The sequence below is a fragment of the Candoia aspera genome, chromosome 1, assembly GCF_035149785.1.
Source record: "Candoia aspera isolate rCanAsp1 chromosome 1, rCanAsp1.hap2, whole genome shotgun sequence".
Lineage (NCBI taxonomy): Eukaryota > Metazoa > Chordata > Lepidosauria > Squamata > Boidae > Candoia > Candoia aspera.
The window spans coordinates 233075002-233140670 of record NC_086153.1 but is presented as its reverse complement, the minus strand read 5'-3'; the positions used below and the strand labels follow the sequence as shown (position 1 = coordinate 233140670).

The 65669-nt window shown below is 41.5% G+C and overlaps 2 protein-coding genes across 2 annotated transcripts; one reads left to right on the top strand and one right to left on the bottom strand.

Annotated features, from left to right (window-relative positions):
• The first annotated feature begins 14233 nt into the window (after window positions 1-14233).
• Window positions 14234-30850, top strand: SLC15A3 (solute carrier family 15 member 3). The gene is made up of 8 exons (XM_063292878.1): window positions 14234-14839; window positions 17202-17500; window positions 19726-19888; window positions 24818-24928; window positions 26581-26749; window positions 29452-29610; window positions 29831-29989; window positions 30262-30850. Exons 1-8 carry the CDS (start codon window positions 14276-14278, stop codon window positions 30384-30386), a joined length of 1749 nt encoding a protein of 582 aa, XP_063148948.1. The 5' UTR covers window positions 14234-14275; the 3' UTR covers window positions 30387-30850.
• Window positions 30851-33010: 2160 nt separating this feature from the next.
• TMEM132A (transmembrane protein 132A) lies at window positions 33011-59477 on the bottom strand. The gene is made up of 11 exons (XM_063289169.1): window positions 59134-59477; window positions 45370-45584; window positions 44516-44734; window positions 43037-43437; window positions 42414-42563; window positions 38997-39189; window positions 38772-38915; window positions 37585-37790; window positions 36343-36616; window positions 35554-35745; window positions 33011-34956 (listed from the first exon to the last, which is right to left on the bottom strand). The coding sequence occupies exons 1-11, from the start codon at window positions 59201-59203 to the stop codon at window positions 33775-33777; spliced, it is 3246 nt and encodes a 1081-aa protein (XP_063145239.1). The 5' UTR covers window positions 59204-59477; the 3' UTR covers window positions 33011-33774.
• Between the last annotated feature and the right edge of the window lie 6192 nt (window positions 59478-65669).

The following is a 65669-nucleotide window of genomic DNA, read 5'->3' as shown; positions in this document are numbered from 1 at the left end:
TTCTAAAAGATGGACTGATCAATGACAAAGGAGATCTAGAAGTCAACATTCAGCAGCAAAATAGATTATTTCCAACTTCAGAAATTGTGAAGGAGCTTAATCTATCACAAAGATCAGCAGGTATGATCAGTTCTAATAAATATCTGAATCTGATATATTTCCTCACTTTTAACTATAAGAAATACAATGATTGATTCCCCTGTAAGCAAAACGTTTAAGAATTGGACTGTTGACTCTCTTCAGGAAGACAGATTCAGGGAGAAAGGGTCAGTCCACTATCAAGCGTCATGCTTGATTTTCCAATCTCTTTGGCTTTGAAAGGCCTAATAGCAATAGCAGAAAGAGAGAAAACAGCCTGCTTAGACACCTTATGTACTGAATCTGCAAGGTGGCTAAATTGGCCTTACTGATTATAGCAGAACTTTACTGGACATGTAACCTTATAATTACGTTTATTGGCTCCCGCTGCGTGCTGCACCACAAAACAGAAAATCTCTGTCGCCTGCATCTGTAACCTAGCCTCTCCCATATGTCCATCCTTGCTGTAACCTCACAGCTGTCTTACATTGCCCCTCCAGGGCTTCATTCCCATCCCCCAAATGTCACTCCTGATTATGTATTAATTACTCATCACCCAGAGCTGAGCGTGTGGAGGCACTGTAGTTAATACCCAGCCTGAATTATACATCTTCCAGTTTGTCATTTAACAGCCTCTAGCAATGGCTGCCTTTATAAATGCCTCATTAAGTTTAATTTAGTCAAATGCCTTTGCCTTGTTAAAAAAGTAGGAGAGGTTAATAAAAAGAACAAGTAATTCAACTGGCCAATGCCTATTTTTAATTATATCTACAAGTTGGAAGGGCATATTGAATACCATATAAGAGCACCTTATATTGTATGTTGTCTACGAAATATGGCTGAGTTGGCAGTGCATTGCATGAAATCTTGAAATGTAGGACAGTATTTTTGGAATAAGTCATATTTAGTGATTACAATGTAGGACATTACAAACTCAGAGAATACATTCAACCATAGAAACATGCACTTTAGAGTTCGTATTGATTTCAAAATGCACATTTATGTTAGAAAAACTGATCTTTTTCATGTTGCTGTGCTCTGTCTTATTGGAATAGTAGTGATTTTAACAGATTTAAAAGTAGTGATTTTACCTGTGTTATCTTGAGCATAATGAGAAGAAGAATGAGGACGAGTTAAGGCAGTAGAGGAAGCAATTGAATGTAAATAAATTGTGTAGGGGGATTCCTAAGTGAGGATTAAGATTTTCAGTTTCATCTTGGGTTTTTTTAGTTGGGAGTCAGAAAAAAGAATCAAGAGTTAAGGCAGCAGCAGAAGTATTTTTTAATATAAATTAATCCCTATGTTTCTGGGAGGGGGAGGATGGGATTTTTATCTATTTTGTTCTCTGGTGGGTGGGCAAAGGCAAAAGAAGCTGGATAGAAGACACTTAATGTTTTACAACTTGGAGGCAAGGAGATGGGTGGATTTTAATTTACTTTAATTTTGATTTTTGATGTAAAAAAGGAACCATCCAGCAGAGGGACTTCCACTGGTATAGTTGCACTTGTTAATGTTTTGTTGTTTTTGCTGTGTGTGTCAATCTATTCTCTGTGAAATTTTAACACACACACCTGACCAGCATAAAAGATTAGGAAATCTAAGGGCACAACATCACTTGGCTAAATCTCTTATTAAAGACAGGCCATCAAAGGTACAAGTTTCAAATGAGACCACCAAAGATCAAGAAACAGAGGAAAACAAAGGGGATGTCAGAACAAATGGCACAAATACAGAAAAAGAAGAGAAGCCAAAGCCAAGAAAGGCAAAGTTCTCAGAAAGGATCTTAACAAAGAATGTCAGAGAGCTGTTAGAAGAGACAAGAAGCAGTATTAAATGACATCTGTAAAGACATCAAAGATGGAAATGGACACAAAGAAACAAAGAAAGTGCAGAATGCAGAAAGTTCAAACCTTGAAGTGGTACACAAAGGATACCAAAGAACAAATAGTAACTTTCAAAAACTGCTTCAAAAAAGATCAAATAAAGATGGAATACTAAAATTCTGTACAGCAGAGATGTCAACATTCATGATACTTTAGCCCAGGGTTCCTCAACCAGGGTTCCGTGGCACCCTAGGGTTCCACGAGAGGTCCCTAGGGGCTCCCTGGGAGATCATGGTTTATTTAAAAAATTATTTCAAATTCAGGCAACTTCACATTAAAGAGGTCAGTTTCATTCTTTATTTTTCATTTAAGAACACTGTTAATGCATATATACAGGCCTACACATGAAACGAATGTAATAATTTTGTAACTTCTGGCCTTTATTTGAGCCTGAATGTGCAGGGGTTCCCCAAGGCCTGAAAAATATTTCAAGGGTTCCTCCAGGGTCAAAAGGTTGAGAAAGGCTGCTTTAGAAAATATTTTTACTTACAAGAAGTTCGAGGACTAGAAGTTGAAGTTAGATTAACACTCTGGTCATTACCAAATCAAAAGAGTACAGGAATTAACGGAATATCTATAGAAATCTGGCAAGCAACAGAAGAATCAGTAAAGGTGCTAAGCAAGCTTTGTCAGCAAATCTGGAGAACAACACAGTGGACAGTAGATTGGAAGAGGTCAATCTACATATCATTACCAGAAAGGAGACTTAACAGAGTGTGCAAACTATTATATTATATCCTAATTTCACATGCTAGCAAAATAATGCTTAGAATCATCCGACATATTTTAGGAAAGTCTGAGGAACAAGAGACATTGTTGCTAATGGATAATTGAGAAAGCCAAAGAATACAAAGAAGTCAATATGTACTCCACTGATTATAGAAAGGCCTTTGATTGCATTGGCCATATCAAGCTGTGGAATGTCCTTAAAAAGATGGTGTAATGACCAGAACGGCGACTCGCAGTCTGCTAACACGGGTTGCTTGAAGGTGGATGCGAGTCCGATAAGATGTCCTGGGAACATTTGATTGGGGAGTCTGACAGATGGATATCCCAGAACACTTCATAGTCCTTATGAGAAACCTAGACACAGGACAGGAAACCATACTCCAGACAAAACATGGCAAAACTGGTAAAGGAGTGAGACAAGGCTGTATACTCTTTCCTTATTCATTCAGACAATTTGCTGAATAGATACTGAGGGAAGCTGGATTGAAAAAAGGTGAGCATGGTTTAAAATCGGAGGAAAAAATATCATTAACTTGCTGATGACTCTACTCTGATAGCTGAAAATGCAAATAACGTGTCAGCTCTAGTAATGACAGTCAGGGAACACAGTGAAAAAATGGGGCTAAAATTAAATATAAGAAAATCAAATTAATGACAGCAGGTACAACAGCTAGCTTTAGAATTGACAATGAAGATTCTGAAGTGGTGGAGAACTTCTGCCTTTTAGGATCAACCATCAACAGTAAAGAACCAGCAGTCAAGAAATATGCCATAGATTAGCTTTTAGCAGGACAGCAATGAAGGCAATGGAAAAGATATTCAGATGTTGTGATATGTCTATATTTACAAAAATCAGAATAATTGGGCATTGGCTTTCCCTGTGACATTCTAGGGATGCAAAAGTTGGAGTTTGAAGAAGCAGAATAGGTAGAATATTGGCACCTTTGAACTTTGGTGTTGGAGGAGACTCCTGACAATAGATAATAGATAATAGCTAAGAAAATTAACAAATGGGTCATACAACAATTCAGTTTAGGGTTCTCATCAAGGCTCAAATGACCAGGCTCAAATTATCATGTTCTGAACACATTATGTGAAGATACAGCTTTCTTGAGGAGTTTATATAATGCTGGGAAAGATGAAAGAAAATAGAAAAGGATAATCAGCAGCAAGGTGGATAGACTTGATTATAGCGGTGATGGGTGCACTGGCAAAAGACTAGGGACTAGGTTGGGGACAGAAGGGCTAAAGAAGTTCTATCTATGTGGCTGCTAAGAGTCAAAAGTGACTTTACGGCACATAATCAATTAATCAATTAATCAATAAGCTTTCAAATCTGGTGACTCGTAAGAGGTATTTTATTTCAAGAATGGAGGCCTAGTTTCTTGAAAAAAAACTGATGAGCCACAATATTATCTCTCAGTTAACTAGAGAACCAACAAATCATTATGCAAACTGAATATTGTGTATTGATTTTGTGTTTGGTATCTTTTTCCTTTTTTATTAATTGATAAAAGATAATTCAGTGCAACTGCAATTCTTAAGGAGAATAAATTAAATACAGCTGCAAAAATACAGTTTTAATCAAAGCTTACAACATTGACTTAAAACTTGTCTGCAGACTAGTTAATGCAGAGAGCAGCATCCCCCAATTCTTCAGCTGCTGCTGCTGCTCCTCCCCCCATACTTTTAGGCCTCCCTCACAGTTTTTATAAATCTTACAATTTCTTCATATTGCTATATTTAAACATTTTGCCAAGGTACACAGATTCCTCTACCTGATCTGATTTTTCAATAATTATATATACTTCGCAATTGGTCCTTGTATTTTCTTGACAAACACAATTACGTTGGTCTTTGATATACCAATTTTCAGATCCGTACTTCTCATTGTGTCATACATCTATCTAAAATTCACCGCAAACCGTTTAGGTTTTCATTCAGCAATACAAAATCATCTGCATACAAGGCATGCGTATATTCACATTCCCAACACACATACCTCTACTGTCACCACACATATTCCTTATATATTCGTTCATAAATACATTAAATATCCAAGAGAACATCACACATCCTTGTCTCACCCCCCGTTCAATGGTGAGCCATTTGCTAAACATTCCATTTATTCTCCCACATAATTTACTTCCATCATCTCTTATCACTTTCAGCAACCTGATCTATTATTTTTTGTTTGTTATCTTAGTTATTTTTCACTTATTTAAAAAATCAACTCCATAGTTTCCAAAATGATTCATAATTTCAACCCTATTCCCTTTCTCTAAATCCATAAATAGGATCAAATAGCATTTCTTTCTCATACTCATACAATTTTCAGTGACCTGCTGAACAGCAAATTTTCAGTCCACATATGCCCTGCTCAGCATTAAGATTCACCTTCCCAGATGTTCATTGTTCATTGTCGCCTCTGAGACCCTTTCAGTTAGAATTCTGCAGAACATCTTCCCAGGTATGTTCTTTTGATCTTTCCCTTTGTATAAGGGCATTGCACAGACATGGATACAATCTTCACACACATGTTAAAAGGTCACCTAAGCAAAACATATCCAGTTATCAACGTTCTTCAGTTGTTATACCATGCACTATTTTTCAACATTGTCACAGGATGTATGACTTGTTTTCATCCATTTTTTAGTGATTGGACATTTAGATGTATAGCATTTGTTTCATTGTTACTTCTTTGACAGATCATTTTCATTCCCTTAGGGATCTCTAGCATTCTTTTGCTTCAGTTTTATCCCAAATCATTTAATTCTCAATTCCATTCGCTCTACTGGAGGCTTCTTTTTTATTTTTTTCACCCGTTTGCAAAACAATTTTTTCCAATCAAAATCATTTTGCATTTGTCAGCTTCTTTTATTCTGAACCATTCCTTATTCTCTTTTGACTATACGCTTTGCAGCTATTTTTTCTCTCTATGCACATTATACAGTAACTTTTTCTCCTCATTTTTGTAGCAGTTATTGTCTCACATGCACATTTTTTTCTCCACTCCTTCTTTCACTTCATCATTCCACAAAGCATTCTTCTTCATTGTTCCCATTAGCATTAACTTTATATCCTTCTGTTGCATTTTGCAAAATAATTATTTTCACTCTGTTCTAAGCAGCTTCCTCATCTTTTTCTCTTATATCCACTTACCATTCATTCAGCTGGGAGATTACTCTCTTGTCTAATACATTTACAGGACTCACACTGTTTCTTCCTAAAATTGTTCTACTTTCACTTTCTTTTCTTTCTTTTCTTTTCTTCTGTACCCATTTTTTCCAATATCTGCTGTTAAAACTACTCTTGAAAATGGCCTGTCTCACATTCAGAATTACTTGTGATCTTAAATTTCTGTTCACTTCTCTGCCATATGTAGCTTAAACTGTATATTTGAAACAAACTTTCTAGGCCGATACTCACTAGTCACTATTCTCGTATATTCTTGGGTCTCTGAATGTTGAGTCGCTTTTTCTATACTCTCTCATCTTATTCCCACCCATCCATGTCATCGAACAGAATAACTTTTTCCCCCAGGTCACATTCATTCAGAGTATTTGCAATTTTTTCAAAAATTCACTGAGTATAACAGGTAATTAAAACCAACCTCTGAATTTCTATTTTTCATATACATCCATCCACAGCAATCTAGATGATACCAGTCTATATTTTCTGACATACATTTTAGTCCTTTCATTTATAATTAAATCTTCACTTTCTCTCCCCTGCATGTATTTATCAACTTCATTCCACATGATATGACCACCTTTATTCAGACTTATTATATATTTCCTCTTTCTTTTAACTTTACAGACACATATCTGTTTTTCTTTCTTTTGTTTTATTGGTAAATTCATGCTGTTTGCCATTTACTTTTCTTACATTCTAAGTTGTACAGGCCATGGGCTCAGAGATACTGATCACCACCACCATCATGGCTTTGAGTCCTTCACCTAGGCTGACCGTACATCCCATTTTGAATGGGACAGTCTTGTTTTTTTAACATTTCTAGACTGTCCTGTTTTAATATAAATGTCCATTTTGTCCCATTTTCTTAAAAACCTTACTTAAAAATTTGAAAGTTCCCGCGAACCTGTCAGAATGCAGTCTGACTTTAAGTGGAAGGAGGGGGAGCTCAGCAGAAACAGCGGGGGGGAAAAGCCATAGAGCTCAACCTGGTGGGAAACCTAAAAAGGAAAAAACAGGATCAGCTGATAGGCAGTGATCAAAGGGCGAGCCGATTGGCTCCTGCTTTGAAATGGCAGGAAGAAAAGAACGTAAAAGCACAGCCAGAGGAGGAACAGCTTGTCGGGGACAACTGTTTGCTAGACTCTCCAGCCCAGACTTGCCTCTCGCAAATGAAGGAATCCGAAGATTCCCAGCCCGAGAAAACCAGAGAAGTTCCTGCCTGACAATCCAGCCCATCTCCCAGCCCTGCCCTGTTTTGCCATCCCAATGTCCCGTTTTTGTCTCAAGGAAATATGGTCAGCCTACCTTCACATAATGTTTTTAAGTAAAATAGAAAAGATGTAGACTACCTTATTAGCCTTAGTTATACCTATGCTACATTCAGCATTCCTTGCTAACAGTACTGTTCTGGTAAATTCTTGCTAGTATAACACCAGTGCAACCAAAGACCAGTTTTACCCCAAGTATGTTCATGCCGTTTCATGCCATGTGACTCGCCTCTAATGCCAGTCTAATCTAGAGACTGCCATAAAAGACAGTATACATATTACAGCAACTAGAAAATACAGGAAGTCTATTGACATATTCAGGATACAGGATATGCAAAATAATGTATATATTCCTCTTTTTTTCCTGTTATATGTTGAACAGTGTAGAAATAGCCTTTAGATCCTGTGAATACAGGGAGACAGACCTTTTCTTCTGTGCCTTTAACAGTTGCATGATCAGCAGAAATGCAGCTGGTTTTATATGCATACATACATACATATATTCCATTCCTGTAAATTCAGCTTGGGAAAAGCTGTTCCTGATCATTTATTTTTCCGGTCATTCTAGTGCTGCAACTATACTCCCAGATTCTATTGGTGGTCTGAACCCTACCATGTTCATTCAATTATAACATTCCCAACTGAGTTTTCATTGATGGAAATAGCTTCAGTGCAAGTAATCAGTTTTAACAATAGAATAGGCAGAGCCTTTAGAAAGGAGGAGAATAGGATTGCCCATCACTGATCAGGCTCCTGTATAACAGAAGTATAAAAGGGAGAATTTTACAGGTGCAACTTCTCCTGAAATACTAATTAAATTCCCTTAAATCAAGCTCCAGTCCTGATTGACTTCGGCACCTACATGAAAGTGGTTTGCCATTTTTCAACTTTCCAGGCACCCTTCCAAGTATGGTCTGACTCTGCTTAGTTTTCAAAATCAGCTCAAGTTAGCTAAGTATTGCTACCTGCTGCAGATTAGACACCCACTAAAGCTGTTGAAATGTCTATTATAGGTTCAAGAGCTCTATTTAGTCTTTTATTTAATCTTTCCTGTATAAAAGTGGCATATGGGAATTGCCTGGTACACAGTCATCCTCCTTTTACCTCCCTCACCAATGGATTCTTTGGTACCCTGAAGACAAGACAAGCAGAAGCAAACTACATCTAGCATTAGGAGCAGATATTCTTTGTGCAAGCATCTGACCCAGAAACCTTTCCTCCTGATGCACTGGGCTGCTATCCCTATATTCCCCAATCAGTATGGATATGTTAGCTAGAAATGGTGGAATTTCTGGTCTAACATATGGAGAGTGTGAGTGTAGCACTTGAAAGGAGGCCAAAGGACAGTCATCTATCAGGTTGAAGAATGAGATGACCATTCTGGTGTGCAGCAAGTTATGTCTGACGTGAATAACATGGCCAGACAATTGAAACAGCACAAAGGAGGCTCTTAATTGACACAGGGGGAATTGCCAGTTGCAAGCTCTGTTTTGTGCATTTCCAATTGTCTGAACACATTATCCACTTTATCTTTTAAAAATGTCCCCTTACTTTCTGGGGCTGTCTTCCATTTCTAAGAGGAAATTACAGGTGCAGAGGTACATCGCCTTTAGCATTTAATCCATATCCTTTTCTCAGCTACTTAAACTGGATCAGTGTTTTGTCTGTGAGTCATTTTATGGATTTGGTGTTCCAAGCATGCATTTCACAGCAGATTTACTACCACAGCTTCCCACAGGGAATGTATCAATCTACTATTTACTTCTTAGAAGTATGACATATTCCTGGGTTATGTTATGAAAGTTTCCAGATCTGCCTTTCCTAATGCTGTATTTACATAACAAAATTTCTATCCCACTATACTATGCACAACTCAAGGTGGTTTACATAGAAAAAAAATAAAACCATCCAGACAGAGAAACATAATACAGTAATAACTGAGTGTGGCATCTCAGTTGGTTTTGAATGGAGTTGACCACCATATGCCTCGCTCTAAAAACGGGTTGCTCTAAAGCAGGGTTTCTCAACCAGGGTCCCGTGGCACCCTAGGGTTCTACAAGAGGTCACTAGGGGTTCCCCGGGAGATCACAATAAAAGTTATTTCAAATTCAGGCAACTTCACATTAAAGAGGTAAGTTTCATTCTTTATTTTTCATTTAAGAACACTGTTAATGCATATATACAGGCCTACCCATGAAATGAATATAATAATTTTGTAACTTCTGGCCTATATTTGAGCCTGAATGTGCAGGGGTTCTCTGAGGCCTGAAAAATATTTCAAGGGTTCCTCCAGGGTCAAAAGGTTGAGAAAGGCTGCTCTGTAGTGTACTGGAGTCTGGGAAAAAACCTTGAGGTCGACCATGCAAGTGCTACAAAGATGCTGTGAAGGAAACCCTATGCCACTGTGACATCCAGCCAAGAGAACTAGATGCTATGGCTGCTGAAAGAAACTGCTGGCTGTTGGAATTATCAGGGGTCAACTCAGCATTGTCTCACAAGCATAGTAAGAGGGTTTATCTGGTAGGCGTCCCTCTATTGTGCTTGTGGGAAGTCACATGGGTCACCTGATATCCCCTTCCTCTTTCTTCTTGGTCTGGGAGATTTAACAGTTTCCATTACTTTGTGGGCAGACATGCAAGCAGGGGGGCTGCATAATGCAGGTCCTGTCCTCTAACATCTCACTTACACACAGACTTTCTATTCCACATAGAAAGTGTCTACAAAGAATCAGTGATGAAGTGCCTTTTCTATTATGAACCTACCTGTATCCAGATCTGCTGAATAAAGTAAGCTACCTGTATCTTTTCTTCATGTAACTACAGTGTGAAGACTGAATTTATTTCTGAACATAATTAAGCTTAATGTGCAAGTTCTTTTTTTTTGGTTCACGCTTCTACTCTGCAAGACTGCTGTTAGCTGCTTGGAGTGCTTTTATTAACCTTTAAAAACTCCATCACTGGCAAGCCCTGTGCTATGAAATTGCTACCTGCTTTGAAGGCAGGTGCCACCAAAAACTGATAGAAAACTGTCAGCAGCATCACAGAATAACCCACAGTTACTGCAACAATGGACTTCCAGTGCCTCCATTGTGCTAGACTCTGCGCTTCCAGGCTGGGACTGCAGAGCCACCTCCGTGTCCACAGATGAACTGCACTACAGCATGTCTTCTTTGAACCCGAAGGACTGCTAACAACATCCTACATTCTACAGAGGAACAACAAGCCCAAATAAAACAAAAATAAACACCACAACAGCACAAATGGGTGCATTTTCAAGCAGCAAGCTGGAATTGGAACAATGGTTAGCTAAGACTTGTGAGATTATCAGTCCTATTGAAAATTATTACTAGGAACATTTCTTTTCATACAATAAAAAGGAACAGAGGGGGAATGACAGTAGCATTCAGAAAAGAGAGGGAAGCTGATCTACATGACTAGATCGCCTTAGCACAACTTTGGGCCACTAACATTTCTTGAGGGCAGGAAGGCACTATGCCATCCTCTAGCTGCTTCCAGCCTACCTGGAAGGCAAGCTTCATCTGTCTTTTCCTGCAGTGTACAAAAGGTAGTGCTTTCTGACCAGTGCACAAGTGATGATGTCTAGTTCACCTGCTGCTTTTCATTTCATTCCAAGCGAAACCCTCCACTCCAGCTGGCTACATGTGCTGTGTCAGGAATGCCCCCTCCCCTCTATTCATTGGTTATGACCTTCAAAGTGGATTCCTGACCCCCAAACCTCCAAGCCCAACTGTTGCTAGCAGCCCATTGTATTTTGTCTGAATCTCACCTTCGCTCTTATGCAAGATGTATGCAGAACCGATAGACTTCCTGTGGAATTGCTAGCAAGATCCATGGCAAGGTTTGAAAAACACCAGCCCCCTTGTTGACAATGACCCATTTGTCTCTTCGTTTAAATCAGAATGGGATTCCTTCCAACCCCCAGAGAGTGCATGACAAGCAGGAGCCCTTTGTTTGCAAGACATGCCGTATAGTGGTGGTTTTCCAGAATGAGTTGCTGTTTACTAGGCATGCAGTTAATCTGCTGTGTTTAGAACTGAGTACAAGGTAATGCCCCTTATAACTGCAGAAAAAGCAGGAGGTACTAAAAAGGTCATATATTCTGGACCTCAATAGCACTGCAGTGGTGTGTGTTCATTATAGACTTGTAGAATTAGAGATTTAATTTAATATCTTGTAAGTTTGAAACTGTTAATGCAGTCTAAAACAGAAATTGCAGCTGTGCTTTTTTTGTTTAGTTGGATTTTCTGATTGAATCATTTCATTTCACAGTCTGGTAGGAAACTCCCTGGTTTGCTTTTCCACACACCCTTATGTAAGTAGCATGCATCTTCCCTTTTTAGCATCCCAGGACTAGAGAAACAACTTTTTAACACACTGTACTGTATTCAGCAGGATGTACAAGTTATGACTGCCCGAAAGATCCATCTTAAAAACAACTGGGGTTGGGAACTGATGTTTGTGGGAAAAGAATCTGTAGCAGAAGGGCTGAGCATGCATCAAGTGTTCTGAGTGAGACAGTCATCACTTGCACATGATTCTGTGCCCCAAATATCAATTAAATCAAGGTTGATCGATCAATCGATTATGTGCTTTCAAGCCATTTTCAACTCCTAGCGACCACATAGATAGATTTTCTGCAAGAGTTATCCCTAACCTGTTCTTTCATGGTGCACTCGTTGCCTCTGTCACTGAGTCTGTCCACCTTGTTGCTGCTGGTCATCCTCTTCTTCTCTTTCCTTCCACCTTTCCCAGCATTAGAGCCTTTTTCGGAGAGCTGGGTCTTCACATAATGTGTCCAAAGTGGGATAATTTGAGCCTGTAATTTGTGCCTCGAGTAAGAACTCCAGGTTGATGTATTCAGTGATCCATTGGTTTGTTTTCTTGGCTGCCCACAATATTCTCAGGAGCCTTCTCCAACACCAAAGTTTAAAATATCCTGCTCCTTTAAAGTCCAACTTTCGCTTCCACAGAGTGTCATGGGGAATGCCATGGCCTGCACAGTTTTGATCTTTGCAGGTATAGACACATCACGGCATTTGAATCTCTTTTCCAAGGCCTTCATGGCTGCCCTACCAAGTGCTAGTCGGTGGGGTATTTCTTGACTGCTTGTTCCTTTACTGTTGATGGTTGATCTTCAAAGGCAGAAGCCATCCACCACTTTGATATCTTCATTGTCAATTCTAAGGCTGCCTGTTCTACCTGTTGTCATTAATTTGATCTTTATATTTAATTTTAGTCCCATTTTTTTCACTGTGCTCTTTGACTTCTAATACTAGGGTTTGCAGATCCTTTGCATTTTTGGCTATCAGGGTAGTGTCATCAGCACAGCACAGATTATTGATGTTTCTTCCTCCAGTTTTAAAACCACTCTCGTTTTCTCCAATCCAGCTTCCATTAATGTATATTCTGCCTATAGGTTGAATAAATAAATAATATAGGTTGAGAAAGTATGGAGCCTTATTGCACTCCTTTGCCAACCTACAGCCAGTCTGTTTCGCCATGTTCTGCCCAGACTGTGGCTTCCTGACCTGTATGTAAGTTTCTCATGAGGACAATGAGATGTTCTGGGATTTCCATCTTTCTGAGCACATTCCACAACTTGACATGATCAACACAATCACAGGCTTTTCTATAATCAATGAGGCACATACTGACTTCTTTTTGGTATTCTTTGGCTTTTTCAATTATCCAGCATGCATCAGCAATAATGTCATGTGTTCCTCAGCCTTTTCTAAAGCCAACTTGAACATCTGGCATCTCTTTTTCCATGTAGGGCTCTAATCTGTATTGGATGATCCTAAGCATTATTTTGCTAGAATGTGAAATATTGTATAATAGTTCACACACTCTGTTAAGTCTCCTTTTTTTTTGGTATTAGAATGTAGATTTGCCTCTTCCAATTGGTTGGCTACTGTGTCATTCTCCAGAGTAGCTGGCATAGCTTGGTGAGAACATTGACTAATTTTAATTCTGTTGCTTGCCCTATTTCAGTGGGTATTCCATCAGTTACTGCAGTTTTTCAACTTGGCAATGACCGGAGTGCTGATCTAACTGCATCTTCTGGTACTAGAGGTTCTTGTAAATAAGGAATATCTTCTAAGGTATCTTGGATGTTGCCTTCTCTACTGTATAGTGTTTCAGTATACTCCTTCCATCTTCCTTTGATCTCCTTTGAATCAGTTACTATCTGTCCATTGGCATCCTTTAGCATACCAATTCGAGGCTGGAACCTCCTTCAGAGTTCAGAGATATTTTGAAAGACTTATTTATTTATCATATTTTTATCACCGCCCATCTCCCCCACACGGGGGACCCTTGGTGGTTCAAAAACCACTTTCCTTGGTTTTCTATGTTTGTTTCCATCTTCAATGTCCTTACACTCTTTGTCTCTCTGAAACCCTTTGTTAAGTTCCTTTCTGAGATTTTTGTCTTTCTTAGCTTTGGCTTCTCTTCTCTTCTTGGCAATTTCTGACATCCAGTTTACTTTCTTCTCTTTCTTCATTTTTGGCAGTTTTTTCACATCCATCCTTAACTTTTTAAAGTTCATTCCATAATTCCTCTAGTTCTCTTATCAATGAAGTTCAGGACTTCAAAGTGATTCCTGATGTTCTCCTTGAAAATGGTGGGTATATGTTCAAGATCATATTGTGGAAACTGTCTGGCTTTCTTGTTCTTCTTTAGCTTAACTTGGAGCTTGCACATGAGCAGTTTGTGATCTTTTTCACAGTCAGCACCTGGCTGTGTCTTTGATGCTATAATTAAGCTCCCGCACCTCCTTTTAGCAATAATATAGACAGTTACATTTCTATATACTCCATCTGGTGATGTCCATGTATAGAAGTGTCATTTTGGTTGTTTGAAGACAGTGTTAGCTATGAAAAAGTCTTGGCTGGCATAATATGAATGTTTCCTTTCAGGGAAATGAGTGGTCATGTGATGCCTGAGTTGAAAGGGAGAAATGGGGAAGTGAATGCAGCACTGAAAGGCTTCGGAGAAACGAAGAGATCAGGAAATAAAAGCCAGCATTGATCCAGAGAGAAATGGCAGAGATGTAAGACCCACCTAGAGGCTCAGACAAGGATTCTGAGATAGGGCCTCCACCATGGTCTCTCGGCAAGCCCAAGATGAGTGCAATCCCCTTTTAAAGCAGAAGGACGCTCTCAGTGGGCCGGCCCCATCACCCTTTGAGGGCAGAAAGGCTGCCTGTCTGGCGGTGCTACTGGTGGAGATCCTGGAGCGAGCAGCTTTCTTTGGTATTGTCTCCAACCTTGTCTTGTACCTCAACAGCAGCACCTTTAACTGGGGTGGCTCTCAGGCTTCTCAGGCAGCTTTGATCTTCATAGGCGCCTCCTACCTGCTCTCCCCCATCGGGGGCTGGCTGGCAGATGCTTACCTAGGCTGCTACTGGACTATTGTGTTCAGCTTCCTGCTCTACCTTCTCTCAGCATGCCTGTTGCCCACCCTGGCCTCACAGGAGGGGCGCCTCTGGTTGTGTGGAGAGATGCCAGCATACCCACTACAGCCCTCGTGCCAAGGTCATATCTCAGGGTGTGAGCAAGAGCTGCCAAGTCCATACTGTGCACCTCTCCTGTATACCGGTCTACTGATCCTGGCCCTTGGCATCAGCTCCGTCAAAGCCAACCTCACTCCATTTGGTGCCGATCAGGTGAGAGATCTTCTCTCAGATCTGAGAGAATTCTTTCTTTCTTTACTTCAAGGAAAATCATTGGGATGATTTTTTTCAAGTTTTCATTGGGTTGCTGGGATGGTTGTGTCTCATTTTTGTCTTTAGGCTCTTAAAAACATAGTTTGATTTAATGTAATTTATTTTACTGTTTACTGATTTCAAATATTTCTGCCATGCTTTTTGATACACATTTTCAAAATTATTGCCATCTAAAACAAGTTAAAATCAGTAAGACTATAGGAAGACCCAGTAGAAATTCTGTTAAATTAGGCAAAGATAGAAAAGGCCTCTGAAAATTAAAGGAATTTTACCTGCTATGGAAAAGGCAAGCCTTGAGGGCTGGCAAAGCTCTGTGGGAGAAGCGTTTCAGAGCTGGGGACGTGCTTCTAGGAATCGTGACATGTCCTTATATACCCTCCTCCCCATCAAGATGATCTCTAGGCCACATAGCTAAAGCAGCACCCTTAATGCAAAAGGGAAAGCGATTAACAGCCTTGGAGGAATCCTGAGGATTATAACTACAACAAAAATTATTTAGAGGGGGGGGGGGAAATGTACGCAGTAAATTTCCCATAGAACAGTTTGAGGAAAGAATGAACATTATCAGTGGTTAATCTGCTGCATGGAAGCAGTATTGGTGGCAGAACAGGAGAATAGTGTTTTTTTCTTTCAAAATCAGAAATCCCATAGCACTCCTGTAATGCTAACACTTCTTGTTCAGAAATCCTGAGGTTATCCATTCATCTCTCTTTCTCAAATCATATAGGTCTTTCCTCACTGTTTCATTAAGGTGGTGGCCTTAAGTTGTAAGACAATTTACTGTCCCTTGTGTCAATTCCTATCCTGCCTCTATTGCATCTGAGTCACATCCAAAGGGTGGTGCCACAACTGACACAATTGAAGCAAACCAACATTACCCCAGAATGACCACACCCGTATAATAATGTCATGAAATGAACTCCATACTTGCATTCTGAAGTCTGATGCTAGTATATAAGTGTGGGTGTTGTGTCAGGACCCACATTTTGTTATTCTGTGGATGCCTGTGGGGCCAGTCACTGCTGGCAGTCATGCTTTGCTCCTATTCCATTCAGATCATCAGTGGGGAAAATATCCACTGATCAGACACTGCAGCAGGAACAGGGGAGGCCTGGGGTTGCTAGATAGACTAGAACAAACGTACTCCTCCTCACTGACTAGAATGATGGTGGCCTGCTCTTTCGTCATCGACCTTATCGGAAGCTGGGGGAGAAGCTGGTGTCAGATCAGAGTGGAAGATGGGGAGATGACTGCTCTAAAAGGAACTCAGGAAACGAAGTCTTAACGGAGAGGACTAACCCTGGGAGAGACATGGCTGCAGTGGAAGATGGCTGGTGACCACAGAGGATGTGCCTCTGCCTCCCAGTGTGCCTCTGATAAGATCCACAATAGCTGACTTTGCTTCCAGGCTTGGGGTGACAAAGCATGACAGACTTTACACCCCTTGGAGCCGTGATGGGATAATGTTGGTTTAGGGGGAAAATACTGCTTTAAGACCAGTATATCTAATAAAGATTTAAAGTTTTCATGCACCGCCTGGAGATGATATGAAGGCAACATCATGCAAGCAAGGGTTTGACTCTGCTGTGTAAAGTACAAGCAGGGATAAGGCCTATGTTCAGCACCACTTAATTCCTCCACAGCTAGAAGAGCAGTGCCACTTGCAAAAGAAAAGCCCCCACACACACACACACACACACACACACACACTCCTTCTCTTGCCCACCAGCCAACGGTTATCCTTTCTTTATCAAACCTGGGCCCAAATTTACCTGTTCCTCCATCCTTTCCCATATGCAAGGAAACTGCTGCTTTCTGTACAGTGCAATAGACTCATCTCCTTTCCCAGAGGATAAAGCATGACCGAGTTTTACTCATATTCTCATTCTCTTTTAGCTGCATTCCAGTGATGCTCTTTATATGCATTCTGTACACGCCAATAATTTGACAAAAGTTGCTAAATTATATAAATGTTTACTAGTCTGAGCCTGCTTTATATTTGGATGTGCTAAAAGAAGAAAGAAAGAAAGAAAGAAAGAAAGAAAGAAAGAGAAAGAAAGAAAGAAAGAGAAAGAAAGAAAGAAAGAGAAAGAAAGAAAGAAAGAAAGAAAGAAAGAGAAAGAAAGAAAGAAAGAAAGAAAGAAAGAAAGAAAGAGAAAGAAAGAAAGAAAGAAAGAAAGAAAGAAAGAAAGAAAGAAAGAAAGAAATGCATAACTGACTGGGCAATTCTTACAGGGCTTAGCATATCAGGGACTAAGTCAAGAGGATGGACCCTCACTCTGTTCTCTTTTTTTCATTGCAGGTGACTGACCTTGGCCGGGATGCTACCCGGCGTTTCTTCAACTGGTTTTACTGGAGCATTAACATTGGGGCTGTGCTTTCACTGCTGGTGATTGCCTTCATCCAACAGAATGTGGGCTTCCTGATTGGCTACGCCATTCCTGCTGTCTGCCTGGCCCTGGCCCTTGTAATCTTCCTCCTGGCTGCCCCCATCTTTGTCACAAAGCCCGCTGCTGGCAGTCAAGTCCCCACCATGTTCCATTTGGCTTTCCAGAACAGCTGTTGTGGCAAAGCGCTACAGAAGGTGACCACAAAAATCAGGTATGGCAGAAAGATGCTTCTTTGCACGGGGTGGCTTTACGGCGGCCGTACATCTTTGGTGGCCTGTGCAAGGTTACTTGTACCCTCTGAGATAGCAGCCATCTGGATTCATGCATTGGAACTGAATGAGTCTCAGCAGCCCATTTCTGTCTGCTTGGACAAGTTCTTTGAGGTAAATTTGGCTTCCCCTAAGGGAAGGACTGGGCTATACACCTCTTAAAACCCATGGCTCTTCCTGCAAGGGGTTAACATGCAAATACATGCAATGACATGAGTGCATGTTCAGGTGAAGGAAATGGTAGAACACCTGAGTAAGGACAGACTTTACTACTTTTATGGTGCAGATGGAATATCCAAGGAACTCCTTGTGGATTATCAGCAAAAATGGGATTTAATCTAGTCTAAATACTAATGGAGCTTGTTTTCCATTTGTGGAGCATGTCTTTTTTTATTTAAACAAACAAACATGGGGAAGCATTATAAAATGGCAATCCCTAACTGCAGCTTGAAAAGATACAGCCCATTTTACCAGCTCCAGGTACATCATCTCTTCCTGCAGTTAGACCATAGTATCCTAAAGTGATGAACTCTTAATTTGTTTCATGTTCTGATTTATTTACATGGATGCATGAAACTGCAAGGTTAAACCATGGGAGGAGAGCGAAGTTCTGTATTATTTGGATTTCATAATTGAAAATTGTATAAGAGGAGCCATCAATCAAATAAGGGGGGAAATCTTCAGATTGCATTAGGAGAAGCAGTGCAGACTTCTCCCTCGCCAGGTACACAAGAAGCTGCATTTGCTGGCAGGGCTTGTGCACTGCTGAAGGCAACAATATGTTGGGGTAGGGTGGTGAGAGGTTGCTTTGGCTGGTCACAATGGGTAAATCCAGACAGTGCATTTAAGGCTCAGCATTCTGCATGGTTCGGGCAAATTGTGGTTTATTCAACAAACTGGTTAAACATCATACCATAGCTCAGTGTCTGAGGACGAGTCAGAGCAGTGGCCCATCCAGGAAAAGTGTTGTCTGTTATAACTGGGGGTTCCTTTCCAGAATGTTAGATTTTCCCAGCCCTGACTAGAGCTGCTAGATGAAACTGGGGACCTTTTGCATGTAAATCATGGGCTGAGCCACTGAGCAATGTCCCTTCCTCGTGAGGTTTCTCTGACAGCTTGAACAGCAGGAAGCAAATTCCTTACTTCACTAACAAGGCTTGAGCACTTACCTATTAGATTTAATTCCAGCCTTTCCTTCAGGAGCCCGACAGTGTACATAGTGCTTCCTTCTCCCATTTACCCCACAACAACAACCCTGTCAGGTAAATTGGGCTCAGGGAAAGTGACTGGCCCAAAGTCATTCAGAGTGCTTCCCTTGCTAAGGGTGGACTTGAATCTGGGTCTCCCCAGTGCCAGTCCTATTCATTATTACTGTGTCAGCCCCACTAGGTAGACCAGTCCAGGAAGTCAACTCCACAGAAAGACTAAAACTACTTTTATGGAAATTGGCTATAAGAACACAATCTTGCAAGTCTGATTGTGCTGTACAGTACCTTCTCCTCCTCTTTTTTATAATTCAGTGAATTAGGGAGGTATCTGCCTGAGCCACTTCCAAATATTATCTTGTTGTTCTGGACTGAAAAAAGATTTCAGCCCCTTTTGCCTAGGCAATAGATCCTACCTATCTCCATCAAGCTCATCTTTCTTACTCTCTACCCCAGTGTTTCTCAACCTTGGCAATTTTAATTTGTGTGGACCTCAGCTCTCAGAATTCAACTCCCAATGCTGGCTTGGGAACTCTGGGAATTGAAGTCTCAGCTTAAAGTTGCCAATGTTGAGAAACACTGCTCTGTACAATGTTGCCGTGGGCCTACAGGCAATTGTTTATGTATTCTCAGCCATCAGGTAATGGGTCTTGCAATTGTGGTGAAAAAAGCCGGATACCATTGAGCAGGATTACAGTAGGTTGCATTTGATTCTGAAGTAAAAGCTGTAATGCATATAAATTAACAGGAAATGCCATTTTAAATAAGACAGCTTGCAGCCTACAACACCCAGAATGATGTTTGACAAGAGTATTTCCCAGTCTGGTGCCCTCCAGTGGTCAGACAACAGATTCCAGCTGACTATGGATTATGGGAGATGTAGTCTGACCCATCTGAGGGTGTTCCATTTAGGGGAAAGCTGTTTTAGTCCCAAACATCTTTCTTCTCCCTTTTCTCTACAGGGCAAGCAATCCCCTGTTAGAAGACGAAGGGCCCAATCCCCTTTCAGGGGGAAGGAACCAGCCTACAGGGTTGTCACATGAACACACCTCCAACCTCCAAGTGATGGCAAAGATCCTGCCAGTTCTGCTCACTCTCATCCCATACTGGATGGTTTACTTCCAGGTAGCGACCCTACAGGGCACTGCTTCATTCATTCAGGAGGATGCTCTGATTGGTGGGCAGTAGAGGCAGAAGGAGCAGAGGAAAGAGTAATGGGCTTGTGGGGTTCTGGAAGACAGTATTCTGAAGCCATTAGTGGACAGATAGAACCACTGAATGGAGCAGAGCTTAACACAGCAGAGAAGCTGTGCACAGAAAAAGAATATTATCTTAAATAGCTTTAATGAGCACATTAGCAAAACATAGATTATTGATCTTACACACTTAGCCCTCCCAAGCATAAAGAATTACACACTTAGACAAAAAAGATTATCTTAAATAGCTTTAATTAGCACATTAGCGAAACATAGATTATTGATCTTACACACTTAGCCCTCCCAAGCATAAAGAATTATACACTTAGATGAAAAAGAATATTATCTTAAATAGCTTTAATGAGCACATTAGCAAAACATAGATTACTGATCTTACACACTTAGCCCTCCCAAGCATAAAGTATTACACACTTAGACAAAGTAGGTTTAAAATAAATAAAAAGTCTTACTGACTTTATTCTTGGTTCAGTTACATCCATCTTCAGTGAAAAATGAAGTTCCTTGTTTCTTTTGTTCTTTCCCTATACTTAGTGATCTCTCAGGCTTATAGCTGCTAAGAGTTGCATGGAAGAAAGCGGCAGCCACATGGCTTTAGGCCCAAGATGGAGAGAGAAGTAAAACATGCTTCTTCTCAAACAGTGAAGGAAAAAGAGGAGAGAGAGAGTGGGAGTGGCAACAAACAGCTTCCTCAATAGCATGGAGAGTTGCATTGTGGGACAAACCTCATTTACATGCTAATGAGGCATGCTGATTTGTTAACATTTCCAACACATTTAACTGGGAAAATCCTCTGAAGATGATGCCATTTTTAATTTGCACTTTAATAGTAAGCACTTGCTTAGTATTTATTTAGGGATTTATATTCCATCTTCCCCCAATATTTGTCTGTCTGTCTCTTTACACACACATACAATAAGATTAAACAATAATAACATAAAAATGAACTTGTTAAAACTAAAGGAATGAAAGGACGGCATAATATCGAGCATCAGATGAAACCTTTTAGTTTAATGATTGGGAATATAAGGGAGTTGCCTAGCAACAAAATTACCAAAAAATGGCCAACAAGCAGTTTCTTTTCAATCAGCCTTCCCTGATTGCAGGGCCATTTATAAAAAGTCTGTTCTCTTCTCCCCCATTTGCTAGTTCCATCCTGGGGGAGCCCCAGAGAAGGCTCCTGATGTTTATTTCAGTAAAAAGGGAACTTCAGACAGATGCATTTTTCTTCTTTGCAGTTTAATGCAGTTGGAAGATTCTGTGTCACACGGTGCCTCAGAAAAGATGTAGCACCTTCAGAAATGTTAAAAGTGTTTTTTTTTTTAGTGGATAATTTAGATACTTCTGTATTTTTTCTCCCCAAAAGTACTTTCAGTATTAGAGACGTGTACCTAGCTAGCACTAGATACAAATGCTGCCCGACTGACTGGGTCATAGGTACGGAGCACTTCATGCCTGCTGCAACCGGTTAGCTTGGTAACCTGGCAGATGGCTAAATCTATTGTTCCAAGCAAATTTTACAGCAAACATAATTTTCTGCTGGCTCAAGGACTGGTAGATTGCACTTCAGCATGGCTGTCTGGCTGTGCCCAAGGGCAGGCCTTGGGGTAAGTGAGGCTCTGTCTGAGGACTGAATTTGGTTTTCCCTTATTAAGTGTGGGATTGAGTTCAGGCTGGTTGTGCCTATTCTTGCAATGGCTGAGCCAGGACCCTCGGAGGCAGCTGCAGGAATGGTCCGGAGGGTTTGGGGAAGGATAATGCTGGCCAGGTACAAGATCTGTGTCCTAATTCTAGGATCTCTCCAGTGTTTCAGAAAACCTGCCCTCATATTTCCTGGAGGTGCCAAAGGTTGAAGCTGATATCTATTATATGAAAAAGATGTGCTTCATCACCAGACTACAGTCCTTCTCCTGCTCTTTTTCCATGCCATCTGTTTCTCTGTATTGCCTATTTCAGTAGTGCTCTGGTGAAGGACCAGTAACATGGAGAAACATGTCATAATTTTGGGGTGGCAGCCTGAGCGCTCTCTCTAAAATGTGAATCCTGGTGTGGCCACTGCCTTCTGTAGATTGCATATTCATGGCAACTTGAGTTTGATCTTTGAACTGTTCTTTATAGAGAGAGACAAAGCAGAAGAGTTCTCCAGAATCTTTCAGACATGTAGAAAAGGGGATTTCAGCTCATGCCAGGAATAGAAATTCTCCTGCATCTTTTCTCTATCGGTCCTCATTCAATTTCACAAAAGAGCATTTCCTTTAGATATTCTTTCAAAGAAAAAAAGCATTTCATTGAAACGTTCATAGGTGTGGCAGGGCGTTCTTGCCCTTAGAGAGTTAGTTATAAGATGGCTAGCCAAAATGTGTGTGGTTATTCTTTTATTGTTCAAACCTCCCTCTGGAAATTTGGAGAAAGGATTGCCGGGGTTCCATTAAGTGGTACTGTTAGCAATAAGAGGAGTCCTACACTAAGAAATAGTTGAAAAAAATTTCTTTACCCTTTAGAAATTTGCAGAAATCATCCACCTAATATCTGTGTCCTTTAATTGGATGGAGAATCCTGAAAGGCTAATTCTGGGCAGATTTTTTCTGTGTAGAAAAATAACCTTCATATCTCCAAGTTCTTTTATTTATTTATTTATTTGATTGATTGATTGATTAATATAGCCATTATATAGCCATGATTTTACTCAGCCTTTAGAGAGAATCCCCACACTGCCTAGCCTGATCATGCAGAACATGAAAATAGCTTGGTATTTTCCCCAGTTAAACTCAGCCCAATTGTTAGCAGGAAGGCAGATTCCATTAGGCTTCAGCCCATGCACAATTCAAATTAAACTCACTGAATAAATAGTAGGCAGATTCACCTCAATAGCATTAACCTGCCAGGTTTCAGGCATCCTAAATTGTTGAGAAAGATTGGATAGAGAAAAATAGAAGCCTGCCACTTTCATTTCTCCCCTGATGCCTGTTTGCTATTATAGCACTGCAATAAAGTTGATAAATGGTTGCAATAAACTGAATGAAATGTGCACTTAAAAAACAAAAACATGAAAGTCTTATGTTTCTATAGTCTTTTTTTTAAGGAATTGTAAATCCTTGTTATGCACTGAATTTAGATTGCCAAGAAAATTTAGAAGCAATTATTCTAAAGAGATACATGGGTAAGGAAAAGAAGAAGACAATAAGGATCCACTGGATTATCCTTAAGCCCCTTTTCCCCAAAATTTTGACAGCAGGGTTCATCAGAAGAGGAAAGGAAAGTAACAGAGGAGCTGTATGTTTTGTGGGACTGTGTACTCAGCCATATGGGTTGAAAAGGTCACCTCCTGAGTAGCTGTTGATTGCAAAAGATGTGTCCTGAAATTTGCTGGCTGCCCATTGTGAATGATTGATTGCTTCCTGCTGAGTAAGCAGAGACTGTTGCAGAGACGTAGACAGAATATAAGGCAGCTGTGGTACAAAGTGTGGGTGAACAGTGAGAACCAAAAGGAGTTTGTTGGGAATGCAACTCTCTGCAAGGAAGAGGATCAAAGAAAGAAGAAAAGCAAGGCAAGGGTGATAAATCAAAATAAGAAATGAATGCATACCTTAGATTTCAAGAGAACAGATTTTAATAAACATAAGTATGTTTCCATGAAGCATACTCATCAGAAGAAGCAACTAAGATGAATAGGATTTCCTAAAAGTTGAAATACTAAAAGTACAATCACAAACAATTCCAACAGGAAAAAAATAAAAAAACAGCAGAAAAACCAATATGGTTCACAAAAAACATAATGAAAATCAAAAAGAACATACAGTAAGGTGGAAGAGAGATAGGTGTTTATTAAATTTTTTGTTTATGTCTTCTAAACCATCAATTAGACAGCAGATGACATAAGTGGATGGGATAATTGATACTTTAGAAGACAAACAACATTCAAAATATCTTGATATGTTAGAGAAATGAGCTAAATACAAAGTTCTTCATTTAGGAAAAAGAAATTAAATGAACATGCATAGGAAGAGAGACAACTTGCTTGATAATCATATATATGAAAGTTAGGAAAAGCTTCTTAACTGTAACAGCAGTTCAACAATGAACCAAATACTGAGGGGGGAGTGGGAGTTCACTTTTACTAGATGTGTTCTAGCAGGACAGTCATCTGTCAGAGATACTTTCACTTGGATTCTTGTATGGGGTGGGAGAAGCTGATGGCCTAAATAGTACTTTCCAACTCATCCTATGTCATAATTGCCATATCTGATTTAGCTTTATGATATTACAAAGGTCCTATTACAGGACACTTTTATCTGGCATTGTGTCAGCCTTACCAGGTAGACCGGACAGGAAACACGACCAGATGAGCTAATTCTACTTTATTGTAAGGCTACATTGACAGAATCTTGCAAGTCTGAAAGTACAATTCTCCCGCCATCTCCTTTACCCCCACAAGAAATTAGGAAGGGTCTTGCCTTGCCCACTATCCAGCTGCAGACTGCTGTCAATTCCCTAGGCAGCGTCTCTGGGCCCAGTCTCCCAAGGTCATTCCCACACACCATTACACATTGCCACATGAGGTACTTAGATAATGAGCCTCACTGTTCCACAAAGATGGATAAGATCCTCTGTTGAAGACTCAGGATAAGAACTTACTAATTTTCCCTAACTTAGTGCCTTTCTAATGTGTTAAGCTTCAGTTCCCATAATCACCAGCCACCATAACCAATGGACATGTTAGCTGAGTGAATATGGGAATTGGTCCAACATGTCTCAGGGCTGCCAGGTTTAGTCTACACTATTTTACTATTTATGTTTCATGTATGTTTCTTTAATGATACCCCTTTCTATTGAATTTTAGATGCAGTCAACCTACTATCTGCAGGGCCTCCATCTCTCCATCCCCAACATCTTTCACAATAATCATATGAACAACAGTGCATTCTCCGCAGCCATAGATACTGGCTATACGGTAAGCTATAGGGCAGCGGAGCCAATCAGTTTGGGTTGCTCTACGTTCTAGGGAGGAGTTTGGCTGTGACAGTTCCATCCAGAAATGTGTTGGCATTGGGACAAATGCAGCCCTCTAAAATTATAATAAATGTCACCCTGATGGAGAAGTTACAAGTGTTCAACAGCTCACATGAAGGGCCACTGCCAAATGTAGATGTGTTAAGAAATACATAGCTGTATTAGGTGGAAGGAAAGTGATTGTTTGTGGAATGCAGCAGCATGAAACAGATACTTTCAATTCTCCTCAGAGAACCCAAATACAGTCCCTATTTTTGTAAGCAGGAAACCTCCTGACCAACTGCGTATGTTGTAGTTAGTCATGATCATAGGCCTTGGTTCCCACAGACAGAAGAGAAATTGTCCTATTTTCTTTCAAGTCACAAGCTGGGTTGTGGTAGAGGAATTGCCGAAACAGGATAAAGGGGAGTGTGTATAAGTAGGATAGCAAGGATTCTTGAAAACTGACTTTGACACTTTTGTTGATTTAAAACCTTTTCTCAGAGAGATCTGCTATTTCAGGATGAGAATAAAATGGTTGTTCTTTTAATTTGTATTCCCATCACCATCCATTGAGATCTAGCTGGTCAACACCTTTGTTTGTGGTTAAGAGGCTTCTACCACAGTTCAACTGAACTCTGAGGCAACAGTTGCTCATTATTGTGAGAATCTGTGGCATGTCATCTTGAACCCCCCCCCCCTAAAAACTAAAAAGAGAAGGGGAAGGGCTCTGCACATATGCAATGCAGCACTGCTAATCTGAATCACTGGATCATTCACCACACATCTCTTCCTGCCCCAGCCAACAGAAATGTGACTGGCCCAGTTTACTGAATGGTCTTCCTGAAGGCTGATTGACATGACTGAGGAGTATAATGTTCTACAGAAATCTGTTGAAATGTCCCGATGAAAGTGCAGTGGTAACCAAGATAAGCTTCTTGCTTACCTTGCAAATCACTTTCAGTAGGAACAGTGTGCTAAAAGCTTCTTGCCTGAATATAATCAATCCATGCTAAGCAGAAGGAATAGACTGTAATTTCAGGTGTTCTCGATCTGCATTTGTCTTGCGAAGGAGAAACAATTCACAAACCTGAACAAGAGCACTGAGAATGTGTGCTGGTTGAGGGGATCTGTGCAGATATTGGCATTAAAAGCAGCAGCGTTACAGTACCTCAGCGGGCATTCAGTTCATGGCTCCATCCACATCCCCTAGCAATTTTTTTATCACTTCTAGTAGCCCTTCTTGATGCTGTCAGTGGGAGAGGACTTGCAAGATGTAAGCAGTTGCACAAGTACTGGAAGTGTCTGTGAAACTGCATAGATCTACACAATATGACAATTTGGTTTTGTGCATCGACTCTTTACAGGTGCAGGAAATCAACAGCCTTTTTCTGTAATGGAAAAGAACTCAACTGGCAATAGTGGTTAAGGTGTTGGACTAGGAGTAGGGAGACCCAGATTCTGGTCCATAGAAACTCACTGAGTGAGTTTGGGCCATTCTTTTTCAAGCCAACCTGCCTTAAAGGTGTTTGGGGGGTGGTGGTGGTGGTGCAGAATAGGTTTTGTACCAGGTTACATGGGGGAGGGGGATTTGCAGTTTCCCTCTTTCTTTAGCTCCCAGGTGCCTGGCTCCTTTTAGCCAATATAGTGGTTCTGCTGATCCTCATTCCATTGATGGACCGGGTGGTAGACCCATTCCTAGCAAAGAAGCAGCTGCTGCCATCAGCATTGAGGAGGATGGCTCTAGGCATGTTCTTTGGCCTTGGCTCGGTCCTGTTAGCAGGTAAGCACAAGTTAATAAGCTTGTACTAACCATCTGTTCCTTACCCCTAAGATATTAAAAAAAGAAACACCAACCATGTTTTGGTCATGACATGCTTAGCCTGGCCTGAGGAGTCAAAAAAACCACATTTGCCCTTGCCGTGAACTGCTCTCTCAGGAAAAGCTTAGCTTAGAATGAATGGTCCAAAGCAAAAATGATTGATACAGTACAATCATTTAGTAAATTATCAGGTTATTCAATTAATTGGGGCAAATATTATGTATTTCTTGTTGACTTTAACCTGTCTATGGATATTTGTAAAAATTGGGGGATTATTTGTTGTTTGAACTCTTTAAAAATACCTTGGAACAATTAACCTAAGGGAAAAAAAAGAGTTTGTAGGCAATTTGTCTAAAACTGCAGAACGACAGTTCATTCAATTAAATTATCTTCTAATTTCATAACTTGATCCAACTCCATTAGCTGCATATATAAATCCTGAGTGACTGTTAGTACTAAAATTGTTTTGAATGATTTGAATGTACAGTATTCTTTTATAGATAATTAAAAGGATTACCAAGGTGAATATTGTTTGTTTGAAATGAGAAGTTTGAAATGAAGTTAAATAAATAATGTTAAGGATGTTTCCTACCATCTTAAAATAAGTTTAATTCAACAAAAGGGTTTTTTTCATATTTATTGCACCCATCAGAGAATATTTAGAAAGAATTGGCTGTCAACTTCATAATGCTGCAAGTGTAAAATGATGGAGATACTTAGATATATGGTAAGGGTTTGTGCCATCATTGTCCAGGTTTAGTTTGATATACATGCATTTATTAATATCCATAACTTTGTTCATATGGTTTTGTTATGTTAATGTGATGAAGTATACACTGAAAATGTGGAAAGGACTATGGAAGGTAGAATTTTAATCAGTAATAAATATATTATTATTAATAATAATAATCAAATTTATCACTGCCCATCTCCCCGGAGAAGGGACTCTGGGCGGTTTACAATAAAACAATATATGAAGAACTATGAATTTATCAGGTAATTTTTTTTTTACCCATTCAATTGTGTCCGATTCTAGGAGACTGCCATGACAAGTCCCTAAGTTTTCTGAGGTCAAAGTTCAATGCAGTGCTTAAAAAAACAAGTTTTTTTTTAAAGTTTGATTTCTTCTTTTCCCCTTTCCTGTGGTTTTTCTTTCCATTTTCACCTTCTTGCTCTCTCCTTTATATAATGAAGCAAATAGCGGTTAAAAAACCTATTTCTCCATACAGCTGAAATGGAACGTGGGCCACCTTTACTTCTGTATCCTGAAAGAAGGCAATGCAAACCATTTCTGTATTGTTGTGAATACTTGTTGACCCCCCATTTGGATTATTGCAATCAGCTCTACATGGTGCCACCTCCAAAGACACCTTGCAAAATACAGCAGCCCATGCGTTTGCGAATCAAAGTTGCTGTAATCACCTAACACTGTTTTACAGTTGCTGCACTGGTTACCAATAGCTTTCCTGGTCCAATTCAAAGTGCTGGTTTTGACCTATAAAGCCTTGCAAAACTTGGCACCAGGGTACTGACAGGATTCCTTCTCTGCATAGAAATGGGTAGCTCAACTCACCCAGTGCTACCAACATCTTTTAATGGTCCCCAAGTACATGAGCTGAAGGCAGGGGTTCATGGACAGTTGCAATTCCCATCTTATGGAATAACCTCCCTCTGGAAATTAGGCTAGTTCCTTCATTGTTAGCCTCCCAGACATAATTAAAGACAAAGCAGTTCTGGAGGGATCTGAGGAGGGACTAGTCATCATTATGCATGCATCATATTTTTGCAGATGTTGTTTTATCTTGATTTTAGTCTTTTTTGATGTTTTTATGATGTAAAATGCCAGGAGTTATTTTTAAGTCTGTCAGTATAAAAATGTAATCAGTGAATCAAGTATTTAATAGGCGCCTGACTCAAGGGAAACAATGCCTTTATTCTGTACAGTACTGTCTGTGCCTCAGTAATTAAGAATCTTGATAATTAACATTTAAGCCATCATAGTTATATGCTCTCTGCAGACTGAATGTACAAGTGCCTGGCATCATAACCTGTCCCTGATGACAATCCATAACTGCTCCAAGGATGTTCCAATGATCTCCTTGAATCCCATCAGTCTCTTATCCATTGTCTACATCCCTCATCCTTCCCAAGCAGTCTTTTCCTCTAGTCCTTCATTTGCTGACATCCCACACTCAAAGTATGTGAGTTTCTGTGTGCTGATCATCGTCTCAAGTGCACAGTTCTAATTTGTCCTTGTTGCAGTCCGTGGTACTATTAATAAAGAGTCACTCTTTGAGATGGGTGGTGACGAAATTTGAAATATAAATACATAAATAAATAACCATCTCCAAAGCTACAGTTTGAAAGTATCTGTCTTCTTTCACCTTCTCAGTGTCCAGTTTTCAGAACAATCCCAACAACTTTTCAAAACACCACCAAGAAGACCATTTAAAACTTTAATTGGGAAGCAGGACACTGAAGTGCTTCATATGGCTCCTTTTTTTAACAGGATATGCTATTGTTGGTTATTCTTAATAAATATTATATACCCAATATAACAACGTTATGACCACATATTCTCTATTTTAAAAAGATCTGCCTCAACTATGAGCATGTCCTTCACAATATCTTCTTCTGGATCCAAATGCTCTTCTCCTCTCTAGGCTTTCTGGAGACTAAGCGGCTGCAATATGTGAACAACAATCACACAATCACACAACAAATTGGGAAAGATGAATACTTTGCAGCCCCACTCTCCATCTTCTGGCAAATTCCTCAGTATTTACTCATTGGAATCAGTGAAATCTTTGCCAGCATTCCAGGTAAGCCAGAGAACAAGGCTTTATTCCCCGTTGTTCCTAAATCAGAATTAAACCAGAATTTCCAGATCTGGATGTAGTGCAGCTTAACTGTACCAAGAGATGAAAGAGCACAGGGCCACAGTTCTCACCATGGCTTCAGAGGCATTGAACTATCCCTCAAATCTAACTGAAATGGGCTCCTGTAGCTTGCTAACCCTTTGAATTCTTCCTGTTTTCCCAGGGCTGGAGTTTGCCTATTCTGAAGCTCCCAGATCCATGCAAGGAGCGATCATGGGTCTTTTCTTCTTCATATCTGGAGTTGGATCCCTTTTAGGATCTGGCCTCCTGACTTTACTCTCCCTGCCAGCCACTGGTTGGATGCACTGCCCAGAAGATTTCGGTGAGCATCTGCCATATACTCTAGCCCCAGGGAAGTTTCTCCACTAAGGACAATGGGGAAGCCAAGAGAGTACAAAGAGTTTTCACTGGGCTCTCCAGCAAAGCTGAATGTCTATTGGTAGACTGGAAGAGACCTAGAGAAAATTATTCAAAAATGTGTTATCAAGAGACTGCTGTACGCAGAGGATTCCTAGACCTGTGAATGCTGCAGAATGCAAGAAGACACCTTCCTGCTGCTGGATACTAAAGGCTCTCTTGCTCTTTCTTTCCTAGGAAACATCAACAAATGTCGGATGGATTACTATTTCTTCCTCCTAGGTGGGATTCAGGCAGTAACGTGTATCCTCTTTATCTGGATCTCCATCCACTATGAGCGTCAACAGCGATCCCCCAGCTGAGAGAACAACTGATAGTATTTTTCAGGTCTGCAAGAAGGCACCTGTGCACTCGAGTTCTCAACATGCTGTTCAGTGCCATGGCTGTTGCAGAGAGTTAACTGATTCAAATGTTGTGGAGGCTATATTAAAACATTAGAGGAAGTAATCCAGAAGACTACCAACCATGGCAGCTAATCAGGATACTAAGAACTACAGCTTCTTATCTGAGGTGTTATTAACATTTTCCAGACACTGAATGTGAATAATGGAGTTATGGGGAGTTTGAAGCTAACATTACCCTAGGGTATTAGGTACTTATGTAAATTAAATAGATCATCCCTAATCCAGCAAAACTGGCCCTGTCCCTGTCCCTCTTAGTATTTACAATCCCCTTTGAGCTGAACCATCTTCTGAGGAGGCAAAATTAAATCCTCAAAAAAAGGAGAATGTCATGCATACTGTACATACCTGCATATAGACATACACATACTGAAAATCATCTGAAGCTCCTGATACTCTCCAGCCAAAGATCAGTGTTGCAAATGGAGATTTCATGGGGATCAGTGATGGAATAAAACCTTGTATTTATAGCTAACTTTTGTTAATGTAAGAGGAAGGTATTGGGAGGTTTTCTTTTCTGGCAACCTACCACAGTCTTAAAGATGCGCATTACCAGTACCAGCATTTTTTTCCTATAAATAACACATTGCCTTTCATCCATGGGCAAAGGAATCTTTGCTCTCAAATATTGTTGGATGTGACATGCATTTCTGCATTCATGTACAAAACCTTAAAGAACCAAAAGAAAAAAAAAACCCTTCAGAAAACTGTTTGATATTGATATAAAATCCATTATTCCTCCAGATGGCAAGAATGGAAATTACAAGTATTCTTGCAAAATCTATGAGATAAAATTGAAAAGATTTCTCCCAAGCAATTGGTGTGGAAAATGTCCAGCATGTGCAGATTCAAAGTGATGCTGTAATTAAAATCAGAATAAAAGTACTTTTAAGTACTTTTCTTCTGCCAGGTTTTTGATCTGGATTGGAACATCAAACATACTGCATTAAGGTTGCTTATTTCAGATCCAGCTTTCCAGGTATTCAATTTGCTCTTGAATTTTTAAAACTCAAATTAGTGTTAACTCTTTATAGAATTTGTGCCCAAGGCAGGACTAGAACTACCTGGCAGTTCACCTGTTGTTAGCCCAATAAGGTAAACCAGGCTAAAAAGCAGACACTGTATGTGCCTAAACCTACTTTTATTAGAATAACTATAGTAACAGAATCTTACAAGTCTGTCTCCTTTCCTTCCTCTTTTATCTTCATGTGAATGAAGCGGGGGAGGAGGTCTGTCTGTGGTGCTTTTGCAAACCACTTTCTTGGCCTGGGCTCAAGCCACGTTGATCTGATCGTTGCCTTGGTAACGGATCTTCCCTCTGTGCTTCAAGACCATCCTCTATACCCTCTATACCTGTATAATCCTAGATATAACCAGGATTATGGGATAGACGAGAAGACTGTTTTAGCAGCTTCATGGTAACATGAAATTTAATCTGACAAAAATTGTAATTAGTGGATCTGTAGTTTACTGCTTTATTTGAGGAGACATAGGAAGAAGAAAGTTGGTTAAGGCAGCTGGGGGAGGTTTGCACAGAGCTGACAATTTTTAAAATGCGGGAAGTCTAGGAATTGTTGCATAGAAAAGAAACATTCTAGCAGATATAACATGGAAGGATGTGAAAAGCAACATTTCCAAAAACATTCTTGCCTATACTAATTGGAAAAGTACAAGGACCAGATGGTGAAGCTGGAAGTCATCACTGCAGCTGGAGGAGATATGAACCTGGTGCCACTGCTAGTAAGCCTAGGGAAGCAGCAACCAAACATACAGCAGCCGTGTCATTTAAGAGCCACATGTTACAGCCCACAATTTTACCAAGCGCTATTATTTAGTTAGAGAGCCAGTTTGGTGTAGTGGTTAAGGTATCAGGCTTGAAACTGGGAGACTGTGAGTTCTAGTCCTGTCTTGGGCACAAAGCCAGCTGGGTGACCTTGGGCCAGTCACTCTCTCTTAGCCCTAGGAAGGAGGCAATGGCAAACCACTTCTGAACAACCTTGCCAAGAAAACTGCAGGGACTTGTCCAAGCAGTTTCTGAGAATCAGACATGATTGAACAGATTAACAAAAAAATTGTTTAGTTAGATGCTACATTCTGCATGAAGTCGACTCAGCAACTCTCATTCTACCACCTAGCAATACCTGTTAGCACATGCCATAAATCCGTTTCTGTGCTGATCTTTTATTTTCCTATGAGCTACCTCCTAGCTGCAAAGTTTTTTAGCAAGTGACCAGACAGAGAGTTCTTTGACAGGGACTGATTTTATACTATATATACTTTAACATACCTTCTCATAAAGAGAGATTCAGAAAAATGATGCCAAAAGCTATCCAGAGGATCTCCCAAGCTGCAACAGTGATGCCACGCAGGCCCTCGGCTAGGATCAAGTCCACCAACATTCAGAATGAAAGGATTGTCAGTTGTCTGGACTTAATCCCTGCAGCAGAGAAGTCTACTTCTCTATTACTGAGGAAACACAAATAAACCAGACTGCGCAAAAATGACACACCTCTCATTTTTAGTTATTGTTTTACTTTTTTTTTTTTTTTTAACAACGTAAGAATTAAAAATCTTCCATAAATAAAGGACTTGCCTGGCAGCCTCCCAATAGTACAGTATAAAATATGAGCAATTGTACAAAACTCTTAAGGACATCAGGCACACAACCAGGGTGGGAAAGGCCCAGCCAGGGCTCCCTGGAGCTCTCTCCTCGCCTGGCTTCAGGGCAGGGATCAGGGGATGGGGTGGGTGGGGGCAGAGCCCCAGGCTCAGACCACAGAAAGGACGGAGAGACACTCGTTGTTCAAACCATCACAATGAACACACAGTGGCAATGAGGGTCAAAGCAATATGTGAGGTCTTGGACCAGCCCCCCTAGATCACCTCCACAGCACATCACAGCCAGCTTACCGCTCGCTTGCAGCTAATTTCCAGTCTGCACACCCCTCATCCACACCTAATAAAAACTTTTGGAGAAGCGGTGAGGACACATGGGCTCTCTTCCCAGAAGGAATATGCTGGTTCTGCTGAGAGAATAATAGGAGGAGGGAATGCCTCTAACCAGGATGAAAAGGATAGTACAGCCAAGGAAGTGGATCTCTAACATAGAGAGCAGCAGAAATACCTCTGGCCCATTTTTCCCCTCACAAACTAGTCCAAGGCTGGTGTCCTGCTGTGGAGAGCTCTCGTTAAAAAGTAGCAGGTCGAAAGCTCAGCTGAATGATCCTAGGAGAGCACCTAAGGGGGTGACCATCTTATTGGTTTGCCCATACGGATGGGGTAGGAGAGATCAGGAGCTACCCCGGATTCTTTCCATGTAGCTGCGCAGCTCATCTGGATCACGCAGCCCCATGTCCTCACACACCCAACGAATGTCATCTTCACTGGCCACCAGGATGGACTGAACAACTGGTCCAGAAGCAGGGGGGCTGGGAGTAGAGCTGGACGGTGAAGCAAAAGTCACAAATTCTACACGCTTCCGCCGACCACCCACCTCCCTGCCCTCTTTCTTCCTGGACAAGGTGGTGGTAAGGGCTGGGTTCCCTGGGGCAGTCAGGCCCAAATTGCTAGCAGAGACCCCTGTTTCTGACTCTGTTAATAGAGCTGGGCCCTCTGGGGCCACAGCTTCCAAAGTTCCTTCTGGCCCTGCACAGCAAGAGTACCCATCATTGGCACTAGAAAGGCCCTGAGGATCTTTGCAGTGCGGCTTGCACAGATCCAGCTGCCGACTAAGATCCTCCTGGTCAGTGCCTAGCCAGACCCAATTGTGAGGCTGCTGGGCAGAAGAGGCTGGACCTGATCCAGCATCAGGAGGTTCCTTGCGCTGGTAACGAAGGACAAAGACCACACAGTTGATGAGGAAGATAAAGATGGCAAGACAGAAAACTCCCAGGAGGACATACATGCCAATCTCTAGATCTGTCACCCTTGCAGGTGCCTTTACCATCTCATCTTCCTCCACTTCCTCCACTTGTTCAATATCCTCATAGGAGCTAGCACCAGCCCCCTCAAATTTGGTCATTGGTGGCCCTAGTGCTACTGGGCCATGCCTCCTCGAACCTCTTCCACTCTCTGTGATAGCTGCAACGGTCACTGCTTCACCTGACATGGCACCTTCTGCTCGCTGAAAGGGGGCCCTACCATGTAGATGGAGATCTTCTTGCTGTGGGCTCTTAGTGGTCAGGAGGTGCCAGCCAAAGTTCACTTCCAGCCATGTTGTCCCCTGGGAAAGGGGAGCCCTATGTTTCCCCTTGCGGCAAGAGTCTGGGGAATGTAGGCTGAGCTGCAGGAGGGACCCCTGGCCTGGACCTTCAGCAATGATCACTGGGTAAGTGTGTTCCTCTTCCAACTGCACAGAAACCACATCAGAATTCAAAGAAGAAAGCAAAAGAGATGCATCCCGCCAGCCATAAAGCTCTATTGGAGCCAAGGTGTGATCACTGAATACCAACCAAATGCTCAGAACTGCTTCCTGCAGAAAAAAAGAAAGAAAACTGGAATCTGAGGAAAGAGGATCATGCAACTAAGAGGTTGAGATTTACACATACAGAGATTAATGTGAGCTAAAGCCACTTCCTCCAACACAATATCCTTTGGCTAGGATGGGATATCAGCTCTCAGAATCCTCAGCAGCATGGAATCCATGACTTTAGGAACTCAAGTTGCCTTCAAATGGTAATGCTGGGTTGGGCGACAGAGGTATCATAGTCCATTATGGTAACAGACTTAAATCATGTCGCCCAACTCAATGCAGCAGCTTCCACCTTACCAAACCTCTACCCGCTTCTTTGACTACTATACATCATGGCAGGAACACTCACTGTACAATGATCCCATGTCATGCCACCTGAGTATAGGAACATATTTTGCAAAATGGAGAGAACAAGACACAAGGAGTCTATGTTTGAGGATAACTGCAACATGCCATTTTCTATCATGTCTAGCTTTAGCTTAAGTGAACCACAGAAGGACAAGGCTGCACCCTCAGTGTGCAATTTAGTGCTTCTGTGATCCAGAAGGATAGAAAATTAAATTCATATGGCTATGAACTGCTAAAGAAACTTCTCACCTGCTTCAGGGAATGCAGAGCAGAAAGTCCCTGGCACGTCGCAATGAAAACATTCAGATGTCCTGGTTCTGCAGAGAGTGTCAGTGATAGACCTGATACCAGCTGGGCTTGCAGCTCTGAGACAGAGACCTTCTCTTCTGATACCACCAGAGTCTGTTCCCCCAGGATAGAATCAGAAACAGGAGAACGCACCTGAACAAGAATAAGAGAATATATAATTGTTCTTATGAGGAGACTTTCCGCAGAACCTGTACCTATCTAATTTGATGCCTCTTCCCATCCATCTCAACTTCAGGTCATGGTTAATTGCATGGTTAATTTGCCAGCCAAGTGACCAAATAGGGAAGGTGAGTACCCCTTAGTGATTGACAGATAGAGACAGAGAGGGAGAGAGATGTGTGTAGATGTTTATGATGTAGTATGTTTCATGGATTTGTTTGTAAGGCTTTTCAAATGCCTCTTTCTTCATAGTCTCTTCATATCCACATCTACTATATCATCTTTCATTCTATCTTGGAATTTACCCCCACCTATGCCAAACTCATCATTTTTATACCAGGCCATCATCTTCTATTTCCTTGTATACTAACCATGACTCCTTGTTATTGAAAGTTTATCCATCCCACCTTTTCCCCAAACCAGAAACAAAAGTAACATTCAGAACATGTGCACAGCATCTAGCTCATCCCTCTGCAACAAGCTACTGTCACATTTCAAGCAAACTTCTCATCCCATTCCATCTCAGCAAGGAACCACTCAGCCCCCATGTTTTCCTCACATGCTCCTTACCTCCACAGAGGTCATTCCTACTTCACGGCCAACCACTACATTCCCACCTTCCAGTGTCGCTACTCGAGGGTCTTGGATTCTAGCATGCTTCTGCACCAGATGTGAGACATCCAGCAGCCAATCAGAGCTTGGCATATAGGTCAGGTGACGTCCACCATCTAGAGGGTGAGCCACAAAATGGGTGAGGAAACGGACCCCTGCACGCTGGTATTGGAGCCGACAGCCACGGGCTCTCCTCTCAGCTTCTTCTCCACCCTCTTCTGGCTCTGCTGGACTGCTCAGAGAAGAAATGCAAACACTTAGCACATTTACAAGTGTTAAATATACTTCAATTCTTCTGGTATGTTTTTTCACTAATTTACAGTATATTAAATTGGCATCAACTCCAGATAAAGAACTATGATTAGAATGCCTATTTCTAATTTCTCCATCATCTTTCTACAGAAGCATTCAAAGCAATTTCAATATCCCAAGAAATCCTTTTTCCCACTGAAAGAAGTAACATGCATTACAAAGGAAGCCTGGTTGCTGAGGTACTTTGCATCAATGCAAATACCTTGTTCCTACTTCTCTACACTTTTTTTTAGCCTTGTTTTTGGGGACTGTTATATCGTACAGTCCTTTTTTTAATACTCATAAAGTTTCTAGTTATTTTATAATTAATATTTCAATTTTGCTCTGCTCTGGGTTTTAATGAGATGCAAGGAAGATTATCCTACTTAGTTAAAGTTTGGTTGATTTCAGCCAAAATGTTAATGAATGTCCTCTTGCATATTCCTATTTGCACCATCCAGAGTTGATTCCATCAACATAAGTTATCACTCAATTGTACATTCTTTATTCTCTTGGACCCCCACAGTAACATTTGTCTATGTGGAAATTCTTATTGGGCATGAAGGAATTAGATATCAAAATATCGACACTCTGAACAATGGTACTTGAAATGGACCCTCCTTATCTTCTTTCTACTTTCTTACACAATAGGGTTATTTAGTTATTTCCCACAATGCTTAAGCAGAGATGACAAGCAGCCCTAGTCTGGGATATAAACAGTAGGCCAGCTTTCCTCAATTTAGTGTCCTCCAGATGAGTTGGGATCATAACTCCCAATATTCTGTACCAGCATTGGCCTCGGTGGTGGGGAATTCTGTACTCTCAAAACATCTGTAGGGAGCAAAGTTGAGGAAGGATGCCACTCACTCAACCCAATGCTGGTGACTCTCTTGGCACCATAACACTTACCTCTCAGAGGCTGGGCCAGGTACCCTCCAGCCTCGTATTTGCTCCAAAGAGGTATCAGTCAGCTCAATGCGCAAAGGCAGAAGTGGAGCCCAGACGGTAAAGAGTAGTGATGCATGCAGACGACGGTACCAGAAATCCACTCGTACGCCACGTGCCCCTCGGCTCTCTTTTCCCCCTACGTAGACAGCATCACATACATCTGATACCTACAGATGAATCAGAAAACACATTCAGGTCCATCGATGTAAGTCTAAAACCTAAGGAAGTGTTAGAAGAAAGCAAGAATATCCATACTGATTTGTTTCGATATGGATTTCTTTCCTTTCCACCCCATCCTCTTCCCACCCCGCTAGAACAATTCAAGATGGAACTGTACTTGGAAATTGTTGTGAGTTCTTATAATATATCAGTGGGAGATTGAGCCCTTTTGGATGGTACAGGGAGTAGGTTTTAAACTCCAGAGGAGATGGAGGAGGATGAGGGAGAAGCCACTCACTACCATTGGATACATAATTGTTTTTCCTGAGCTTCAACACTGCTCTGCTTCATCCCATGTTTCCCATAGAAATGGTACATGCATGAAAACATGGAGGAAGAACATTTGACATGGACAAAGGCAATGCTGTGGCCACTGATGGAGACAACTAGAAGGGAGCATCCTAAAAGTATAGCATGACCTTGTTAGATCAATGGACTGTCAAGTCTCACAGTGTATGAGGAGAAAGGTTAAAATTTAGGTGAGGTGTCATCAAGAAAAAGCTACAAGGATTAGGGACCAAGATCTCAAAGCATTTCAGGTAGTAACGAAGGGTCTATTTTTTCCACAGATAAGTGGACAGTTGGGGATACAAGTAATACAAAGAGGGTGTCTGATTATTTGGAATGGAAATTCTGGCTGGGTTTGTACAACCCACTTAACTTGATCACTGATTCATAAACTAACTGAACAGGCTGCATTTGCTAACACCCTAAACTACAAAAATTAACTAAAGTTAAAAATAACTAAGCCTACCATGTTGTGTGAATGCAACCCTTAAGACTTGAAGTGATTAAGCATGTTTTGTAACCCAGCTTCTGACTTTCATCTGAGAAATAAACTGGCAATGAGGGAAGAAGACTGCAGTCTTAGTAAGTGTTACTGATTTTGATCCAGAAGCACATCCTTTATGAAGTTACTTGTTTCTCACCTGTAGGACCTGCTTATTAGAAGACTCACACCCCATCTGCTGTGTTACTTCTGATACAGCTCCTCCTGTTTCAACCACAACCAGCCTCACGGGCACAGACTGAGGGATTCCTGTGAGGAGTGCAGTGTTCACAATCTCCTGTTCCTGAAGAGAGCCAAGGGAATCATGTAAGGATTCAGTGCTACAAGTTATCCATGAGAAGAAAAGAACAGTTTCAGGCCTCACCTTTACTAATGGAACCAAGGCCCGCACATCTCTCTCTGAAACTTGGATCTCCCACACCATCTTGTCCTTCTCAGCCTCAGGATCCTGGCCAGGGTACTCCACTTGCCAGGTGACAGGACGTGTGGAGGCCAGAGAACCTGTACCATTCTCCACAAGAAAATCCAAATACAGGAACTCTGGAGAATCTGTTGCCCTAAATGGAGAGGTTAGAAGTCAACACTCAAGAGGCCAGAGAACCCAGGGAAATCTGAGGAGATGACAGAACAGCTGGAACAATAGTAAGTTCCAGATTCCCATTCCCATTCAAAAAGAGCCAGTCTGGTCTAGTGGTTAAGGCACCAGGCTAGAAACCAGGAGACCGTGAGTTCTAGTTCCGCCTTAGGCACAAAGCCAGCTGGGTGATTTTGGGCATGTCACTCTCTCTCAGCCCAACTCACCTCACAGTTGTTGTTGTGGGGAAAACAGGAGATAGAAAGAATATTAGTATGTTCCCTGCCTTGAGTTATTTATAAAAATAATAAAGGCGGGATAAAAAAAATCTAAAAAAAAAGTCCACCTCATTTATCTTGATCTTCATGGAGCTGAAATCCTGACAGAGCTGGATGGCATTCTCTGGCTCAAAAAACTGACCCATTCAGGCTTTCCAAAAAATGTTTCTCATAGTAAATACAATATTTCTTTCTCCTTCTGGCGAGCCAGATGAGTTGCCAGCCACACAAGGCCAAAGGGAGAAAATCAGTGCAGGCTTTCACAGCCAGCATCAGTCCAATGATGATGAGCTTCCAGGTTCACAGAAGTTCACCATTATCATCAGGAACATACTGCATACCTTGTAGCTGTGGACAGGTATATATCAGGACTATAAAATATAGTATTAACACTCAACTCAAGGGACATAAAGATATTTCTGGCTAGAAAAAACTGAAAAAGCTGTGGTAGCTGAACACCCTCTGCCACATAATGAGCACAACGTTCAGTTTAAAGACACAAATACTAGCAATCATGTCAAATCATCATGCATGACTACATAGAGAAGCTACTGAAATTTATAAACATCCCAGTAACTTTAACACGAAGGAAGAGAGTCTGAAGGTTAACAAAGCCTGGTTTCCAGCTTTACATCACATCAAAATAAAACAGCCCTTAACTAACCAACACCACATAGAATCTACAGCAGTTTCCCCTGAAAAATAATATACAGCAGGGCCAATAAAAAAATTAGTTCCTTTGGAACTTCTTCAGATCAGACAAATCCACCTGGATGAAAAACCAATCAGAAACTGGCTTTCCAGAATTCCAGTGACATAGTCCAATTAGAGATTAGTTCTACTGCAAACACAAGCGCTCAGTCAGGATGAGCTGCCAAGAAGTACACTACAGAGCAGACCACTTTCACCTCTGAAGATGCCAGCCACATCTGCTGGTGAAACATCAGGATACCAAATAATTAGCCCCTGGCCTATTAGCCCAAAAATCAACACTGTGAAATCAGTTCCCTGTTGCCTTTTCCGCTCTAGAGAATGAAAGATGCAAAGAAATATACAGCAGATGCTGCTTGGACTGCCTCCAAGAAGCATACCCAACCAGCCATTCTCGTCCTACTTTTCCATGATAAGATTCAAATATGTCACCAGCATCACACGAATGCCTCTAATAAGCACTGGAGAAATGGATATTCTCCCCCTAGTCCTTCCTACTGTATCTCCTGCCTCAGGGATGAGCAATCCATGGCCTACGGATTGAGTGAGCCCCTCTCCATTTTGTGACTCTGAGAGTACTCGGAGACTGCAGGACTGAAATTTGGTAGCAAAGCCACAATTTTCATCAGAAAGTCTTTTTTTAAAAATTCCCCCTCCCTGCCACAAAAGACTTAAAAGAAGGGCTGAACTATTTCAGCCACATCCCTGGACATACCCCTTTGTTTATAAATAAATAAACAAAAAGTGCAACCCCAGTTAGGAAAATCATCATCATTTTCAATTAGTCCTGAAACTGCTGGGCTAAAACCTGCCTTACACTATCCCAAATGTTTAGTTCCCTGCAAAATAGATCTCTGGTTTTGCTTTGTTTTTGAACCTTACTCTTAGGTAGTGTTGTTGAGCTCATTTTATTTTTGGAAGTGGCAGAGGGTGCTACCACTGCTGCTGGCTCCTGTGACGTATCTCCCCCTCCCTCTGAAGCCTCCTAGGTTGTTCTCACTTCCCACTTGGAAAAAGCCCAAAAGCCCAATGGGAGAAATTCCTTCAGGATCTCTTTTCCTGGAATTTGGTGGAAGTATGAGAAGCCAGGGAGGTTATAGGCCTCTGGAGAGGCAAGTGTACAATGAAAGATGGGACAGTCTCTCTCATGGTGTACCTCTTTATCACTCCATAACTCAAGAACATGACACACTGCCTCTGAGAATTTCTCCCAAATGCTCATCTCCTTGGGAAGAATTTCTCAAGCAAATTCTCTTTCATCAAACTGAGTTGAGAACTGCTATTAACAAATGCAGGTGAGGTGTTGTGGGGGCATGATGCTAGATTAGACATCCAATCTCATTGGCTGGATTTTGGGAAGAACTGTCTCCTCACTCCCCCTCCCCCCATGATTGCGCCTATCCAGAAAAAAATCAGAGGGGAAGAACTTTGAGGGTGTCCAGCTGGAATCAATACTGATTGGTATTGGGTGGGAACAAGAGATGAAGCTTCCTTTGTTGAGGTCCAAGGAAGGAAAAACTCAAGTATATGTATTCCCTGGATTTCTGTCTAACTCCTTAGCTCTTTTCAGATTCTTAGCCAGGCAGGGCATTCAGAATCTAAAAGCCAGACTTGCCTGAATAATATCAGAAGTAAGGTAAGTCTAATTTAGCAGAGAAAATTAATATACTGAGACAGCTACAGAACTGTGCTCCAATTCAAATAGCTCCTAAAGACATAGAACTGAGTACTGGGTGTAGAGCTACATTTCTGGGGCATCTCAGCTTCTGTTAACAACCTCTGCTCAACACATTTTTAGTCCTTGTGATGGTGAAGAGGGAAACAGCAGACTAATGTTTCCAGTTGCTGGAAGGACAATCTGCTCCTCCTGTCACTAACAAACCCAGAATTATACAAACTAGAACAGTTACATTATTATGTCACACACTTTGCTCAGACTATATAATTGATAAGGGATGCAATATTCAACTTCTCTTCATGCAAAAAGTGGATTGTCCTGTGCAAGGAATGGGGAGCGACAGAGTATATGGAGTCCTAGTTCAGTGCTTTCTTCACAGGCATAGGTACATAAGGGCAATGTTTTCCTTTCAAAAGGAGAACACCCAATGCATTACAACCTGATCAGAGGTGCTGCTTGATGCTTCATGCCAAGGTGAGCCAAGTAGCTCTGTAGAAGCAGTTGTGAGCCCCAGTCTTTCCACTGCCTATGGTTACCTACTTCCAGTCCAACCCACTGCCAGCAGAACGACGACAAGTGATCAAAGCGGTGTGGTGTTTGGCACTCTTGAACTTGTCCAGCTTTGCCATCCAAGCGTCTGGTCTGGTGGGTCGAGCAGCCAGAACCTGTAACCCTTTCTTAACCTTGATTCTGAAAGGAAGCAGAAGTAAAAATAAGATGTACAGACAGAGAAGCAAAGGCCATCTCAGCAGCCCCAGTAGTAAGGTTAGGATGAGCAAAGAGGAGTCTTAGAAGGATGAGCATCTTCTGGAAGAGAGGAAACCCTGCACCAGAGAATCCAGAGGCTGAACTGTGCATCAAGAAATGCACAAGTTGCTGTAAATCTCACCTCTGCCATGAACTAATTAGGCAAACCACTCTCTTGCATCCTCAATCCCATCTACAGGAGTGGGGCAAATAATATAGAAGCCCAGAGTCACTGTACATTTCACAACTAAGTAATGCATGCAATGCACTTGAAACAGCTGAAAGCAATGTGATACTTAATTATGTATTACAGTTATGATTATTTATCAAGATTGTGTGCATTGTGACTGAAAAGACTTTTGAATTCAAAATCCTCTGTCTGTCACTGGGAAAAGCACATGGCAACTGTAACTCACCGGAGAGTCAGCAGATCAGCTGTGAAGTTCTGTTGCAGAATGAGCGTGGCAGTGAAGAGCTGTCCTGGGCGCAGGGCTGTGTCAGGCACTCGGACCATCACGTTGTCATCCAGCCGCACTTCCTGGCGTCGTGGCGGGCTCATCACTCTGATATCCACAGGGCCCACATAGTGCAGCTGCTCCTTGTGGCCTTCTGTACCCAGATGTGGCCTCTGCTGGGTTCGCACGTGGGGACAATCTCTGTGTACCTTCCCGGGTAGAGTGGGCTCCAGCCTATAGTACAGCTCCGCTCTTAGAGGCGGGATGGCCAAATCTTCTGATCTGCGCTGAAGAGTGGCAAGTGGAGGAGAGAACCAGCGAGGGGGGAGTTCTAGTTCCACTACACACATACCCAGGGGAGCCTAGATAGGAAAAGCAGAGAGACTCACACACTGTTGACTCATTACAAGGCCCACCTTCAAGCTACACAAAGCTTATATTGTGTAATGCCCTGGTCTATCTCACCTAATTCCACCTACTCTAATAGGCAACAGGCCCCTGAGGAAATGAGGCCAATGTCTCTCTCACACACACCTTTCTCACATTTACACTATTAAGTGTGATGGCTGGATCAAACTTGAAACCTATAGATACATGATGTATATGCTCTACCACTTAGCTATGGCCCCTACCCCAATTATCTGCTGCTTCTAGATACTTTTCTGAAAGCACCCTAGTCTTACCACTCTAATGACAATCCTCTCGCTCTCCGCTCCTGTCTTTTTAAGAGTCAAGGGATCCCTTTTGGCAGGGATCACTTCCATGTTTTGGAGTAGTAATACTCAATCCAATGGGATCAGCGCATAACAAACAGCAAACATTCCATGTCAAAAGGTAGTTGGGACTTGTTATTACATACACCCAGCACAAATCTCCTTGCACTAAGCTTGGAATCATTATCTTGCATGAATAAAGGCATTCTGTGCAAGATGAAGAAAGGAGCAACTACTCCATGCCTTGTCCTTCATGGCGTTTGTGAGTGGGGGTTGGGAGGATTTAGAAGGGCAAGTATATCAGAGAGGAGAAAGGGATGCTGTAGACCAGCCAGATGCTTTGCATGCCACTTCTATCTTAAACAATGTTCACAAGAAGAACACTATTATTTAATATTTAAATATTATTTAATATTTAAAGATGAACCTTGTCTGCTCTAGAATCATGGATTTTGGGATTAATTGCAAGGGTCCTTACTACGCAGAGCATCCCAGGGGCTTGTAGATTTAAATCATTATCATATAGATGTTTGTCCATGATATCTTTAGTACCTCCAAGCAACTAGTGCCCCGCAACTTTTCCTTCCTTCCCCATATTCACTTCCACAGTCTTCAACAGAATGCAGCTAAACAGCCATAGCAGGGCTATACTTTCTGTGACATCTGAAGGCCATATACTTTATTTCTCCACAATCTGTGAGAGTATAAACATATATACTGTACCTACCTGAAGGTGGCAAGCCCGATGCACAACCTGGGCCTGATGGAAGATATGTAGGCTGACACAAGGCAGGGCTCGTTGTCTTGACATCCAATCCTGCCCTTGGAGGTGGAAAAGAACACGAGCGTATGGCTCATAAGGAGATACTGTGCCCTCAATGGATACAGCACGGATGTCCCAGGTGGTAGAAACAGCTGTAAACTGGGAATTATCTGCTGGAACTTCCTGGAGAGGAAAGTGAATCTGAATTCAGGGCAGAATCTCACTGAACAAGTTCAGAGAAGAATGGAACACTACACTGTACCTATCACGTTTCCTGCCCCAATTTAAAAGACATATAAATGGTAAGCTAGCCAGTTACAAAGCAAAGTGGCAGCCTCTAGCATCATCCTATTTGACAAGCAAGGCTCTGGATCCCATGTGGATGCCATAAGCATTTTTAGAAAAGAAATACAATAGATAGCTGCAAACTTTTGTGTTGCTTAGAAGCAAAGTTATTTATTAAAAAAAAGACAAAAGTAGACAGAGGTAATTGGGAACACAGATGTCCATTCCCAACCACACTGACATCAAAATGTCAAAATATTGCATTGTGACATCACATAAGCCCCACCCTTTCTGCACTTTTGCTGTAAATAGTGTTTTCCATTTTCCCCTCTTGCCCCTCCCCCCTCCCATTGAGGGAATCTGGAGAGAGGGTGTAACAAGATGCAAACTCACCAGTTTTGGCCACATTCTCCATGGTGGACATTTTGTGAGAGTTCCCATGACATGCTCTTAAAGTTCCAAGTGTGATTCAAGGGTTGTGGTTCTCGTTTTACACTGAAGCATCTTCCCAAACAATTATAAGGCAAATTTACCTGCTGGGCAGTGAAAGGAAGGTAGGTAGCCTGGATGCTGGGCTTCCCTGCAAGTTGACGATGAAGGAAGAGGAAGGTCTCTGAACGAGAGCTGAAGGAAGCATTTCCTGGTGAGTAACGGTCAGTACGCTGAAGACGGAAATACTCTGAGCCGTTGAGTACTTTTAATTCAGCTGGCAAGTACACCATGTCAGGAGGATCAGATTCACAATCCGCTGCAAACAGGAGAACTATGCCCATCAACATCAGATATGAAACTTCCTCACTCCATAGGCATACATATTTATGCCCCCATTCCGACTCTCAATCCTTCCATGAGAAGATGGGGGGAAAGCCTAAGTAAGAATATACTGTGTTCAAGCTCATCTTGTCGAAACTAGAAACTCAGACTTGGATCAGAGATAGTCAACCAAGGGAAACATCTCTGGCTCCATTTACTCTAAAGTTGTGCTAAAAGAAAAAAAAAAAAGCAATAATCCACCCATATAACACTTTGCATCAGTGTTGTTCTGGTTACTATACACGCTCTGAAACAATGAAGTATGGCTTCAAGAATAGAACCACCATATCCGGACTGCAGAAATCTGGCAAAGAGATATGGAAAATTCTCTTTGCTGCCATTTAGTGTGGTAGAATTTTTGCAGCCCCAATACCATACCCTTTTACAAACAAACATCTAAGGGTGTGGATTAATCTGTCATGGAGAAAATCTATCTGTGTGATTGCTAAGAGTCAACACTGACTTGATGGCACAAAATAAATCAATGAGATTAATCTCACATGACTGGTGACCTTATATCACTTGAATAAACTGTGATTGTGAGCAATAAAGGTTTCATATGCTCCATACGTGTAACCTTTACAATCAGGGAAGTTCAACTCTTATTGTAGAGTGTGACCATCAGCCTGGTCTCCAGGTCATCATCTTAGAGACAAGAGTTACTTTTCCAACCAATTCTCAGATTGAAGTCAATCTGAGCAGGACTTCCATTAAATACTTGGAGAACGAAAGCCAAACTTTCCTGGACTTCTGCTTAGTGATCAGATAAGTAGACGGTTGCATCCATTATACTGTGTTTACATAACCTGAATGATATAGGTCTGGATCATTTGCTCATAGATTTTGAAGGCATGTTTTCAGATTATATCAAGAATGCCAGAGAATTAACTGAGTATAAAGCAACATTTTCCCAGCCTGTACTCTGCAGGCACAATGAACTACAACTCCCACCAAAACCAAGCTGAAAAGTTGGGCTGTATTAATGAAAGTTGAAGTGTAACATATCTGAAGGATGGGATAAGGGTGTACTTCAAAGAAAATGTTCACTAGCATAAAGTTAATCTTTATTTTACTGAGGATGGTTTTTTTTTCTCTCTCTCTCCATCAAACAAGAGTGCAAAGTGATGTATAACTATGAAAAAGAAAACCCACCCAAACAAGTTGACTTTTATTTCTGTACAAGTTTTAAATTGGATTATTTCATCAATTAGCTACTTGGTTTAATGACTTCATGGACTTTCAGAAAAACAAGGGAAATATCTTCTGAACTTTCAATCCATTTCCAGCAACAGCAGCATGTAGCAACCAGATGCAACAAATATGCAATACAAAAATAATCCACAAATGTGACCTGATCGTTTTCGGATCCCATTTGGATTTGCTCTTAAGTAATATATTTATGGTGCAAGCACCCTGCATTACTCATAGATTTTTAATTTTTACAAGAGATTTGGATGTTATTTTTGGTTGGTAATGTCCCATGTTTCCCCACCATTTCTTTTAGCATTTTTCTCAATGATGAAAACCTTTAAAGAGGGGTAGATGGAATAGCTGCTCAACATCTTTTGATAGCTAGTACACAAGGCTGCTGTCCAGCAGAAGTCTGCCAAGAGCACCAATCAGCTAGTTTGCTGGTGGAGGGAGACTTAAATCTCTCATTTTTTACCTTACCGTGAACAGCTGACAGGCCCTAATTATACCATAGATGTAGAACCCTTGCTGGGGGATTAACAGTAATTTATATTTAATAATATGTATTTCACATACTGTATGTACTCGTATAATCTATAACGAGTATAAAAAGACACAAATATTGAACATGAGATACAATCTGTGTAAGCAATATAAAAATTCCAGCACCTAAAACCTAACATATTGACTTGGCAGGGCGGGGATGGGGATGGGGTTGGGGAATGACTAGAAAGGACCCTTAAACTATGTAGTGTTCCTGGAAAACATGCTAACTCTTCTTAAAGACCCACAAAGATTGCATGAAGCACCCAGAACCAGAAAACAAATGACTCGCAGTGGGACATTCTTGGCATTGGCAGTTGGCTATAAGATCATTTCTTCTGTTCTTGGAATCAAGACAGATTTCTAGCACAAAGTACCAGTATTTCACTTCCTGCCAAGGTGCATTTCAGTGTGTCTTCAAACCTGAAGTGGCAGCTAGAATGCATTTCTTCCCAAAACATTTAAAACATTTTTGAATATATATATTTCTGAATAAATCCAATCAATCCATTGTACTATTTTAAGGATCAGCTCAGTAGATTCAAACATCTCATTAATCCCTAATTAAATACCTTGTAAAGTGTATCTCACGATATATATTATATCTAAGGAATCTGACAAATGAACTGATGACTTTTCCTATTGGATATTGTCCAAATGTTCGAATTACAGTTTACGAAGGCTAGTAAAGCGGCATGTAAGAGAGGGTCTAATGGTTACATTCAGTACCACGGAGAGTACCATGCTGTTACTATTGTCATTGTCATCATCGTCGTCGTCATCATGTTTTGCTATTGATGATCTTTGTATTAGAATTACCATCCTGTGTTACAGGGTTTTAACAGCTTTATGATTTTAAAAACTGGATAATATTTCATTACATTAAAAAAAGTTTTATCCATGCTTTGGGATTCTGCTATCAATGAAAACTGGTTACACATTTTGTAAACAAACATACATTTGAATTAATAAGAAGAAATAAAAAATGAATTAAATTATTGTTATGACCATTGATATTTCATACAATATTTTAAGACATTCACAAACTTATTCTATTTATTTCCAACATGTTATTTCAAGTTCTCACAGAAGTATATTGATCCCATGTTTCTTTTTAGTGAGCTTTTTTGTCCCTTTTACATAGCTCTGTAATTCTGCAAACCTTGAAGTTCCCTCAAGTCTTTCACTAACTGTCTTAGGTATTGTATTATCTTGATGAAATAACCAAAGGGACTTTCCTTCTGAATACCAAAATTGGTAAGTTGTAGCTATTATTATATAGAACTATGTCTTGAGTTCAATTGGACATTTTTAAATTGTGGAGTCCTTGGTGCTCTCTGAGGCTTGTTGTTTTCTTGCTACTTTGTTCAGGGAGTAAATCCTAATGAATTCAGCTTACCCTATTTCACAGTAAGTATCCTTAGGATTGTACTATGAAGTGAACTACTATTATATTCTGCAGTGTAGCCTAACTGGAACTGCACCAGAACAACAATCTGTAGCACATTTTACTATGGACTTCCTCTTTGGCAAGTGGCTTGCAGATTGCTGTGACCAGTTTTACTGGAGGCTGAATGTACAAAATGATAGCACTACACATGCTGTTTTTTTTAAAAAAAATTATTCAGGGTATCAGCAACTAGGAACTCAAGGTAGCTTACATGGAGATCTCCCTTTATTTTATCTCAAAAACAACAATCCCTGCAAGATATGCTGTGCGGAGAGAGAATGACTGGCTCAAAGTCACTCAGTAAGTTTACATGGCTAAGATTAGAATGCAACCTGGGTCTTCCCAGTCCTTCCCAATACTAGCCATTATATCACACAAGCTCTCAGGTGTCCTGTACATACTCTACTTAAATGAAAGGCTATAAAACAGACCTCCTATGCTCTTATGACATCCTTATTGGATTGGATCCAGATTACATCACGCTTAGATCAGGCCTACTGAACTAAATGAAATTTAAGCTAGTAAACTAGCTAATTTAAGTCCAACTGATGTCAACAAGTTCAATCTAAGCATGGCCAAGTCTGGATCCAACAAGGGAACTGCCCCTGAATTGTGCCACTAGCTATTTTAAATTCTTAGCTGTTTTATAATGCTGTGCTATTTTCTCAAAAGCTGCCTATGGGCAAGTTAAAATGTTTTCAGGATGAAGAGTTTTAAAAGATTAAGCAACCCAATAGAAGAAGAAAAATCAAATCCTTCTGTAAGATACAGCTATTTGCACTACCCGCGGCCAACAATTCTGCCTTTGTGATACACAGAAAGGCATAGTACAGATGTACTGTCTCTATGTCAGGTGTTTGCATTCTGCTTTTCCCATTTCCTATTAGAAATTCAATTCTCATCCTTCTCAGAATTCTCTGGACACCCACAGCTTGATAGAAAGTGAGCACAGGCAACATCAAATGAGGAAAGGGAATGAAAGTTAAGTAGCTGAGTAATATCAAGGCTGTGTGTTTCCAAACTGTTCTTCCCAGTTCCCTGATTCTGGAAGCCGTTCTGTAAGGGACAGATGTGAACCTGTCAGGTGGTGTGAAAGAAGCCTTTGAAACAGCCAGGACCCAAATATGCCCAATAGCTCAGGGACTAGATTAGACCCAACTAAAGCAGAAGTACAGTAGCTGGGATAACATAGATCAAGAATCATTGCATTTTGACGGAGATATGGTCTCTCACTTTTTTCAACACAAAACCACTATAAATAAAGGTTTAAGCTTTTGTTTAGGTTTAATGCAGCAAGAATACCTTATATACAAAGCTCAACTCCTGAAAAAAATCTATCCCATAAGAAACTTTGTTGCACCCACTTTGGTGATGACATCATGCCACTATTCTGTCCGCTGCAAAAGATGGCCAACCAAAGTTCAACCCATCAATAAATGTTGTTAGACTGATGGATATGAGGGAAAGGCCTCCAAAATGTCCTTTTTAAAAACAAAGCAAAGCAAAACTCCGAAGACACATTATTTCCAATTGGTTTTTTGAAATGCTGATATTTTATTTTGCTTTTTCATTTTTTAAAATGGGAACTCTTAATTATTAATTAACTCTAATTATTCACCCAAATTCTCCGCCCTCAATAGATGCTTCATAATAATCTAAATTGCTTTGAGAAGACAAAGTATCCTGAAAGGTGGGTTAAAATATTTTATTTGTTGTTGTTTATTCGTTTAGTCGCTTCCGACTCTTCGTGACTTCATGGACCAGCCCACGCCAGAGCTTCCTGTCGGTCGTCAACACCCCCAGCTCCCCCAGGGACGAGTCCGTCACCTCTAGAATATCATCCATCCACCTTGCCCGTGGTCGGCCCCTCTTCCTTTTGCCCTCCACTCTCCCTAGCATCAGCATCTTCTCCAGGGTGTCCTGTCTTCTCATTATGTGGCCAAAGTATTTCAGGTTTGCCTTTAATATCATTCCCTCAAGTGAGCAGTCTGGCTTGATTTCCTGGAGGATGGACTGGTTGGATCTTCTTGCAGTCCAAGGCACTCTCAGAATTTTCCTCCAACACCACAGTTCAAAAGCATCAATCTTCCTTCGCTCAGCCTTCCTTATGGTCCAGCTCTCGCAGCCATATGTTACTACGGGGAACACCATTGCTCTAACTATGCGGGCCTTTGTTGTCAGTGTGATGTCTCTGCTCTTAACTATTTTATCGAGATTTGTCATTGCTCTTCTCCCAAGGATTAAGCATCTTCTGATTTCCTGATTGCAGTCAGCATCTGCAGTAATCTTTGCACCTAGGAATACAAAGTCTTTCACTGCTTCTACATTTTCTCCCTCTATTTGCCAGTTATCAATCAAGCTGGTTGCCATAATCTTGGTTTTTTTGAGGTTTAGCTGCAAGCCAGCTTTTGCACTTTCTTCTTTCACCTTCATCATAAGGCTCCTCAGTTCCTCTTCACTTTCAGCCATCAAAGTGGTCTCATCTGCATATCTGAGATTGTTAATGTTTCTTCCAGAGATTTTAACTCCAGCCTTGGATTCCTCAAGCCCAGCTTGTTGCATGATGTGTTCTGCATACAAGTTGAATAGGTAGGGTGAGAGTATACAGCCCTGCCGTACTCCTTTCCCAATCTTAAACCAGTCCGTTGTTCCGTGGTCTGTTCTTACTGTTGCTACTTGGTCATTATACAGATTCTTCAGGAGGCATACAAGATGACTTGGTATCCCCATACCACTAAGAACTTGCCACAATTTGTTATGGTCCATACAGTCAAAGGCTTTAGAATAGGCAGTAAAACAGAAATAGATGTTTTTCTGAAACTCCCTGGCTTTTTCCATTATCCAGCGGATATTGGCAATTTGGTCTCTAGTTCCTCTGCCTTTTCTAAACCCAGCTTGTACATCTGGCAATTCTCGCTCCATGAACTGCTGAAGTCTACCTTGCAGGATCTTGAGCATTACCTTACTGGCATGTGAAATGAGTGCCACTGTTCGATAGTTTGAACATTCTTTAGTGTTCCCCTTTTTTGGTATGGGGATATAAGTGGATTTTTTCCAATCTGATGGCCATTCTTGTGTTTTCCAAATTTGCTGGCATATAGCATGCATTACCTTGACAGCATCATCTTGCAAGATTTTGAACAGTTCAGCTGGGATGCCGTCGTCTCCTGCTGCCTTGTTATTAGCAATGCTTCTTAAGGCCCACTCAACCTCACTCTTCAGGATGTCTGGCTCTAGCTCACTGACCACACCGTCAAAGCTATCCCCGATATTGTTATCCTTCCTATACAGGTCTTCTGTATATTCTTGCCACCTTTTCTTGATCTCTTCTTCTTCTGTTAGGTCCTTGCCATCTTTGTTTTTGATCATACCCATTTTGGCCTGGAATTTACCTCCAATGTTTCTAATTTTATGGAAGAGGTCTCTTGTCCTTCCTATTCTATTGTCTTCTTCCACTTCCGCGCATTGCTTGTTTAAAAATAATTCCTTATCTCTTCTGGCTAACCTCTGGAATTTTGCATTTAATTGGGCATATCTCCCCCTATCACTGTTGCCTTTTGCTTTCCTTCTTTCTTGGGCTACTTCTAGTGTCTCAGCAGACAGCCATTTTGCCTTCTTGGTTTTCTCTTTCTTTGGGATATATTTTGTTGCCGCCTCCTGAACAATGCTGCCAACTTCTGTCCAGAGTTCTTCCGGGACCCTATCTACTAAGTCCAGTCCCTTAAATCTATTCTTCACCTCCACTGCATATTCCTTAGGAATATTAGTGAGCTCATATCTAGCTGATCTGTGGGTCTTCCCTAATCTCTTGAGTCTGATCCTAAATTGTGCAAGAAGAAGTTCGTGATCTGAACTAAATAGTAAAATGATTCTGGCCCATCACTAAAGAATTGATTGTAAAGACAAAAATAAAAGAAAGCCACTCTGGCTCTTAGTTTGCGTCATCTTGAACTATGTTTTAATTTGTGGGTTGCATAATCAAAATCAAAGGAATTAAAAAAAAATAATGTGCCCATCAAAATACAGCTGTTGATCAGTTTAAGGACTTCCTGCAGATATCTTTGCCAGCGAAAATCTGCAGTTTCATCAACAACCACTAACGGTCCCTACTTAAGGCTCCCAGATTTAACGTCCCTACTTAAGGCTCCCAGATTTAACGTCCCTACTTAAGGCTCCCAGATTTAACGTCCCTACTTAAGGCTCCCAGATTTGAGCAGACGAACTCCAGAGTTTGATAACTCACGTGATGATAGCAATGTGTTTACCAAATGGTCCTCCAAATGTTTGTAGTTCAAATCTAGTAGCCCTGGCCTTCTTATCTATCTGCTCAATAATGTGCTTCATCCAGTTTTCCTCATTTTCTGATCAATACCTCAGTTTCACTTGAGATTTCAGTTTTCAAAGCAGCCATTTTATTTCTGGATGTGCAAAGGAGTAATGATAAGAGTTGCTTGAAGAGTTCTTCCCCCCTCCAATCCTTTGGAAGAATAATATTTAACTAGAATTGAGTTTTTAGTTCGGCATGTTTCCAGCTTCCAACAATGTTGAAAATGATAAGGAAGTTGTTTTAATTAACTGAAGTCTAATGAAGTGCTCTGTGAATTATGTGTCTGGCAAAAGGCAACATTTTACTAGTACTGAAGCAGACACATGTGAGGGGGGGGAGAGAGAGAGAGAGAGAGAGAGAGAGAGAAAGAAGGTGTGTGTTTGTATGTATAAATATATATTTATGTGTGTGTGTGTGTGTGTGTGTGTGTGTACTGTAGATGGTCTACTGGAAAGATATTTGCATCATGTGAATTATATATTTTACACCAGCGAACTAGAATCTTTCCAGTGTTGGTGCCCTGAGTTTTTCTGCTTTTCCAGATATAACAACATCTGTAGCTATAATAGCTGAAACAAAAATTAGGCATACCATATCTGAGATCCAAACATCCTGGAGGACACCTAGATGGCAGGAAAGACTTAAAAAGCTCCAAATCTCTTTTACCATCTAGGGCAGGGTTTCCCAAACTGTGAGGTGTGCCACCTTGGGGAGGTGCAGACAGAGTCCAGGGGAGGTGTGAAGAACCTTTCAGTTACATTGGTGCAATAAATTCATCTTTTCCAAAGTTTCATTGTATTGTTTTCATTGTTCATTTCTGTTCATTTTGGTGTTTGGATTTTTAGGGGAGGTTTGTAAACTGAGATTACACTAAAGGGAGATGTGATGGCAAAAAGTTTAGGAACCCCTGATCTAGTGGTATCTGGACTTGTGAAGCTCAGACATGATATGCTGAATAAAACCTACTGGATCCTACTGGTCAATAAAAAGATATGATCACTTCTCTCCAGTTCAAGCCCTGCTGGGCTACTGCCTGCACAGGGGATGGTTACAAAGCAATGAGTATTTGTAGAACAGCCTGGTGACCTCCAGATGAGTTGAACCAATACCCAGAAGTCCCAAAGGTGGCTGGGAATTCTGGGAGTTGAAATCCAATGCTTCTGTAGAGCGTTAGGTTGGGGAAGGCCCTGGAGAAATCCGAATGGATGGAGCGTGGTGTACTTTGACTTATTTCATTACAATTTGGCCAGAGATTGTGTGAGAATAACTACCTTTCCTGCACTATCTTCTCTTCAGCAGATCGGCAGCCTGCTGAGCTTCCCATGCTTCCATTAAGTACCAAGAGAAAACATCAGGAGGGGATTCCAAAAATAGGGCTTTTTCAGGAGTGGTGTGGCTATTACCACTGAGGGAAAACCCTGCTCTTGAAAAAAATGATAGAAAAATTCTCCTTCTTCCGGAGACAATCATTTACCCTAATTCTCTGCCCACAAATTCATTGGAGAATTTCAAAAGGCAATTTGTATTCAACCCTAGTCCAAATGTCACATTGTAGGAAGCCAAATTGCTCTGCCAAAATTGCACTTCTTTATCCCTGATACTTGTTTCCTTCTCCAGGGACACTCCAAAAGTACACAAGATTGTTCTGATTCATTCTCAAAACACTACTGTGAAGTGGGGTAATCTGAAAGATAATTCACTGGCTAAAGATACATACTGAGCAACATGGGTGGGCGGAGATTTGCACCTGGCCTTCCCTGATTCAAATCCAACATCCAATCTGATCCTCCATTGTAAGAACCAAAGTGCAACAAGTTCTTCAAAGGTCATATTGCATCACAAACTACAGGCATGAACAAAGTATTAGCAGAGTCTGGGATCTGGGCATGGGCATGGGCATGGACATGGGCAAAACAAGGAAGGATGCACTGCTTCACTGAACAACATCCTCTTGCAAATTCTCCTTTCTGTGTGTGTTAATAAACAGGCTATAAAACTAAATGGCATACAAAATAAATATGGTATTATTATATACCACATCATATCAAATCTGCCGCTTTTATTTTTCAACGACACTTTTTGGATTAAAGCATCAAACAGTACACAACCATTACAATTGTGTCCATGGACATGAATAATTAAAAGGAGTCTCTCAAAGCAGGAAAAATCTGTCCTTATTACCATGAATCAGGCAAGATGTAATATGTTAAAGCTTTATGTTAATACAAACCCAAACTTCAGATGTGATTCAAGTCCAAGTGCAAAGTTATAGTCCACGAATGGGTTATTCTCACAGCCTTACACCACACCACCCCCATGCTCACAGACGTTATTCCTCTACTGAACCCCTGCAGCTACCATCCCTTATAACAGGAAAAGATACAGGCCAATGCAATGTGAACTTACACTTATTTACAACTACCTTCCAAGCCACCAAACTGATGCTTTTCTATGATTGCCCAGTTTAGGAGTAGAATAATAGAATCATAGTGCTGGAATGGAACCTGGGAATCATTTAATCCTACCCGCTGCTTGACACAGGACTTACAATGCAAAATATAACTACACCATTCATGATACTTGGTTATCTAGCCTCTTCTTAAATGCCTTCCCCAGAAGAGATCTCACCCTCTACTCAAGCAGCCTGTTCTATTGTTGAACATTTTCTATTTTCAGGAAAGTTTTCCTGATATTTTGTCAAAGACTACCTGTCTGCAATTTCCACCTATTAGGTTCCCTCCTGCTCTCTGGAGCAATAATGTCTGCATGGCAGTCATTGACATATGTGTCTCTCTTTGAAACTCAGATAAAGCAGGCATAGGTCCAGCATCACCTGGGCTGGATGCCAGTGTTAAAAAAATCACTTGAAAAGCCAACCTGAGGATAGTAGGCTTCTTTCAAGGAAATGAATATTAACCTACTAAAAAGTCATTAAGGCTAAGGCTATCAATGGTGATGACTGTAGTCTTGATATTTATGCATTAGCTCTTGGATCAGACACAGTATATGTCTTAATTCCAGAGCTTGGGAAGATGAGAAGGCGATGCTTGTGGGAGTTCCAAGACATTTGGCTATCCAGGCTAGAGACAAAGTGCCAGACTACCAAGTTCTAGCTCATCTTAGGGTTTTTTGTTCCTGGTTGAAAGCTGACAATCCCTCTACTCTAGCATCCAGAATTGCTATAGATGTGATATCTTAGCTCAAAGAATAGGAAGATTTCCCCACCCCCCACCCCAATTTTGAAAGACAAGCCTACAGATCCAAACATTTTTAATGCCTTTTTGACACTGTACATTTTCTGAAAACTAGAAATATTAGGCTAGCTCCTAAACAGCATTTTCAGCTTTCTAAACTGTTGCAGAAATGTATTCACTACAATTGTGTGGTTATTACATATAAATTAAAACACTATTTTACTATAGAAAACCATGAGTTAAACTGGCTGGCTATATGATCCTATCCTCAATTTATGCCAGATGAGCAAGGATAAGAAAGGATTCAGACTTCACTATACTATATTGAGGTTAGCAGCCGCAGGCACAATGGAAAAGTACCAGTACCAACAATGAATCTCTCTCACACACATGCACACACATAAATCTGTATCAGTGGTTATAATGCAACCTCTATAAACCAACTTCTTTTGCTGTCCCCACCTGCTCCTCTGTCTAATGTGAGGGCAGAGCAGCAAACAAACGCCTCCCCCTCCTCCGATCTAGAGAACAATCAGTCCATTAAAAGATGCTGAACCCCAGGGGCATCCTTTATCGGAGCTCCCCCAGGTTGTGTGTTTCAGGATTTCCTGCTGAAGAAGCAGCAGATGGTTGAGAGATACCATGACATCACCCCCTGCCCTGTTAGGTCCCAGAATGGGGGGTGACAGGGAAAGAAACAAGGGACTCCTTACAAATCTGGTTTCCTCCTCCTCTGGGCTGTGACCTCTGACACTTCTCTTCCCTTCTATGCTAATTACTATTTCTTCATCAATTTTCCCCTCATCAGCTTGACATGGTGATCACAGGCTTCCATTTCATTTTAAAAATGAAGTATCTTCTTTGCAACAGATTTTGGGTCCATCACCCACAATATGTCTATGTTTTCTTTCCCCCTCTGTTGGCCATAAGAAAATCTTCCATATGCCATCTTGCGCAATGCAATTTCCTTCACTGAAATAGCTCTCTATTTCACAGTCACAGCAAAATCAGGGTATCACAAACAATTGAACACATACTTTTTAAGATTTCAGGCAATAAAAAACTTTCCAGCTTGCCCTATAAGCTTGCTTTTAATGACTAGAATCGGGAGGATTGATTCAGTAAAATGGATCTAATGGCTCTGAGCCCAGAAATGTCTTTAATTCACACCAGCATAGGATATAATCTATGGTTTGGAACAAGGATCTCACAGTGCAAATGTGCAAAATGATGCTGAGAATATTATTGGGACACCCATCCATATATTTAGTTCTTCAATATTATTGAGGCAACTATATCCAGATGTAATCCTGTTCGTTGGTTTTAAGGGATGCACATTGGCCATATATCTCTTGTTCATATGACTTCAGAGATGGCTCTGAAATCAGCCAGGACCCTAGCGAGGACCCAGGAATGTGGCTTGTTGGCTCTGGGCTCTTATAACAATTTACACCACAAAAGAAACAAATAACGGGTAGCAACTATATCAGCTTTTCTGACCCTCTGTGCCTCCCCAGTGTGTGAACTTTAATGCTCAATGGCCATGCTAACTGGAGAATATTAATATTGTAGTCCAGTACCTCTGGAGGGGACCAGGGTAGGGAAGCCTGCCCAAACCTAGGCTCTTGCCTTAATTCTTAACACACTCTTGCCTGAGAAATTGCTTAAAGTGCTGTTGGTAACTACATGAGTGCTTATCCTGGCTAGAAGAGCTTTAAACATAAATGGGGGCTGGATTTAATAATTTTTCTTGGCAAATCACTGCTCTGAAAGAGAAGAATGCATGGAGTGAAGTCAGAGAACAGCAATAAGGTCAGAGTGCCTAGAAATGAATGACCCCAAAGAACCATATTTGATGAGCTTTTCAAACCATATTTCATGAGCTTTTCAGCCAGGTGGAGAATCAGAGGGAATATTTTCCGGGAGCAGTAAGGCACAATTGTATTAGCTTTTTAGGGAATTTTATTTCCTTGAGGGAAGCAGCATCCGTTCCCCTCCTTCAAGATTAGGAAAAGAAGGGCGGGAGAAGAGAGTCACACCAGGGGGATTGATCCTGCCCTGAGGGAAGGGGGAAGGCGGGACTACGGAAGGTAATTGAATCAAAGAGATCAAAAACGACTCCTTCGCATTTCAAGGTAAACCCTGACCTGCGGGTGGGGGAGTTGCGTCTCCGAGGTTCCAGCAGCGGAGAGCGCTCTCAGGAAAACCCGCTAATGCAGGTAAAAAAGGTGGTGGGAACTTGTGTGGGGAAAGAATTAAAGGAAGCCCGCAGCATCTGGGGAGGTACAGTACAGGTTGTGAGAGGGAGAGGTGCAACCTGAAAAAACGCCGCGGGGCAACCTCTCAGCTTCGGGCGGGAATGGCTGCTGCTTCGGCAAACAACCGGGGGACACCTTCTTTAGCGATCCCTGAGCCGTGCCCAGGAGTTCGAGAGGGCGAGTCCACAGCGGCAAGCCCCGGCGGCTCAGTCTACATTCACACACGCACGCACACACCGCCGCCGCGCAGACGGGTTCAGTGTTTCCATGGTGATGACCCGGGAACGCGGAATAGTTTTCGGGACCTGATGCCGAGGGATTCCCTTACCCAACAAGTCTCACGAGGCGGCGGAGATCTGAAGACCTGAATTGGCTGATTCTCCTCGGAACAAGAGACTCCCCCCCCTCCCGCCGGATCCCGAACGCACAAACACTCGCGGGGAAGATTCCGCTCCCTCAGGTTAGGACCGAGCCGGGGAAGTTTCCCAGCGCCGACAGCCAGCCAAACAACCAGCACTCACCTCTGGGAGCGCGCAGGGAAAGAACCGCGAGGACCAGCCAGAGCCCGGGGGCGGCGCGGCTGCAGCCCATTCTGCCGGACCCGATCCGCCTCTCCCTCCGCTCAGATGCCCACTCGCGCCGCTGCCGGATGCATGTCCACCCCCGCCGGGCCTGCCTCCCCGGCGCGACTGCAGAACTCGACTTCGGGCAAGTGCCCGTCCAAGCTCCCGTCCGTGCGCGTTCGCCCGCTCGCTGCCCCAATCGCGCAGCGCAGCCCGTCCCGCTAGTCGCTGAGGCTGTTGGTGTTGCTGCCGCCGCCAGGCTACTCAGACAATAGAGATAGGCAAGCGGAGGAGGGGAACGGAGCACACGGGCTCAGCTCCTGCCCGGATGCCTGCTGGGTCCTAGAACTCCTCCGTCGACACCCGAGGCGACCCAGCGTCCCACTAGCCGCACCTCCCCGGGACGAGGCCAGCGGCTTGGGCAGAAATTGATTGCAATTGGAGCCAGGCGAGGCCGCGGCGCCGGTGGCAGGAAAGGAGAGAGAAAGTTTAAAAAGGAAACAGGAGGTCAGTGGGGGCGGAGAAAACTGAGGAAATCTGGAGACAGCGAGCAAGAATACGAAGTTCTTCATACGTATTGTTATTATTGCGTAGAACTGTGCTCGTACGTAGTACACCTTACAACAACAGCATGTTCACCTATTTAAATCGATTATCATAATTATCATATCAGCAATGCCGATATAGATTTATGAATTATATATTCGCAATAGTAGCTGTAAGATGTCTCGAAGGACGTGATAAGACAACGTCGGTTACACTTCCAAACACACACACCATCTGTCCAAAGATTAATAATTCTAAGGTCTGAGGTAGGCAACAATAACAGGTGGCGTGAGTTTGGGTTTCCAAGCATGGCTAATTGGTTGAGAGACCGGGATATGGATCCCCCTTGTTTGCACAGGGTATACCAAGGAAATGGTTTTGCAACGTCTATGCTTTGTTTCAGTTCTTACCCAGGCTTTATCTAGTCTTAATGCAAGTTGTTAGTTTCCATTCACAACATTTTTTAAAATTTCCTGCCTTTAATCCAGGAGCTGGGGAAAACTTTCCCACAACAAGATAGGTTGGGCTGAGAGAATGACTGGCCCAGAGAATCACCCAGGGCGTTTCTGTGGTTTCAGCCTGAGTCTTGAGGGTCCCCAGTGCCTTAACCACCTCACCACAGATTTTCTTTGATATTACACCAAATAATGATAAGGAGTCTACACTCCAGTTCATCTCAGTCTGAAGCATCCCGATTCGCTGAGTAACACATGGCTAAACGTCTAAAGTTTCTTACCACACTGAAGTGAGGCACATTATTGCCCCTCTAAATTATGGGAGGTGAGAGATGGGGGGAGATAAATGGCTGAGATTAAGAAGCAGGACTGCTAAGCGAGTTGTTCCCATGCAAATTTGCCCTTTTGTTCTTAAATAGAAATATATTTTTAAAAAACCAAACATTGAAAAACACACATTTTCCAAAGCAATCCAGTAAGTCTGTTACATGTAAATTAGGGCACACATTCATGTTTTTCATCATGGCAAAAAAAAAGGGGGGGGGCATTACACTCAGTTCCAGTTTTGGGTTCCAGCCGACCAAGTAGATCCTCCTCTAAAATACTCCATTTCATTCCAGCCAGTCAATTGCCAATTAGTACTATGGTGCCACTGGATATTGTTACACCATTTTATCATACATCTTCTCTTCTTTTAGTTTTTTTGCCCCAAACACCTTTCATATTTCTCCAGACTGGAAAAATTGACTTCCTCCCAATCTTTGGCCACTTCCACACTGCTACTATGTCCATTCGCTAGTACCTCAATGTAGGTTGAAGTCAGCCTGTAATCTTTCTTCTTTCCACTGACCTCAAAATGTTCAGAGAGCACAAAAAACTTCATTCAGATAGAACCTGCCCAAAGTTCCCCTAGTGCTGGATGAAATATAGCCCCTCTGCCTCACTCGACATAAAAGCAGAAATTCTTACTTCATGGTGTATGTATCTATCTGATCATGTGCAAAAAATCTCAAGAATCGCAATGAAAGGGAGCTTCAGAGTTGTCTAGGCACCTTCCCCCTTAAAGTCCTGTGCAATAATAGTATGTGAAATACAGATCCAAGAGGCAGGGTGAGGCACAAATTCACACCAGTGAAACAACAAACTACCCACAAGATATACAGAGCATTAGCACTGCAAAAAAGATTAAAAACAGGGGTAGGGGTAAGGGGAGACTCTGCCTCAAACTAAGCTAACGCCAGGAGATGGCTGTTTCTAAATGGCTGCAATGGCTCCATATGGTACTGCTACCTGCTAGGGCTGTCCACAGGGTATGGCCCAAAAAGTCAAGATGGTGTCTGGTGTAATCAAATCTCCAAGTTGCTTATTTGTGTGCAATGCAAATAAAAAATAGGTGCAGCTTGGATCGCACTATTGTGATCTCCATCTTGACTTTTTTGACCATACCCTGTGGACACCCCTGCATTCCATCCAGTGTAAAGGTAGTGCTGTGAAAATGTTGGTGTTATACAGGAATTTATTTGCTGTGGTATCCTTGGCTGTTATAGTTCTACAGTATTAGCCATAGTAGTATAATTGGAATCTCCTTGCTCAGATGGTGGTAAACTGATTGCAAGATAAAACAAATAGGAATGTTTTTCTCCAGTACTGTCTGCTTGTGAGTATCCTCAGAGCAAGAGACTGATCTGCATGGAAACAAGATCAACCTTTGCTCTGCTACTAGTAGGAAAATGTTCACATTTTTGCAGCCGCACATTCAGAGAGGTTTGTAAAATTCGGTTCCAATCACTGGGAATGTTTTAATGCAAATATACAAAGGAGCTCTATCAGAAGACTTATTAGCTAGCCTAATTAAAACAAATAGTCCAAATGATAGTGACTGACTTTAAAGAAGAAAAAATCTCAAAGTAGCACCATTAACAGAAGGAAGAAAGGCAAAAGCAGGGCAGACATAAACAAAAAAAGAGAATAAGACACAGAAGCAGATTACCAATATTGTATTATTTATTTATCATTAGATTTTGATCCTGCCTTTATTTTTTGTCGACTCAAGGCAGGATACATAATGCTCCTGCCTCCTATTTCCCACAATAACAACCCTGTGAAGGCAATGACTGGCTCAAGGTCACCCAGCTGGCTTTCATCTAAGGGGGGCCTAGAACTCACCATCTCCTGGGTTTGAGCCCAGCACCTTCGCCACTACACCAGACTGACTCTCCCCAATTGATGGTCTTCTGATTCTCTGCCAGAACACAAAAAAGCCATGGGGGGCAGGGGCGGAGAAGAGGAAAGTGGATGAGTGATATCAAAATTCCCTTAGACATAGCTTCTCTTACTCTGCTGATGATTAGCCAGAAGCCCTCCAAGAAGGTCTTACCCCAGGTGAAAAGGAACCAAGTCTACCTCTTACCTTCTAGAAAAGCGAGTGAGTACCAGCTAGGTAAGGTGGGGCAGTCATGTGAAAGATGGTTGCAGGTGACTTTGCTACCTCAGCATCCTCCCACCATATTTCAGGGCTTCTGGCAAGACTTAGCAGCCTAATTAAGCTATGAGCAACCCTAAGGAAAACAGCTCACCAGTTCCTTCAGACTGAGGAATGGCACCTATTCTGAAGGGAAAAAAGAGGAATTCCTCCCTTCCTCCATCTATCCTCACAACTGTTTCAAAAGCAGTTTTGAAGAAAAGTTCACTTTCAACCATTACATGGTTGCTATTTTATGTTGCTCTTAAAATAGGGAAACCTATGCATCCCCTGTCCCCCAGTGTTACTGTGCTACAAGCCCTTGAGCCTCAGTGTGGCCCAAGATGAGATACGATGGAAGCTTCAGTTCAGCAGCATCTAAAGGGTCATTGGAAGCACAATTAAGAAAGCTGAAACTTAAACATTTGAACATAGAAAGTGAAGAAAATGACTTTGGAGGAAGTCAGTAGATAAAAGAGACCAGTAGTTGCCTGGATACTATCTCTGATGACCTAAGCAGGAGCTTGCAAGAATTGAAAGAGGACCTTAGTGACAGACAATCCTAACAAAGTGATGCCCATCTGTCACAAAGAATCAGAAGTCACTGAATGACTGAACAACAATAACAATGGATCACAAGCTCTCCTTTGCAAAATCACTGTCACTGAACCAAGAAAGATCAGCCAGCAACTGGGATGTTTCCACTGCAGTGAAACTTGGAAATTCCTCAGCACAGGCTGAGACTCTCAACAGCAGCCTTTCTCCGCATGACACCCTTCAGATGTGTTGAGACTTCTGCTCCTGGAATTCTCCACTAGCCTGGCCAGTTGTATTATGAACCCCAGTACATCTGGGGGGCACTAAGTTGGATAAGACTGGTCTTCAGCATCCTAGCAATACCTGATCATTCACTGGTTTTGCACAAGACACTACATCATAACAGCTCGTCTGGTTTTGGTGCAGCATGTTGTAGGAACTCAGCCAATTGTGCTGGATTCAAGAATGGTTAACCAAACTACTGAACAACTTAGTGTGAGAACATATAGCTTAGTGAGAGCTAAGTTAGTATGTTCAATGTGGCATTTCAGAACAGTAATTACAAAAGGACTTGACCAAATTTGAATTATGGCAGTTTCCCTCCTATGGTTTCCTTCCTTGGATGCACATTCATCAGGATTGGGGTTTACTAGGGAGTTAACATGCCAATCCACAACTGACCCCTACATTGCTGTTTTTTTAACAAAATATCCATTAAAAGAAATTGCATATTTAACATAATGACAATGTTTTAAGCATCATCCTAAACCATGGTTTGTTAAACCAAAAACAATAGGCTGGCTTCATGCAAAACTGTAAACCTTGGTTTACAAACCAGAATGGGTGGCTTCTTGCCACATACTAGGACAAAAGGACATTTTGGCTCAGAATGAAATACTAATTCATACCATGAAATGTAGCCCTTACCAAGTACCACCATCTAGGTCCCTGTACACCAATACTAAATAACCAAATTACAGTATTGTGTTTTGTTAACTCATTAGGCCAAAATGCCTGGTTAATGAGCCTACAGTCCATGCATGCATTCTGATCTTGTCCCATTCTGCAATGCATTACAATCGGGTCTTGAGACTTAGGATGTTATCTGAATTCAGAGTAGCTAGCTACTGTTTAGGGATGGTACAAACCAAACTTTGTACCCAAGGCTTACCATAGATCACAGAGTCTGGTTACCACAAATTCAAAAGGGCCATTTTATATTTGGATGACACATAAACTTCAAACTTTGATCGAAGTGCAGCGTTCAGTTAGTATGATCATGGGGCATGCACACCAAGGAGGTAAGGAAAAATGGCCCACTGACATCGTCTCCTGACAATAATGGTAAACTGATCTTAGCACTTGGAGGGGAGACCACAAGGAAATATTAGGACTGTGGCTAGACTCAGAAATCAGTAAAACATCCCAGAAAAAGACAATGGCAAATAACTTCTATACTTTTATCAAGAAAAATCTCAAATCTCTCCAGTATGAGAGCATAGAGAAAAAAAGGACGGGGCACCTTCTATTAAGAGCTCCCTTCCTGCAAGCTGCTGACAGCCAGCCAAGATAGCTCTAAAGCTAAATGCGCTGCGTGGTCATCAAGGGCAAGACCCGCAGGTTCAAATCGCTGTTAAAGGGTCGGATGTAGAACATCTAATATGGAGGAAGTCTATGCCTGAAGAGTCCCAATAAAGACAAAACTGGTTGTGCAATTCCTCCTACTGGTCACTACCTAATACAATAGCATTTACCAAGGAAACTGGACATGTTTATGAAGCTGCTAGCAATCCAGCTTGATTCAAAGGAGATGTCATCTAATTGCAGTGCTGTGCATTGTAGCCTGGTTCATAAACCAGACATAAACCATTGTTTCCTAACCACAGTGGCTGAGTTCACAAAACTGTTCTCAGCCAAAGCACACACTCACATACATTTGGCATCATGGAAGAACCCAGCAAATGATACTATCTGCGTTAATATTAATTTTGAATGCTTGACTTCTAACTAGGCTTCTGTTCAAAATCCTTAGCTGGCAAATACATTGAAATATCAAGTGAAGAAACTGAGAATGTTTTATGTTTTGTAAAAAGCCATATCCTTTTCCATTTGGGTATCAAACGGTCCAGAACGACAGTGGTGGCAGCAGCAACTGTTACTGAGACTGTTGCTTGCTGCAACCTGCTTGTGGGCTCCTGCCTGTGAGCTATTTGCTTGTTTAATGAACACAGTTGCCCTATCCCTGGCTCACACATCCAAGCAGCCTCATTTACAGAGGCTGTGATTTACTTCTGAATACTTAAATTAAGGAAGTGCACGCAGGCCAAATTAGCATACCTCATTTCTGCAGTTTCTAGCAGATGCTTTCTCCCTGAACCAGCTGCAAAGAGGGCCGAGTGATAGAATCAGTAGCGGAAAAACTTATCTGCATATTTTTCAACCTAAGGGCCGTTCAAATCTCATTTTCACCCCCTCTCTTACAGCATAGCAATAAG

Coding starts and splice junctions, on each gene's coding strand:
- SLC15A3 (XM_063292878.1), top strand. CDS start 14,276: ATGGTCTCTCGGCAAGCCCAAGATGAGTGCAATCCCCTTTTAAAGCAG. Junction 14,840..17,201: donor CTCCATTTGGTGCCGATCAG/GTGAGAGATCTT, acceptor TTTTCATTGCAG/GTGACTGACCTTGGCCGGGA. Junction 29,990..30,261: donor GCACTGCCCAGAAGATTTCG/GTGAGCATCTGC, acceptor TTTCTTTCCTAG/GAAACATCAACAAATGTCGG.
- TMEM132A (XM_063289169.1), bottom strand. CDS start 59,203: ATGGGCTGCAGCCGCGCCGCCCCCGGGCTCTGGCTGGTCCTCGCGGTT. Junction 44,735..45,369: donor TTCCTTTCACTGCCCAGCAG/GTAAATTTGCCT, acceptor TTTCCTCTCCAG/GAAGTTCCAGCAGATAATTC. Junction 43,438..44,515: donor ATCGGGCTTGCCACCTTCAG/GTAGGTACAGTA, acceptor TTTCCTATCTAG/GCTCCCCTGGGTATGTGTGT.